This window comes from Nannobrachium achirus (genome assembly GCF_963921795.1).
Source record: "Nannobrachium achirus genome assembly, chromosome: 4".
NCBI classification, from domain to species: domain Eukaryota; kingdom Metazoa; phylum Chordata; class Actinopteri; order Myctophiformes; family Myctophidae; genus Nannobrachium; species Nannobrachium achirus.
Window position 1 is genome coordinate 3,887,706 of NC_137813.1, and position 72,089 is coordinate 3,959,794.

At 42.9% G+C, this 72,089-nt stretch overlaps 3 protein-coding genes across 4 annotated transcripts in view; 2 read left to right on the plus strand and 1 right to left on the minus strand.

Annotated features, from left to right (window-relative positions):
* Positions 1–21,903: 21,903 nt before the first annotated feature.
* On the plus strand, positions 21,904–23,829 carry LOC308284385 (thimet oligopeptidase-like; the record flags this gene model as incomplete). Its single annotated transcript, XM_080724983.1, has 1 exon — positions 21,904–23,829. The coding sequence occupies one exon, from the start codon at positions 21,904–21,906 to the stop codon at positions 23,827–23,829; it is 1,926 nt and encodes a 641-aa protein (XP_080581109.1).
* A 2,655-nt stretch (positions 23,830–26,484) lies between these two features.
* Positions 26,485–45,277, minus strand: LOC308283517 (actin-related protein 2/3 complex subunit 1A-A). Of its 2 annotated transcripts, XM_080723958.1 has the most exons (10): positions 45,125–45,277; positions 42,359–42,424; positions 40,373–40,477; positions 36,683–36,908; positions 34,794–34,901; positions 32,076–32,282; positions 30,322–30,397; positions 29,006–29,196; positions 27,364–27,454; positions 26,485–26,890 (listed from the first exon to the last, which is right to left on the minus strand). In XM_080723958.1, the coding sequence occupies exons 2-10, from the start codon at positions 42,420–42,422 to the stop codon at positions 26,885–26,887; spliced, it is 1,074 nt and encodes a 357-aa protein (XP_080580084.1). In that variant the 5' UTR covers positions 42,423–42,424; positions 45,125–45,277; the 3' UTR covers positions 26,485–26,884. The 2 variants fall into 2 exon arrangements, with proteins under 2 accessions (XP_080580084.1, XP_080580083.1); XM_080723957.1 differs by lacking the exon at positions 45,125–45,277 and having other exon boundaries at positions 42,359–42,461.
* A 14,370-nt stretch (positions 45,278–59,647) lies between these two features.
* LOC308284390 (WD repeat domain phosphoinositide-interacting protein 1-like) overlaps positions 59,648–72,089 on the plus strand; it is a 31,387-nt gene continuing 18,945 nt past the window's right edge. Inside the window, exons 1-2 of the mRNA XM_080724990.1 lie at positions 59,648–60,109; positions 65,664–65,746. Coding sequence (XP_080581116.1) covers positions 59,955–60,109; positions 65,664–65,746 — 238 coding nt within the window. The 5' untranslated portion in view covers positions 59,648–59,954. The remainder of the gene's footprint in view (positions 60,110–65,663; positions 65,747–72,089) is intronic.

Below are 72,089 nucleotides of genomic sequence, written 5' to 3' on the forward strand. Positions count from 1 at the left end.
CGTCATTCTTTGAAACTTGAAACTGTTTTGGGTCAATCAGAGGTTACGCTTTTATGTAATGTCGGTCATTCTTTGAAGGTTTTGGTCAACAGCATATTGTTTTGGGTCAATCGGAGGTTAGGCTTTGATGTAAATCTTCCACATGCCAAAAAGGTACTTTGAATGTAAATATTTACCTTTACCGCGATGGCGGGGTGCAGGCCTAGGCTGTTCTTCCTCAAACTCATCATCCTCATCCTCATCCTCCTCTGAAAGAAAGATGATAAGAAACGATTTGATGAATATGTTGCATGTACAAGACAATACCTAGGTTGACGCGATGCGTGAAAAAAACACGCACGCTGTACTACTATTCATCTCGATTCATACAATAAAGCCAACATTGCAGTGCTACAGTGCTCGTGTTGCTACAAAGTCTGCGATTGCGTGGATAAAAAAAAAAAAACCAAGCATCTAAAGTTTATGAATAAAACAATAAAGAGTGTGCAGGCCTAGATGATTTGATGAATATGTTGTATGGTTGACGCGATGCGTGGATAAAAAAAAAAGAACACGCACGCTGTGCTACTATTCATCTCGATTCATACAATAAAGCCAACATTGCAGTGCTACGTGCTCGTGTTGCTACAAAGTCTGCGATTGCGTGGATAAAAAAAAAAAAACCAAGCATCTAAAGTTTATGAATAAAACAATAAAGAGTGTGCAGGCCTACCTTCTCTGGCAGAGCGGACATCCCCGCGACAAGGTAGCCAATTCGGGTCCACATCCTCCAAATAGTCCCCCTCATCAGGTGATTCCAACAATGGCTCGGAAAGCACTGTTGTCCGGGTCCGGGAACCTCGCCGTGGCTGGGCCGGGCCTGCTACATCCACGGGCGGTGAAGCTAGCAGTAGAGGCCGCGGTGGCTGCGGCGAACCGCAGACAGAGCAAGAGGGAGGCGCTGGGGACATGGGGGTCGAGGGAGTCGCGGGCGGGGGCAAGGGCAAGGGGATCGTGGAGTCGTCCTCCAGGTCAGAGTCAGTCTCCAGGCCCGGGTCTCGGAAAGCATAGTAGTCCGTGATCTGGTTCTGGCGACCAGTCGCAGATACAGACCCCCGAGGTCCCCGTCCACGGGAGGATGAGGCGCCGCGCGCCGTAACGCGGCGAGGGCGGCCAGGCATGATGCCAGACAGTAGAACCGAACACACAACGATAGACTACGAGTATGAGACAACAGACAAACAACTGACTACACTGACTGAACACTGACTGAACACTGACTACACTGAACAGGACAGGACAGGACAGGACAGGACAGGACAGACAAAGCACCGACACTACAATGAACTACACTCAACACAAGAACCGAACCGAACAACACACTGAACCCTAACCCTAATCTAATCTAATGTTCCCTCTCCTACACACACACACACACAGTCACTCCAACTCTCTCTCTCTCTCTCTCTCACACACACACGCACACAATTTACCTAGGCCTATAAATCTATATATCTATCTATCTATCTATCTATCTATAACCTACCTCTCACTGATCTCTCTCTCTCTCTCAATCTCTCTCTCTTGCTGTGAAAAAGCTTGCTTCAACTAAAAGTCTCCACTCGCAATCCTACCGATGAGGAAAGAATGAATGGGTGGGCGGGCTTTATATACCTTCTGTAAGGCCGGCCTCCTGCAGCGTACGTGCGTCCTGTGCCACAGGGCATGCCTGTGGCACACGCACGCTTGCAGATCACTCGCAAATCAACCATAAATGTGTATAAAATATACAATAAATCCTTTGTTTTATAGAGGATTCTAAGTGATCACTTGCTCACTGGATGTCTCAGTGACCGGCGAACGCGACCACGACTTTGGTTCTTCAACAAGCAATCTGTTCACACGCAGTGCCCAGGGGCTGCTGCCAGCAGTGGCGTCAGTTCAGCAAAAGCTAAGGTATGGCAACATGACTGGTGTCTTGCATGCACGGTCGGTCGCGTGCCCTCACGTGCATGCAAGACAACAGTCATGTTGCCATACCTTAGCAACAGACATTGTTGCTAAGGTATACATACATTTTATTATTTCCCCTGTAGCCAAGGGATGGCAGCTGCCATAACTTGCCATACCCAATTGACACCTCTGGCTGTCAGAGCCGAAAGCCGTACTGTGCTGCGTGCACCACAGAAATCAACCATACATTTGTATAATATACAATAAAAGGCAGAGAAATGGGCAGTCTATTGTTTTATAGAGGATTCTAAGTGATCACTTGCTCACTGGATGTCCTAGGCACATGGACAACATCGCAAAACAACGGATCTTTGTCAGATTAAAGATCAAAATGTGATTTTTCCAAAAAAAAAAAAAAAAAAAAAAAAAAAAAAATCGAACATGTTCGGTTTTTGTATTTCTTAATACGTTTTTTTAAACCGAAAATGTTCGGTTTTGGCACTAGATGAGTTAACAGCAGGCAGTGAGAGCAGAGTGAGTCAGAGCAACAGGGAGGAGCCTTACAGAGTGGACTAGAAACACGTGAAATAACCACTTCTTACAGTCTACAGGCTGAACGGCTACATACTGTAGACCTATCCAACACAATAGATATTCGGTCAAAAATATTTCCTCGTTAATTGTTACCAAAAACCTTTGTCAGTCAATGAAGTTTAGACGGGCACCATCATCAGAGGAGACGACCAGGTGAGTGAAAATAATTCGGCTTTTGCAAGTAGACTTCTCATTACGAGTCATTGGATGTAAACTTGGAAACGGCATCAATTGTCTTTAAAGTTATGTTCTTATAACTGTATTCATATAATAATTATTATTAATAATAATAATTTGGTCCACATTCCATTAATGTTTTTTTGGTCAATGTATGTGAAATATGTCCTCTGCCTTTAACCATCCTATAAGTAAAAGGAACAGTGAGGGATCAGAGTTCAGAGTAGTATTATAGAGCTCAGGGATCAGTTAAGTGTCTTGCTCGGGGACACTTCCACTCCTAGACTATGCATATACGCCATTTTGTTCTACTTCCGGGTGTCTTTCGACTTCCTTCACAGGTGTTACTGATGATACTAATTAAGGCTCTGTTTGATTTATTGTACAGTGGTTATTTAATTTCAAGGATCACCATAAACTCTGTACAAATGGAATCAACAAATGGAAGCAAATGGACCCTTGCAGGTCCATTTGCTTCCATTTGTACACTCTCAGAGTTGCACACCTGTATGGGGACATTTGGAACCCACTCAAGGACACTTTGAGACCCACTGGTGTAGCAGAGTGTTTCCAGTGAGCCAACATGCGCAATAGCAGCACCCTGACTCTGTTTGAGCAGAATGGAACAGACCCTTCATTAGTATCATCAGTAACACCTGTGAAGGAAGTAGAAAGACACCCGGAAGTAGAACAAAATGGCTATGTGCATATGTGTTTCCCAAGCAGCCTCTAGTCTCCTCCTACGAGGCTGCCTGTAAATGGATGATCTGTTTATGACCCTGCTAGAGTAGGACTATGATGACCATTAGAAAATACAAACAACAACCTGATACTAGTATTCCGATAGGCCTACTTTGATTGCGACCGTCAGGTCGCATTTACTATCAAAACCTCCACCGGCGGTCTGTCAGTCAGTCCGTCAGTCAGTCAGTCAGTCAGTCTGTCTGTCTGTCACGTCACACTTTTGCCCTGCTCATATCTCCACCATCGTTGCCCCTATCCATGTGACATTTTCCACACACACTCCTTGCCTGCCAAACCACAACCTCCACCCATCAATTCTCACATGGCCCTCTTCTAACGCCACCATGAGGCCGATTCTTGCAAAACACATTTTTGGACACTGCTCCTACAATTTTTGCCTTAACTCATACCCTGCCAAAAAATAAGTTTCTATGCTAAAAACGTCTTTAAAACGTCTTTTTCACTATGGACCTCCCTGCCAGACGTCTTCTGAACGTCTTTTTTAAAAAAAAATAATAATAATAAAAAAAAAAAATTTGAAAAAATTTTTTTTGAAAAAAAAATTTTTGGACCTCCAACAGTGTACTAGGCATGATCGCGATCGCGAAATTGCATGTTTAACCCCCATACCAACCCCATCTTTCAAACATGGCAGCCATGTTTGTTTACATTTGAAGAAAACATAAGGGCTCCTTTCTCTTGAATGCCTGAACGGATTTCCAAGCGGATTTTTTTGTTTGAAAGCTGTGAATAGCATGCACATGCATAGTGCATGATCTGTGCACGAATGTTTGCACCAGCGTGCACACTATTTTTTTAACCCTTTGTTGGCGAACCGGCAATATAAGAGGTCATCCCACTTTAAATATGGCACGACTGAGTTAAAATCACGCACATCGGTACACACTGCACAGTATGTCTAAACTCATGTCATCAACATGGATCTGTCCCATATAGCGGCACCATCAGGCCGATTTTTTCAAACACATTTTTGGACACTGCTCCTACACATTTTGGCCTAAAATCACACTGCGACCTGACGGTCGCTTATCTCCCGATTAGGGAGTCTTACTGGTATCCATGGTTGTCCTATATTTTTTGTGTCTTGCTTTTCCGGTGATCTTTTCAACTGATGTTATTTTCTGTTTATTTGTCTGTTCTTCAGAATCATGCCAGAGCAAAAAGCACCACATGGTAAGAAGATTATGTGACACACTTTTACTTTCTGTTAATTCTGTTAATTTTAATTCAATTAAACCGGCACTACAATATGTAACATTTTAAATGAATGCATTTAAATACAATATAACCTAAAGGTGATACACCATGAAATTTCACTTTTCCTATTTTAAAACCTTTTCACAAAGTCCCATTTCTGACCGTCGTTTCTCTGGTTTTGAGAAGGCGAAGGTTAAAAGTATCCCACGGGTTCTCAAAACAGGCTATCCAGATTTGCTGCCGATTGTGACGTCATCTGCCGATTGTGACGTCATCACACAAAAAAATATTTAAAAAAAAAAACTTTTTTCCAAAAAAGAAAATTGAAAAGTTTTTTTTTTCCAAAAGATTTTGGGGGGGGTGGGGGGGGGGGTGGAGCAGTTCAGGCCAAAGGTGGTACTGCAGCTGAAAATGCTCTGAGAGCCATTCAAAAATGAGAGAGGCTCTCTATTCAGGAGTGGTAATTTAGCCTTAAACCTTTTGAAAAAGTTTTTGGGACATAAACAATATGACATAAATACTTTTTAAATGCATGGTGTATCACCGTTAATCTGTATGGTAGAGCAGTAGAGGTACTGCAGGGGGTACTCAGAAAATGTCCCCCAAAAAGAAAAATATAAGTATAAATCATGATAATATTTTACATAGTTAAATAATTAACAACAATTGAATTATTGAATTAAAAAAAACATTTACTTTGTTTAATGATGAGAAATCTTGGAGAAACCTATTGTGAGCCTGACAGTTATTAACTTTGTTGACTGAAATGTCATGGCCACAGTGTTGAAAATGCACTGTTTGAAACTCTCACTCCCCATTTTTTGGGATGTTATATTCTTGAAAGGGGAGGATTATCACAGCGTCATATACCACTAGTTATGGTTTTAATTGCAGTTTTGCATAGAAAATGTTGTTTTGTATGGAAAATGTTGTTGTCGGGTAAAGGGGGTACTTGGATTCAAAGATCAGGGAAAGGGGGTACTCATGCCAAAAAAGATGGAGAAACTTTGTGGTAGAGCATGTTAATACAATATAACGTATACAATCTGTATGGTAGAGTATGTTAATACAATATAACTTATACAATCTGTATGGTAGAGTATGTTAATAAAATATAACTTATACAATCTGTATGGTAGAGTATGTTAATACAATATAACTTATACAATCTGTATGGTAGAGTATGTTAATACAATATAACTTATACAATCTGTATGGTAGAGTATGTTAATACAATATAACGTATACAATCTGTATGGTAGAGTATGTTAATACAATATAACTTATACAATCTGTATGGTAGAGTATGTTAATACAATATAACTTATACAATCTGTATGGTAGAGTATGTTAATACAATATAACTTATACAATCTGTATGGTAGAGTATGTTAATACAATATAACTTATACAATCTGTATGGTAGAGTATGTTAATACAATATAACTTATACAATCTGTATGGTAGAGTATGTTAATACAATATAACTTATACAATCTGTATGATATTTGTTAATATAACTTATACAATCTGTATGGTATTTGTTAATACAATATAACTTATGCAATCTGTATGGTAGAGTATGTTAATACAATATAACTTATACAATCTGTATGATTGATTGATTGATAAGCTTTCATATAAATCATGTGAATAAATTCTGAGATTTTTACCTGTTTCCTCAATAAGATCTCCAGCCTTACAGTTCTCTCTATCTTGAAAACAGGGCAGCTCCTCAGTTTCTTCGTCGTTGTGACTGGAGAGACCCTTGGCGCCCATAAAACATTCATTAGAAAACTTAAATGTAGAGGCCAGATTCAGAAGAATTCTGTGGACCAAAGTGACTACATCCTGGCTTTCTGCCCAATCACCTCACGAACTGGAACTGATGTCAATGCGGCGATGGGGAAGATTCCACGTGAGAAATGTTCTTAAAAGAGTTGTTGGACTCATTGATACATCAACATTCATTATTTAATGTATATGTCACAGTTAGTTTGAGATTCAGTTAGATTGAGAACAGGAGCGCTCGTTTTTGTGCACAATGTGGAGCTGGCGCCGCCTCCTTCGGGGAACTAGGAATAATTTGACTGAGATTAGGGTTAGGTTTAGGCATAGTTTTACTGAGGTTAGGTTTAGGGTTAGGGTTAGGTTTAGGGTTAGGGTTAGGTTTAAGTTTAGGGTAAGGTTTAGGGTTAGGGTTAGGTGTTAGGGTTAGGTTTAGGCTAAGGTTTAGGGTTAGGTTTAGGGTTAGGGGTTAGGGTAGGGTTAGGGTAAGGTTTAGGGTTAGGTTTAGGTTTAGGCATAGTAGCATTCACCAGCGTGGGACTAATGCAGTCAAATGCTCTACCACTGGGACATGAGTTGAACAAAAACAAGCGCTCCTACCCCAATCTAACTGAGTTACCCAAACTAACTGTAACATATACATTGTCTCTCTGTTGAAAGGTGGTAAACCAGTGATTCTGGTGGTGATGCATCACAGACGTGATGTTGAAGCTTATCTAGATGACAGCAGTAGACATGTGACCAGAGAAGATGTCATCCTCACTGTGGACACTCTGTTCTGGGAAGGTGAATTCCTGAAGTGCAGCTACAACGACAACGCCTTCAGTAAAGTCCTGCAGACTGTTGGACATCAGGTTAATATGTATTATTTTCTTCTTCTTATTGAATTCATGGCTTTAGGGATATTCTCTTTTCATATGCTCTTTGGATATAGTCAGAGCGTTTCAGGCAAAAATCGTGCACTTTATGAAAGAAGCATGACATTTGGCACACAGTTAGAACATGCCATATGGAAAAGTTTTGGCTATATAGTAAGGGGAACATAAGAGAATCTACAAAGTAAAATGTGTTTCTAAAGGTGTGTAATAATATGTACTAAAAGGTTGAAATTCAACTCCCGGGGGAGACCTCATAAAAAAAATTATTCGTGTTTGTGTCCCATTAACTTTACTATACAGTAAAAAAAAATACAAAAAATAAATATGCTTTAAGTAGCATGTGAGGGGTCAAACTAGGGTTTTTTCATGATGCTGAATCCATTGCATGCATTTGTTTTGCACGGAAAACATTCCGTGGGCTACAAATGGCCCCTACAAAATGGTGAAAAGTGATGATTCATCACTAAACCATCGTTCCGTCCGTTTTAGCCCGAGGAATGTTTTTCATGCAAAACAAATGCTTGCAATGGATTCAGCATCATGAAAAACCCCTAGTTTGACCCCTCACATGCTACTTAAAGCATATTTATTTTTTGTATTTTTTTCCTGTATAGTAAATTAATGAGACACAAACACAAATCTTTTTTTTTTCTTTTTTTTTTATGAGGTTTCCCCCGGGAGTTGAATTTCAACCTTTTAGTACATATTATTACACACCTTTAGAAACACATTGTTGAAGAAATTTCTTGGTAACGATTTACTTCGCAGATTGGTCAAATATCTTATAAAATCCCCTTACTATAGGGACATGCAGATTTGTCTTGGGAAACTTGTGGGAGCCAATCAAAGATGGGCTCTCATAGACTTTACAATAGAGTATAATAATACAAAAAATAAATATGCTTGTAGCATGTGAGGGGTCAAACTAGGTGTTTTTCGGGATTCTGAATCCAATGCAAACATTTGTTTTGCATGAAAAACATTCCTTTCCAAGAAACGTCCGCCACAAAACTGTGAAAAGTGATGACTCATCACTAAATCATAGTTTTATTGCCAAATCATGGGGTCAGTTTTTAGCTCAAGGAATGTTTTTCCATGGCTTTAACAGGCCTATTTCAGACAGATTTCAGCAAATAAAAGGGAATCTTGAACCAGTCTTTACGGCATCTCGCATCTAACAACTGAAATCTTTAAAAAATCATCATTAAGTCTTTGGGGAGTCTTTTTGAAATCTTTTAGTGTGAGAGGGTAGTCTTTTTGAAATCTTTCCAAAAAAAAAATCAAAGTTGTTAGATGTAAGAGGGCCTTTAAGTAGCATGTGAGGGGTCTAACTAGGGGTTTGTCATGATTCTGAATCCATTGCAAGCATTTGTTTTGCACAAAAACACATTCCTTGTGCTAAAGATTTCCCTGTAGTATAGAGTCAATGTGTGCCCAACTTGATTTGGCAACTGTGGCAACCCCGAAGGTTGCCGACTTGGGCTCCTTAGCTACATCTGTGCAAAATCTGGTGCTTTTAGACTGATTTGCATGAAATTACCATTTTAGCCCCCTAAGGCCCCAGACTAGGGGTGTTTTTTTTTTTTTTTTTTTTTTTTTCAGTTAAAACCTTTTAATACTCATCTGAAGGACAACGATGAAGACTTTTTATCTTTTATAAAAACAACATGTTATGAGACCTTTAAACTCTTCCAAGATGTCACAACATTCTGGCTAATAGCGCAGAGTGTTATTTAATGCACATAATTGTCGTACCATAATTAAATGTTTATTTTTCTCTTCTTTTCTCTCCCTTTATGTTTCGTTTATTTTATTTTTGTTCCAGGGTTGTCATCAGAATTGGCGTTGGGGTTTGCTTTGTGCCGTTGCATTTTGTGTTATAGTAGGCCTCGTTCTGGCGTTGTGTTTTACGTTTCTCCACCCAGGCGGTCATGGAAACTCAACCACCCCCACCCCCACCCCCACCCCTAGGTCAACCACCCCCACCCCCACCACCACCTCAACCACCCACACCACCAAGTCAACCACCACCACCCCCACACCCACCCCCACATCAACCACCCACACCACCAAGTCAACCACCACCACCCCCACACCCACCCCCACATCAACCACCCACACCACCAAGTCAACCACCACCACCCCCACACCCACCACCACATCAACCACCCACACCACCAAGTCAACCACCACCACCCCCACACCCACCACCACATCAACCACCCACACCACCAAGTCAACTACCACCACCCCCACACCCACCCCCACATCAACCACCCACACCACCAAGTCAACCACCACCACCACCCCCACACCCACCCCCACATCAACCACCCACACCACCAAGTCAACCACCCCCACCCCCACCCCCACATCAACCACCCACACCACCAAGTTAACCACCCCCACCCCCACCCCCACATCAACCACCCAAACCACCAAGTCAACCACCACCACCCCCACCCCCACCACCACATCAACCACACCCATCACCAAGTCAACCACCACCACCACCACACCCACCCCCACATCAACCACCCACACCACCAAGTCAACCACCACCACCCCCACACCCACCCCCACATCAACCACCCACACCACCAAGTCAACCACCACCACCCCCACACCCACCCCCACATCAACCACCCACACCACCAAGTCAACCACCACCACCACCACCACCCCCACCCCCACCACCACATCAACCACCCACACCACCAAGTCAACCACCACCACCCCCACCCCCACCACCACATCAACCACACCCACCACCAAGTCAACCACCACCACCCCCACCCCCACCACCACATCAACCACCCACACCACCAAGTCAACCACCACCACCCCCACCCCCACCACCACATCAACCACACCCACCACCAAGTCAACCACCACCACCACCACCACCACCCCCACCCCCACCACCACATCAACCACACCCACCACCAAGTCAACCACCTCCACCACCACCACCTCCACCACCTCCACCACCCCCACCCACCACCACCACCACCACCACCCACCCCCACCACCTCCACCTCCACCACCACCACCACCACCTCCACCACCCCCACCCACCACCACCACCACCACCACCACCACCCCCACACCCACCCCCACATCAACCACCCACACCACCAAGTCAACCACCACCACCCCCACACCCACCCCCACATCAACCACCCACACCACCAAGTCAACCACCACCACCCCCACCCCCACCACCACATCAACCACCCACACCACCAAGTCAACCACCACCACCCCCACACCCACCCCCACATCAACCACCCACACCACCAAGTCAACCACCACCACCCCCACCCCCACATCAACCACCCACACCACCAAGTCAACCACCACCACCCCCACCCCCACCACCACATCAACCACCCACACCACCAAGTCAACCACCACCACCACCACCACCCCCATCCCCACCACCACATCAACCACACCCACCACCAAGTCAACCACCCCCACCTCAACCACCCCCACCACCACCTCAACCACCCACACCACCAAGTCAACCACCACCACCTTAAATGTATAGATTGGATGGTAACAGGAAAACTCGACCTAAAACAAACTCGACCGAACTCATTCGCACGACCACGCGTTTCCCAACGGGTCTGTGGCCTTAACACTTTCCATGCCAGGGCCAAAATGGCCCCGAGGTCCCTGTGCCAGGATTTTGTATGTTTTTCTTTACTATGCATTGAAAAAGATTTTTTTTTTTTGATTTTTTTCCCCACAGAAACAGACACAGTTGTTGTGATTCAGTGGCAAAAATAATTTTGTCAATCAGACAAATGGTTCCAGAGATAGAGCTGAATGAATCAAAAAAAGTGTCCATCCACTAGAATGGACACACATTTTCTCAATCAGCTAAACGAGGGAGCCAACACACAAACAGAGAAAAGCATCTCTCTGATCTCATGTCATTTTGACATCTTTAAAAAAAAAAGAAAAAAATAAAAAAATAATAATAATAAAAAAAATAAACATTTTTTATTATTCTCGTCATTGGCACTGACGGGTTTTGCGATGATTCTCGTCAATTCTCGTCTGTGGCATGGGAAGAGTAAGATAGATATAGACCAAAATCAAATCTTTGCTTCTGGGGGTCCCTGGAGCAAAATATTTTGCGATGGGGGTTCGTGGCCAAATACATATCATTCTGGGGGTCCTTGACATGACAAAGATTGAGAAACACTGATAGCAATATACGTTTTTTTCAGGAAAACTGTTAGGATTTAGAAGACATTTTGTAGAATGTGCCTCTCAGTGGTTACTGGACCCCCAAAATGTGTTTTTGGCCGCGGACCCCCATCTCAAACTATTTTGTTCCACGGATGGACCCCTATCTCAAAATATGTTGTTCCACGGATGGACCCCCATCTCAAAATATTTTGTTCCACGGATGGACCCCTATCGCAAAATATTTAGTTCCAGGGACCCCCAGAAGCAAAGATTAGATTTTGGTCTATTCTGCATCTAGCTTAAGGCCACAGACCCGCTGGGAAACACGTGGTCACGTGAAAGAGGTCGAGTTTGTTTTAGGTGGAGTTTTCTGGTATTCGATTGGATAGGCTAGAAACAAGCTGTCAGAGATGGACTCCATCCTCACCCTCTCTCTCCTCTCCTCCTCCTGCTCTCCTCCTCCTGCTCCTCTCCTTTTATGTTTTATAAACACAACATCTCACGAGACCTTTAAATTCTTCCAAGATGTCACAACATGCTACGCAGACTGTTATTTAATGCACATAAGTGTCTGTTACGCCATGACCTTCAACCATAATTAAATGTTTATTTTTCTCTTCTTTTCTCTCCCTTTATTTTTTATTTATTTTTTTTTTTTTTTATTTCTGTTCCAGGCTTTTTATGTGCTTTGTGCTATAGGCCTAGTTTGTGTCATAGTAGTCCTGGGTCTCGGGTTGTATTCTACAATACACAACAAAGGCGGTTGTGCCAACTCATAGATAGGCTTAGAAACAAGCTGTCAGAGATGGACCCCACTGTGTATCTATGAGCTTTCTATAACAGCACCACCCAGAGCATCCTGGCAGCACCACCTGGTAAGGGAACTGCACCATCGCTGACCGCAGAACGCATCGTAGGAGTTGAGTTTCCCTGTCTCGTCTCTTCCCGTATATCAAGGCTGGGCAATATATCGAAAATGTATCGATATCGAGGTATCAACATGTGAGGTATACATATCGACGAAGACGGCTTTAAATGAGGTATTTGTAGGTAGTTGGTGTATGTGTCAAATTAATTAAAACAGACACACTATGCATGCACGTAGCACATGCAAAAAAAGCAGTCCATCTGTAACCAGGTGTGGTTATTTAAAAAAAAAAAAAAAAAAAAAAAAAACATTGTTGAAAAATGGAAATAAGGCATTACATTTCTGTGTACTGTACAGTGTGCATGCATGGATATGCTATTCATTATCTTAGGCAGGCAGTGGACCTAAAGCAGAAAAACTATGTACCGTAATGCTGTGCGATATGTTTTACTAATAGTGTGAGTAGTATCGATATCGAGGTATTCAACAACTTTAATCCAATGTCAAATCATCTTTCTTGTTGTTTATTGTTGTATCTTACAGCTTTCATACAGTAGTTCTTAGCCTTCTTTTTTGCTCAGTGTTTGATAATTAATTACTTTTAAGATAGAACTTCTTGGCCTTCAGACTTGTGTTATCCAATCCATTTATCATAGCTTTTGTAACTGTACTGTCATACTGTTTCCCAAGTGTTCATACAAATTGTAATGATGTATATTTAAAGTGTACCATTAAAACCGGGAAAGTAGCTGCGTCATTTGAGATTTTTATTGTTGGCAAGCTCACTGTGAGCTTGGACACCTACTATCTTTTTATTTTTTTATTTAATTTGACAGGTGATTTAGAAGGTATTTTTAGAATGGACCTCAGGTCTTAATGGGTTATAATATTTTGTAATATAATGAGTTGTTCTTCACATGGGCACTATATTTATAATTCATTAATATTAATAGGCCTACATGTTCATTTATTTGACATTAGTAAACTAATCACATTGTGTATTCTGCTGAAGAGTACTGAACACATCGTGGTAACAGTGGGCTGCTGCCTCATTTAGTTGAGACTAAGAGTCCTTGTTTATTTGTGTACATTAGTCCTGCACCAACCACCTTTTACATGATAACAACAGCCTACCAACATCTGCCTAGACCAGGGGTTTTCAAAGTGGGTGACGGGGCACCCTGGGGTGCCGTGATGCCAGTCCAGGGGTGCCGCGAGATAATTTGATAATATTTGGAATTCATCAATATCACTTCACTATGCTTAGTAAAACAGACCTGATTTGCACAGTTATTTTTCTATCTACGACAACTCTCTCCAAAAAGAGCAGATCTACAAGCTTTGAGCTTGTAGATCGGCTATTTTTGGTGAACCTTCCCCCCAGAATAGGCATGCTGGGGTTCAAGTGGTTAAACGTCAAGTATAACATTATTTTCAGTCAGTTCTGATGGAAACGGATATTTCTCCAATAGGATGTAAGATTCTAAAAATTAACAGTGTAATTCAGGGGTGCCCTGAGTCAAAAAAAGTTTGAAAACCCCTGGCCTAGACTGCTTTTTTCTGCTATGAATGAAAAAGGGGGTCCACAGAAAGTAAGCCTTGCCGAGCCATGAGGCCCAAAGGGCAGCTTGATGTACAAGTCCACCACTAGACATGATACTAGTATGTCGCAGGGACCCCCAATCCAACCCTTGATGCTGAGTGCCACGCAGGGAGGCACCACCTACCTGGGTCCCAGTCTGGTATGACCCAGGAGGGGATCGAACCACGACCTCCCTGTCTCAGGGTGGACACTCTAACCCAGTGTTTCTCAAATGGGGGTACGTGTACCCCTAGGGCAGGGGTGAGCAACTTTGATGATGGTGAGGGCCACTATATTTCCACCTTCACTCCAGAGGGCCAGATATTGCATATTGCTATGTCCTACTTTGTCATTCTAGTATCTCATACAAAAGAAGCAAAAATAGCAGATCTACAAGCTACAAACGCATCGCGCTGCGATACGTTTTGAGCTTGTAAATCAGCTATTTTTCCATCTTTTGAATTGGAATCCTGAATTTTGTATTTTTATTTGTGTTCTTATTTTAAGGTCACATGACGACTCGTGTATTTAGGCCTAGAATTATTGAATGCTTTAACCAGTGAAAAATAGCAGATATACAAGCTCACAGCGCGGCACCGAGCTTGTAGATCTGCTATTTTTGAAAAAGTCGTGAAAATGTGTGCAAATCTTTGAATTTATGTATTTTTAAAGCGAACATTTGTAACTCAATTAGGGTTGTTCGATATGGCCAAAAAATAAAATCTCGATTATTTTCTCTGAAATCTCGATTTTCGATTTCGATTTTTTGTTAAAAGAATAATACATTGTTTCAACTATTTTGTTTTCATTTAAAAAATGCAAGGAAATGATTTTTTTTTTTCATTATTGTTTAATTTTTTATTTTTTTTTATATATAGCCAAATAGCAAAATGCAATAAAACAATAAGGGTATTAATAATAATAACTTTAGTTGCGCAACAATCACATACAGAAGTTAACTTAGCGTCCTTAGTGTTTCATTATCAATGGTGAGTGACAAAACAGCCAAAACAAGCCAGCTCTTGGAGGCTGGTGAAACGGGTGAAAAAATAGCTAAGGCATTTACATGTACTTAAGTACTGTACTTAAGTACAATTTTGAGGTATTTAAGTATTTCCAATTCCCAATACATTTACTTCTACTCCACAATGTCTGGGATCCAAATATTGTACTTTTACTCCACTACATTTATTTGAAAACTTTAGTCACTAGTTACTTTGCTGATATAAATTATAATGTTTTAAAACATACATAAACCACTTTAGCCTTATTTTATAAATAAATAAATCAAATAGCCGATCTACAAAGCAAACATAGAATACGTAGATTTGGTTAAAAGAAAACTAACAGAATTAAGAAAACAGTGTTCTGCACCAAACATATTATGCAACAATGATTCACTTCAGTTTCATGTACGGTACACATCTCACTTCCCTTTCTTTTCTCAGTTCAATATTTTGTTGTAAACAACAAATCATCTGACTAAAGGACTCCAGAAAAAAAAGTGAACTGGAAACAGAAACTTCGACCATGGAAAGATGTGACATTAGTTGACCCCTGTCTCAGTTAAACCCAAAGGACCCTCTTTCCAGAATCAGAATCAGAAATGCTTTATTGTCACACCTTAAAAATACAATCACAGTAAGAAAAGGGTGAAATTAATTTGTCAGTGCTCCTCGGACTTGCAGCAGTTCAAGAGTAATAAAAATAAAAACATTGTCACATAATAAAATCTAAAAAGTTAAATAAAAGGATACTTTAAAAGTGCCTTAATACCATCCGCTAAAATAAAAACATCACATTTGTGTGTTCGTAGCCTATACATATGTAGGCTACGTCTATTTGTTCAAGAGTCTTATAGCTTGATAAAAGAAAGTTCTTTGTGCTCTTTCTGTCTTGCCCACAAGGCTTTGGTGTTTTGTCCCGTTCCGACGGGACTGCGACTCCACAAACTTTCCAATTTTACGTTTATGTGTGTTTCATGTCCATATTGGTCATCCCAGTCCAGAATGAACAGGTTTTATCAAAAACAAAATGTCTGTCACCTCATGTCCATATATGGTCATTCCAGTCCAGAATGAACAGGTTTTATCTGTCCCGTACGTCCAGAATATCAGTCCAGAATGAATAGGGTTTTTCAAAAACAAAATGTGTGTCCCATGTCCATATATGGTCATATCAGTCCAGAATGAACAGGTTTTATCTGTCCCGTTCGTCCGTCCGTCCGTCCGTCCGTCCGTCCGTCCGTCCGTCCGTCCGTCCGTCCGTAAGTCCGTACGTATGTGTGTAGTGTCCGTCCGTCCGTCCGTCCGTCCGTCCGTCCGTCCGTACGTATGTGTGTAGTGTCCGTCCCGGTCTGATGATTGGATACTTTGAGGATTGGTCAAGCTTCACATGACAATTCGGCCCTCCAGATAAAATCATTAATTCATTCAGAATATAAAGAATGTATAGATCACAGAGTTCATAACTCTAGAACACATGAATAAAACACACGGATAAAAGTTCACCGCTTCACTTCGAACCGAGGTTTGATTATTTTTTTACCATTGAGCTAATATAATCTGCATGCATATTAAGGGTGAGAGAGAAAATAGCAGCCAGGAGAATGAGACTATAGCAGGACACTGCCAAAGACACCAGGAGAATGAGACTATAGCAGGACACTGCCAAAGACACCAGGAGAATGAGACTATAGCAGGACACTGTCAAAGACACCAGGAGAATGAGACTATAGCAGGACACTGCCAAAGACACCAGGAGAATGAGACTATAGCAGGACACTGCCAAAGACACCAGGAGAATGAGACTATAGCAGGACACTGCCAAAGACACCAGGAGAATGAGACTATAGCAGGACACTGCCAAAGACACCAGGAGAATGAGACTATAGCAGGACACTGCCAAAGACACCAGGAGAATGAGACTATAGCAGGACACTGCCAAAGACACCAGGAGAATGAGACTATAGCAGGACACTGCCAAAGACACCAGTCAGCTAATATTGTTGCAGTGGGAACCAACACAGGTCACGAGGACATCCCACACTAACATACATAGATAGATGGATGTAGTCAAGTCAGACGCATGGCGTGCAAAGCACCAAGGAGCTGGCAGGATGAATGGAGAACCAGGATGACTGGAACAACGGAGGGCTCATCTGAGGACGACCACGTTCCTTTTTTCTTTTCTCAGTTCACTTTTTTATTTTCAACTTCCTTGTCTGTGCCCAAAATATGCAGTTCCTCCTAAAGGGACAAAAACATAGTCAAATGTGGCACATGGCAGAGATTTCACTTCCTTCGCGTGCTTGGGGTGGCCTTTTGCAAAAAAATAAAAAGGGGGGGGGGGGGTTAATGGACTGCCTGCCCAACGTCCTTGGCTCATATCAAGACAAACATTTGACAAAAAAATAATTATAATTTCACTATAATAAAACAAAGAAAAAAACATGGCATGGATGCACCTGGGACATATCCTCAGTGATGTAGCCTGCAGGTTTCGGGTCTCGAAACATCACACCCCTCGAACAGGTGACCCAGCCGGGTTTGATCAAGTCCCAGCTCTGTAATTGACTCCTGTCCGGGCCCCTCCTACGTCTCACCAGGTACTCTCCTGCTCTCAGCAGGTCCTCTCCTGCTCTCAGCAGGTCCTCTCCTGCTCTCAGCAGGTCCTCTCCTGCTCTCGCAGGCCCACCGCAGGCCCCACCCCGGCCGGGCACTGGCGCCGCAGGCCCCACCGATGCCCAGGCGGAGCCCGCAGCACCTTTGCAGACTGAATGGCCCTCCCATAATGATTATTCTTTATAATGACTTGCGCCAGCAGAGCGTGCAAGTACTGAGATCAGCTGGGCATATGTATGTCGTTGTCCTCCTTTGTTTAAGCCCGTAGCCCAATCAGGGACCAGTATTTCTGGCAACGTCATCATTAACAGCCAATGAGGGACCAGCATTCCTGGTGATGCCAATGGTGATGTCACTGGCATCGCCAGTGGTGATGCCAGTGGTGCGCTCTGCTGGCGCACAAGTATAGGCCATGCATACAGTCGTAGATAAAAGTATTGGCACCTTGCATTTGTAAAACAGAAAAAAAAAATCCAGAAGCGGAGGAGCACAACATAAAACTGGAATAAATACAGAATCCTAGCTTATTCTACACAGAAACTTGCATAAATACTTAAATACACTGTAGTTGACTTTCATTTCAAGCAGGCTATTCACCTGGAACTCACCTGTGGTGAGTCCAAGTTGACTTTAATCTGTACTAACCACTAATCCACCCAGTTTAAATGGAGTAAATCCCTCATTCTGCTGGTTTGTGTCTCACACTGAGCATGGACCAAATGAAAAGGAGAGAATCGTCAGGAGGTCAGAGGTCAGATTGTAGCCAAACATGGACAATCTGAAGGCTCAAAGTCCATCTCCAGAGACCTTGATGTTCCTTCACTGTGCACAATCTAGACCATTGTGTGTTGTTTGTTTTTTTGGGGGGTTTTTTGAGCGGTGCAAACCGCTCAAGTGGCTGTGCGTGTGTCTGTAGCCTTTTTCCTCAGCGTTTTGCCATAGCAAAATGTGTGTACGTAGCATCATGTTTGTCTAGTGATGTCATATGTCGTATGTCTGTAGCCTTTTTCCTCAGCGTTTTGCCATAGCAAAACGTGTGTGTGTAGCATAGTCTGTACATCCTAGACTCAAATCTGAAGACGTTATGCAAGCACGACCACCGCTCACTTCACATTGGGTGTGATTTTTTAATTTAACAAATGCAAGGGTGCCAATACTTTTAGCCACGACTGTACAAGTTCTCTGACATCACTAAGATGTCAGGGGAACCACACTAACAGAATCCATTTCATGCCCACATATGGAGATCCCTGATGTCATCTATATTAAGCCCATATCTAACATGACTTCATAAGGGAATGCCCATATATGGAGGGGGGCCACATCGGCCACACACCACACAAACAGAATCCATTATTGCCAAGACAGATGGCCAAGACAACCCATATCTGTGTTGCTGGTTCTACAGACAGGGATCTCCATGTATGGGCATTGTAAAGGGATTGTATGTATGATGTCAGATTTCATAGAAGTCACAGGACTTTCACATAACGAGTAACTGACTAAGCATGTTTTGGCTCTCACAGCATATCTCCATATACAGTACATGGATCTCCATATATGGGTACCAGGGGTCTCCATATATGGGTAACTGGTCCAATATACATCACTGGCCAGACGGCCAAGACATGGTGTGACAACCGCCTCTTACTATAGTACATAAACAGTACTATGTAGCAGGCTGCATTCTGCTTCAGGTCCTAACAGATACATACACAGTAATATGTAGCTGGCTGCATCCTGGTCCAGGTCCTATTGATACATAAACAGTACTATGTAGCAGGCTGCATTCTGGTCCAGGTCCTAACAGATACATAAACAGTAATATGTAGCAGGCTGCATTCTGGTCCAGGTCCTAACAGATACATAAACAGTAATATGTAGCAGGCTGCATTCTGCTTCAGGTCCTAACAGATACATAAACAGTAATATGTAGCAGGCTGCATCCTGGTCCAGGTCATAACAGATACATAAACAGTAATATGTAGCAGGCTGCATTCTGGTCCAGGTCCTAACAGATACATAAACAGTAATATGTAGCAGGCTGCATCCTGGTCCAGGTCCTAACAGGGACATAAACAGTAATATGTAGCAGGCTGCATCCTGGTCCAGGTCCTAACAGATACATAAACAGTAATATGTAGCTGGCTGCATTCTGCTCCAGGTCATAACAGATACATAAACAGTAATATGTAGCAGGCTGCATCCTGGTCCAGGTCCTAACAGATACATAAACAGTAATATGTAGCTGGCTGCATTCTGCTCCAGGTCATAACAGATACATAAACAGTAATATGTAGCTGGCTGCATTCTGCTCCAGGTCATAACAGATACATAAACAGTAATATGTAGCTGGCTGCATTCTGCTCCAGGTCATAACAGATACATAAACAGTAATATGTAGCTGGCTGCATTCTGCTCCAGGTCATAACAGATACATAAACAGTAATATGTAGCAGGCTGCATTCTGCTCCAGGTCATAACAGATACATAAACAGTACTATGTAGCAGGCTGCATTCTGCTTCAGGTCCTAACAGATACATAAACAGTATAATGTAGCTGGCTGCATTCTGCTTCAGGTCCTAACAGATACATAAACAGTATTATGTAGCAGGCTGCATACTGCTCCAGGTCCTATTGATACATAAACAGTATAATGTAGCTGGCTGCATACTGCTCCAGGTCCTATTGATACATAAACAGTATAATGTAGCAGGCTGCATTCTGCTTCAGGTCCTATTGATACATAAACAGTATAATGTAGCTAGTTGCACGCAGATATATCAAGCTAGATGTCTCATCCACCGCTGCAGTTCATTGGAGCGACGTGTGACAACTGGAGGCCAGAAGTCCGGGGAGTGCCGGTGACCACGCTGCCAGTCAAAGTGACTACTGGCCAATCACAGCGCGTCTTTTCAGGGACTTGTCAATTCAATTCAATTCAATTCAACAGAGCTTAGTTTCCATGTTGCGCTGCTCAGCTGTTCTTATAGAGGCTGCGTTTCAAAATGACCCGCCCCCACCTGCCTCTGATTGGCCTACCGACGTCCGTGTCAGTGACGCACGTGGAAGTCCGCAAAGCTCCTGCCCCAAGAGCCGAAAGAGGCGTCTACCTTTCTGTGGTTGCATACTGCTACAGGTCCTAACAGGAACATAAACATCCTCATCAGACCAGTGTAGCTGTTCTGTTAAGTTAAAGTGTCAATACTGCAATATAGAAATACTAAAAGCCCGGAAAGTAAAAGTCCGGAATTCGTAATGTACTCGGGTGAGAGTTCAAAAGCATTGGCCTCAAAATGCATTCAAAGTACCAAAAGTCGAAAGTGCTCATTATGCATAATGTCCCATTTCAAATGTAGCCTATACCTAATCTTTTGGAAACAGCAGATCTACAAGTTCACTCGTGGCCATGTATGGCCTACTTGTGCACCAGCAGAGCGCGCCTTTGTTATTTATATCAGGTCGTACTTGTTGATGGTGACATCACCAAGAAAGAACGTGGGCATACCGTACGTCATACCGTACATCATACCGTACGTCATACCGTACGTCATACCGTACGTCACCATGCGAGGAGCTAAACGGCTGAGGTTTTGGACATAGGTTGATGACGCCCCTCGCGGCTTGGAAGCTTTTGGCTTCATCATTATAATTTGTACTTTATTTAGTTCAGTGTTGTTTGAGTGTAGCAACATTTTCCAGAAAAAAAAAAAATATATATATACCGTATATTTAAACACTTATTTTATGAAAATGTTGCTACACTCAAAACTAAGTTTTCGCTGCGTTTTATTTGTCTGTCATTCTATGTTAAATGAGTTCAAAAGGACCCCAATTGAAACAAAGAAATCACAAAAAAACGTTTGGACGTATCCTTTTACTCGACCTTGTACCAGTGAATTGTTCCGTCATAAAACTGTTTAGCCCTGCAAACATCTAACAAAGTCTTGAAAATGTTGCTACACTTAAACAACACTGAACTAAAGTACAAATTATAATGAAGCCAAAAGCTCCCAAGCCACAAGGGGGCGTCAACCTTGTCCAAAACCTCAGCTGATTTAGCTCCTCGCCGTGACGCCGTCACCATACGTCATACGTAACTTTTAGCCGATGGGGAAGCAGCAAAAACTGCTTCTAGCCAATGAGGAGACATCTACGATGTCATCAATGGTAATATGACTTCATAAACTGACCCGCAGTAGAGGAAACCCCTCCCTGTTACAATCCACCCCTCCAAGAAGACGTTGACATCCAAACACGTACACAGGGATCAAACAACGTGATCTTCACTGAAGATGGCAGCTACAGGAGAGGTGGATTTCAGCGGCCCTGCTCTGGTCTGCAGCGAGACCCGCCTGCGCTGGGATCTGAGCCCCGCACAGATCCGCCAGATGTCTGACCAGCTCATCTCCAACACCAGGAAGGTGCTCGCCACCGTGGGGTCTCTGGACCTGGACGGTGTGACCTTCAACAACACTCTGAAGGCCCTGGCCGACATGGAAGCTGAGTACATTGTACAGAGGATCACGTTGGTCTTCCTCAGAGATGTGTCTCTCAGTGTGGAGGTGAAGAAGGTCAGTAAAAAAGCATCTGAGAAGCTGTCTGAGTTTGAGAGGACGTTCATGAGAATGACAGTGAGGATCTACCAGAGGATTCTTGCTCTGGGATTGAAGGTGGATGAAGACAGTCTTAGTGCATGGCAAAAGAGTTACATGGAGATGCTGGTTGGGGAAAGTATCAGTGAGATAAAATCAGAGATGGAAAGTATTACGCGTTCAAGTAAACTAATAATCACAAAGGCGGTTGCACGTAGTCGTGGTCGTGCTAAAAAGGCTAAGAAATACAAGGGGAAACACAGAGCAGAACAAATTGGCTGCGGCGGCGTCTTGGAGGAGTTGTTGGAGGAATGTGCTCTACAGAGAGCTTTGCAGGGCTTCTACACCTTTGCTGACGTCCGCAACACGGGCATAAACACGGCACCGTCTGCCGAGATGGTCTCCATCTTCCTGGAGGAGTTGGTCCATAAGCTGAAGCCGCTGAGAGACGAGGAGAAAGCGAACCTCCTCAAACTAAAGCAGGATGACTGTCAGAAGAGAGCTCTGCCCTTCGATGGAGAGGGAGAGCTGTTTCTGGAGGACCTGGATTACTACATGGCCCGGGTGGTGGAGATCCAGTATGGAGTGGATCACGACCGGTTGAAGGAGTATTTCCCCTTGGAGGTGGTGACCCAGGGTCTGCTGGACATCTGCCAGGACCTGCTGGGTCTGTCCTTCAGCCTGGTGCACGGCGCCCCCGCGTGGCATCCCGACGTCACGCTGTACCGCGTCACCGACCGCTCCTCTGGACAGACGGTGGGACAGTTCTACCTCGACCCGTTCCAGAGAGAGGGAAAGGACATGGAAGCATGTTGTGTTGGATATTGTTCCCTGCTGCAGCCCGGCTGTCTGCTGTCCGACGGGAGCAGACAGACGGCCGTCGCCGCCATAGTGACCGAGTTCAGCAGACCCACGGCCGACGCCCCCTGCCTGCTGAAACACAGCGATGTGGAGACCTTATTCCATGAGTTTGGTCACGCCATGCACGTCCTCTGTGCTCAGGTCGACTACGCTGTGTTCGGTGCGTTCAGCGTGGGGCAGGGCTTTGTGGAGGCTCCGTCCCAGATGCTGGAGAACTGGGTTTGGGAGAAGGAACCGCTGCGGAGGATCTCTAAACACTACAAGACGGGAGCTCCCATTCCTGACGACCTGCTGGACAAACTCATGGAGTCTCGCCTGGCCAACATCGGTATGCGCACCCTGAAGAGGATATTCAGGGCTGAATTTGACCAGGCTTTTCCCACCTCGACTGACGGGGACAGGAGATCAATAAAAGTATTCCCAGGAAAGTATTCCCAGGAATACTGTAGGCTCAGCGAGGAGATTCTGGGAGTCCCTGTTTCTCAAAGGGAAGACATAACGGCTACGGCTTGCAAATTCTTTCTAGCTCTTGGCCATGATGTGTATCGCTACCTGTGGGCCGAGGTGTTCTCCACGGACATGTTCTACAGCCGTTTCAAACAGGAAGGAGTCATGAACCCCAAGGTGGGTCTGGACTACAGGAACTGCATCCTGAAGCCTGGAGCCTCCAAGGACGCCCAGGAGATGCTGAAGAACTTCTTGGGTCGTGAACCCAACCAGGAAGCGTTCCTCCTGAGCAAAGGAATAACGGTTTCAAAAAGATAAAAGTCGGTAGGTTTCTAGTGTGCTGCCAGACACCCTACACCAGGGGTTTTCAAAGTGGGTGACGGGGCACCCTGGGGTGCCGCGACGGCAGTCCAGGGGTGCCGCGAGATAATTTGATAATATTTGGAATTTATTTGGACACTTGAAAAAAATATTTAGTATCATTTTAAACTTGAAGTAATTTTCAGTTCTAACCAAAGTGGCTATTATCTCAACGTTTTCCTCGCAACATAATCACTAAAATATCGTCACTGTCGGGCAGAAACCTTGTATCTCCAAGTTTCAAATATGTACGTCTTTTGGTAAAGCAAAGCCCTGCTTCATCATACAAGACTGTCGCACAAAACTAGTGAAAACAGCCGATCTACAAGCACACAACGCCTCGCGACGCGTTGTGTGCTTGTAGATCTGCTGTCTTCACTAGTTTAGTACATTTTTCGATGATGAATAGAAATCGAACGGTTTTGGACATACAAGGTTTCCACCCGACAACGACGATATGCTATAAATATAAATATATTTATGGGGTGCCCTGAGACAAAAAAGTTTGGGAACCCCTGCCCTACACTCACCTTGAGGAGCATTCTAGAAAACTAGACTGCATTCTGTCGAGGTGCCAACTTGAGACGTGTGCACTCGTGGTCATGTATTGCCTAGTTGTGCGTCAGTAAAGGCCCTTTTCCACTGGCCCAACACCACACCACACCACTCCACACCACACCGCCCACTTGTGCCAGGTTTTCAACTACAAGGACCTGGGTAGAGTGGTGTGAAAGTGGTACTAAACATGGTACTAAAAAGTATCCAATCTAGAGTAGGTCTGAGCTACAGTAGGCCAAACAGGGCCAAACACTTCATAATAACTGATCACTCACTGACTTTTCATTTAGAGCACCAGGATATAGTTGTAATACATGATAATAGATTCTATTGTGTTATAACCACTATTATAATATTTTAAAGTGTATTATAATTATCATAGTAATACATTAATACTTTATAGTGTATTATAATCACAGTTATAATCCATTATAGTGTATTATAATTTAGGATAGTTGTAATACAAATTTATATTGTATTATAATCACAGTTAAAAGGGTCAATCTGTTTCTTACCGATAGGGGTGCTTTTGTGTAATGGAATGTAGAAATTTTGTAGAACATTTGTAGAACATTTTGAAAATCGCTAAACAAAGGGGAGCTATTAAATGTAAATAATGATGTAATATTAAAATATGTTTTCACATAGGATCAAAGGCTGTATTGTCATGATTCACTGCCATCCTGGATGGCTTGGTTCATAAGGCTTAACATACTTGTTATAAATATTTTTGTAAAAGTCTATGGGGAAAATTAATGGGAGATTTTAAGTGGCACCAGTAAACCACTTCCGCTACGATCGATGCTCTATGGCAGAACCAGATGCATTGTTAAAAGTGTTTTAGCACAGAATGCTAAAATTCAACTCCAGTCCACAGGAGGCTTTCCTGAATAGAAAACACTCATCTGAAAGCCAATCAAAGACAAACAGGTTTTTAAGGGAAACGTGTATTATTGGATATAAATAAGTAAACACAGTGATTATCTGCCAAATACATGGACATTGTATATTGACAAACCTGCACCTTGACATGAACCCAGTGATTACACACATTTATCGATAGACCAGTGTAGCTATATGGAAAGGAAAAGTAATTAAACCCCTCCTTTTATTTATTTCTTCTTAAAAATGATAAATACAATGCACAAGTAGGTAGTATCGATACAATCGATTCTTTGCACTGCCGATGCGATTCGATTTTAGCTGTTTTCATTTCGATATACTTCAATTGTTTAAGTTAAAAACGACATTTCGATACAGTTACTATATCATTACACCCCTAATCATTATAACAAAACTCAGACCCGATACATGAATTAACAAGCGAGTGAAACAAAAGCAACAATCATTCCAACCATAAATTCCTTGACAAATAATGATAATAATCAAATTGCTTGTTTTTCAGAATGTAATATGGTGTGATTGTTATTGTTTGTACAGGCTCTATGGTTACTATACCTTCATACCAAACTCTGTAGAGCAGGGGTCTTCAATGTTTTCAGGCCAAGGACCCCTTAGTTGAGAGAGAGATGAAGCAGGGACCCCCACATCCTGTTCATAGATTCCATATAGTACGATCATCAGTGTATTTTGGATTCATGTCAATTTGTGCTTTCAGATATTTAACCACTTGAACCGTCAACACACGTGTAAACTTGACCTTTCACTCTGTACTTAGTCTGCTCTTTTTCCCCTCTACACCAAACCTCTTCTGCGAGGCGTTGTGAGCTTGTAGATCTGCTATTTTTGGCTAAGGTTCTCAGAATAAAGACACCAGGGTTCAAGTGGTTAAATATAAAAAAGGAGAAAAAAGTTTCTATCACACAAAGATTTGGAGGACCCCCTATAATAACTCTGAGGACCCCCTAGGGGTCCCGGACCCCCTGTTGAAGACCCTTGCTGTAGGGGAAAGCTTGAAGTCCAATCATTTCAGTGCCACCAGTGACCTCTACTGGACAAACATCAAACTGTTTCATATTACAGATGTACAGCAATGTTGGAAAATACAAAGAACAAACTAAACGAAGGAGGCTTGTCTTGTCTGGCCTGTAGAAAGTTACTTTATTTTTCTCATATTCAACATGATCCACACTCAACATATTCATATTTATTATACTAACTGTACTTATACATCTTTTAAAACAACATGTTCATTTTGTGTGCAGGCAGCCACATATGTCAGTCTTCCTCCTCAGTGGCTGCATGCCCAACAGTTTGGACACAAGGCCTATACAGTGTATTTATTAAAAAAAACGACTTAAATGTATTTGGTGGACATCACAAGGCACATTCGCTGACTTTTCAACCGGATGGGGAAAAGATTGGTAACAGCATTTTCTTTACACAGGGTTTAACTGACAGTGGTAAAATCATAGGAACCGTTTTATTCAGACCAAGACGCACTGGGAAGTTGAGGCACAGATCTTTCTTCCCAGGAGGGACATCTTGAAATGTCTCAGTGCTGCGAAATAAGAAAGCAAGAAAATACGTTTTAGATGTGCAATAAAACAAAGGCTCTCATCATAGACTGATATGGTTTGACATGTCTTATATTCACATGAATGAGAAGAGAAGAGTACAGCTGCTATCCAAACCTTGTTTTAGTGAATTAAACATTATTTTGACAAATCTGTAAGCCAAAGTGCAGTAACTATGTTTTTTTTTACTTATTTGTGTATCTCAAAAAGGTCACTGGAAATTCGGACTTGAGACCTAATTCGAGATGACTCATTGACTCGAGTACTACAACACTACTCAGAACTTTCAGAGCTTGTGCGGGAGAGACCAAAGGTTCGATTCCCACAGGTTAGGTCATAAAAGGTTAGGGGTTTGCAGCTTGAAAAGTCAAGTGTCACACATCTAACTATCGCAGAAACAGACACACAGCGCAAACAAACAGATTCATAACCATATACAATAAATCAAACCGTGTACCTTAAAGTCCCACAGCACCATGGCTCCATCCAGACCCACACTGCTGTACTGTTCCACCTTGTCCCTCTCCCCAGACACCACACACAGCTGGCTGCAAGGACAACAGTTCAGATAGTCAGACACCACACACAGCTGGCTGCAAGGACAACAGTTCAGATAGTCAGACACCACACACAGCTGGCTGTAACAACAACAGTTCAGATAGTCAGACACCACACACAGCTGTAACAACAACAGTTCAGATAGTCAGACACCACACACAGCTGTAACAACAACAGTTCAGATAGTCAGACACCACACACAGCTGGCTGCAAGGACAACAGTTCAGATAGTCAGACACCACACACAGCTGTAACAACAACAGTTCAGATAGTCAGACACCACACACAGCTGGCTGTAACAACAACAGTTCAGATAGTCAGACACCACACACAGCTGTAACAACAACAGTTCAGATAGTCAGACACCACACACAGCTGGCTGCAAGGACAACAACAACAGCATGTTTATTATTACCAGTAAGACTCTCTAAATCGGGAGATAAGCGACCGTCAAGTCGCATACACAAACTTTAGAAGGCAATGGTAGCCAATCAGGAGGGAATATGGGAAATGGGACAGATCCATGTTGATGACATGACTTGACATACTGTGTACCTCTTTATGTGATTTTAGGGCAAAATCTGTTGGAACACTTTCCAAAAATGTGTTTTTAAAAGATTGGCCAGATGGTGGCGCTAGATGGGAGAGATGCATTTTGATGACGTGACTGTAGAGATACTGTGTACCGCTTTCCATGATTTTAGGGCAAAATCTGTAGCAGCAGTGTCCAAAAATGTGTTTAGCAAGAATCAGCCTCACGGTGGCGCTAGAAGAGGGGCATTTGAGGCATTTGGGCACTTGGCAGCCAAGGAGTGTGTGTGCAAAATTTGGTATGGATCTGGGCAACGGTGGTGGAGATATGAGAAGGGCAAAAGTGTGACGTGTGACTGACTGACATCTGGTGGAGGTTTTGATAGTAACTGCGACCTGACGGTACAATTATTATTATATTATTGTTTAATTCATTCAGTTATTATTAATTCATTTTTAGACATTGTCCTCTGCCCATTTGTCAATTTGGTAGAAATAAATTGGTTGAACAGAACTTATATTTTGGGACCATCGCTCCATTGTTTTTCTTTTTTTTAAGATATGTTTTGGGGCTTTTATGCCTTTATTTTAGGACAGTAGACTGACAGGAAACGGGGAGAGAGATGGGAAGTGACACGCAGAAATTCTGGTCGGGCTCTGGAATCGAACCAGCGGGCTACTCAAAGTCTGTGATATGCGCCCGGACCAGTAGGCCAATCATCGCTCCATTGTTTACAATGGTTTGTAATGCAGGCTCAGACGGGTTGCCACCCCATGTGGCCATGTGATCCAAGATGGCCGCGGTGTGAATATGGTCAATGGACTAGAGCTATAGGGTAGAAGCAGCAGGTCTTACGTGATGCTGTTCTGGTGCAGGGTGTCTTAGTGTTAGTTACAGGCTGTCTTACGTGATGCTGTTCTGGTGCAGGGTGTCTTAGGGTTAGGGTTAGTGTCTTACGTGATGCTGTTCTGGTGCAGCGTGTCTTACAGGGTTAGGGTTAGTGTCTTACGTGATGCTGTTCTGGTGCAGCGTGTCCAGCTCGTTGCTCTCCTCGTCCGTGGCTCTCTTGTCCAGGTTCCTGAAGTGCTGCATGGCCGACATGCTGCTCTTAGAGGTCTGCTTGGGGACGTCCAGCTTCTTGACAAACTGCAGGGCGTCAGGGCCCTGGTAGGAGAACTGGTAGGGACAGCAGTCATGACCCTGGAAGAGAAGAGAAGTAAAGACTAAAGGGCTTTGCACACAGGACAATTGTGTTTGTTTGTTTTTGCAGCATGATTAAAACGCATTGGATTTGGTGTACAAGGCTGTGAGGAATCCACAATGCAGATCCAAAAAGGAGTCATAAAAGGAGTCAATGAGTTTTTACCGCATGCGACAAGACGCACGAATCGAACTGGGTTCAATCGGGGAAATAAAAACACACATCCACCTGCCGCATGGCAAATTCGGAGCGGGTGTGCATGAGGTCATAGAGAATCATTGTTTTCTTTTAAAAAATGAAATCGTCAGTTTTTTTCGTGCGAACAAAAACGTGTCTGTGTGCAAAGCCCTTAACTGCTTATAAACCAGTGTTGATTTAGTTGTCTAAAACTATGACGAAAATTGTTATGTTAGCTGACTACCTTTTTGTCACTGACAAAAACTAAATAGAAACTACATAAAACCTAAGCTATGCTGACTAAAACTGTCACCTTCGTACCTCTATGACTGCCTGCCATTTATGTTCTAGTGCAGACCTGCTCCATGTGCCCACAATGAAAAATATGGCGAAGCAGCTTTCTGCTTCTACGGGCCGACGGCTTGGAATAAACTCCCACTACACCTAAGGCAGGCAGCCTCTGTGGACAGCGTTAAAGCACAGCTCAAGACCTATTTCTTTACTCTTGCTTTTTGTAGATTTTTAATCCGTGTCTCACACTGATGCCTCGGTGAAGCCGAGGCTGTCCTTATGTCTGTTTGCAGAATGGCCTGCAGTACTGTTGAACAGCCTTCAAGTGGTGCTGTTGAGCGGCCTAAGGGGCCATTCACACTGAGCACTATAACTATAACAAGTGACCACCAAAGGCACCACTCACTTCACACTGATGTGATTTAAAATCACATCACTGTTTTACCTGCTTCACTGCCTTTTTATGCTTATTTTAATGCCTTATTGTTAAATCATTTGTTATTTTTCCGTAAAGCAGCTTGTGCTTTATTATTGCTCTTTAATGCACCAAGGTGGTACGCAAATAAAGTTTATCACACACACACACACACACACACACACACACACACACACACACACACACACACTCACACACACACACACACACATAGACTTACTGCGGCCACTATCTCAGTGGGGCTGACATAGAGCACACTGACCAGGGGGAGGCGCTCATTGGTCAGCTGGGTCACCCTGGACACACACAACACAAAGGTCAGAGGTCAGAGTGATGATGTCATCTTCAGAACCAACAGTGAGAAATGTTGTTCATGAGGAGGCATGAACATGAAAAAATGTAATTGGATTCCAATAAATTTACCCCCATTGATTCCGGAAGGGGACCCCAAATGCATTAGGGCCCCCTTCCGGAATCAATAGGGGTAAATTTACTAAATAACCAATAATTGTCTTAGCAATGCAACAAAAAAATATTATTGAACTCAAGTCTCCATGGTGAACTACGCCTTTTAGACATTACAATGTAATAGTACAGTTTGATAGTTCATGTAGACCATTTTACAATCATAAATGTGATTAAATAATTGTGTGATTTGGGCTACAATATATTGTTTAAAACACACAAACACACACACACACACACACACACGCACACGCACACGCACACGCGCACACACACACACACACACACACACACACACACTTAATGGTATCCTTGAGTGGTAATGCTTTCATAACGGTGTAAGACACAGGGTTCTTGTTGACTTTATCCAGAGAGATGTTATGTTAGCCAGTAGATTATGAAATACAACAACATGATAGTCGAGTCGTTAGAATGGAGTCTATAAAAAAGCATCTCCAGAGGAGATGTCTGCTTGTTATAAGGGAGTTTAGGGTGTGTTTTCCTGTAAAGCCACTTGTAAATATTGGCAGGCGAGGGTTGCAGTCTTTGGGTCTTGTTTCTAAAGCAGGGGTTCCCAAACGTATTAGTCTCAGGGCACCCCAAGAATATTGTTTTAATCCGAGGCACCCCTACATTATAATTTTCACTCCCAGCACCTTATATTTATAGCATATCGTCGTTGTCGTGTGGAAACCTTGTATGTCCAAAACCGTTCGTTTTGTATTTATCATCTATAAAATCGGCGTTGTGTGCTTGTAGATCGGCTGTTTTCACTAGTTTTGTACGACAGTCTTGTATGATGAAGCAGGGCTTTGCTTTACCAAAAGACGTACACATTTGAAACTTGAAGATACGAGGTTTCTGCCCGACAGTGACGATATATTAGTGATTATGTTGCGAGGAAAACGTTGAGATAATAGCCATTTTGGACTGAAAATAACTTTGTACTTCAAGTTTAAAATGATGATCTTGCGGCACCCCTGGACTGCTGTCGCGGCACCCCAGGGTGCCCCGTCACCCCAGGGTGCCCCGTCACCCACTTTGAAAACCCCTGTTCTAAAGTGTAGTTGCTTGCTTCTAGGGATGGGATGATATGAACATTTCATGTCACTTCACTCTGCTTAGTAAAACAGATCTGATTTGCACTGTACTTGCACTGTAAGTGAGGAGTTCCTTTTCCATCTACAGCCAACTCTCTCTAGATCAGCTATTTTTGGTGAATGTTCCCCCCAGAATAGGGATGCTGGGGTTTCAAGCAGTTACTGTATAAAGTTTTTTTCCAGTCAGTTCTGAAGGAAACAGATATTTCTTCATTTCTTCTACAGTATCTCAGGTGGAAAGATGTGGATATACGTCGCATAATATGATGTAAGATTCTAAAAATGAACGGTGTAATTCAGGGGTGCTGTGGATGAAAACATATTTTTACAGGAGTGCCACAGGTCAATAAAGTTTTAAACCCCCCTGCTATAAGAAATGTGCCCTATGGGCACAGTACTCAGTACTCACTCCTTCCCCTGGGTGGCGTCGGCCACGCTGATGCTGCTGTTGTGAGCCACCCAGGCCAGTTGGTCTCCGCTGGGGGAGAAGGAGACGCTGTGGACCCAGCCCCCACAGTCCTTGTGCTCCAACAGGACCTCCCCGAACGGCATCTTGGCCCCCCAGGCCGTGGGACCAGGCTTGTCCTCGATGTCCTTGATGTACGCTGAGAAGATCCTATAGGAGGGAAGGTGGTGGGGTGAGTGATTTCATTTCAGAGGCGTTTGATTGATTGATTGATTGATTGAAGACTTTATTAGAAGTTTGCATAGGAAAAGGTACAGTTTCATGACGGTACAGTTCACTGGTACAAGGTCTACTAAAAGGAGATCCATGAAAAGACTAAGCTTATTTCCACAGGAAACCATTTAAGTATCTCATATAACATTGAATGACAGACGAATAGAACACAGTACTATGCAGTAGATATGTAAAGAAAAGAAAATCACACCCGTGTGAACTGAGCGGTGGTCGGTGTGTGTGTGTGTGTGTGTGTGTGTGTGTGTGTGTGTGTGTGTGTGTGTGTGTGTGTGTGTCTCTGGCCTGAACAACAGCGCCCCTCCCTTAACATGTGTGGTCAGAAAAGGTACTGCAGGCTCTGCAGGCTACATACAGACACGGACACACGCACACACACACACACACACGCATACACACACGGCCACGTATAGGAGACGGTGTAACCACCGCTCAAAAATGAGAGAACAAAAAAAAGAGTCTAAACAGTAAGTAAGTAAGTATATACAAAGAAGGGGCAGGGGAGGGTAGGGTTGGGCTAGGTTAGTTTTTTTACCAGTTGCGAACGGCTGCTGCCTGTAAGTGGCTTTTCAGGGCAATTTTAAAGGATGCTAGTGATCCACACTCCTTTATGGCCTTCGGTAAGGCTTTCCACATTTTGGTGGTATAGCAGAAAAAAGAGTTTGACCCTTTGTTGGTTTTGGTTTTTGGGTATGGCAAGGTATGGCAGCTGCCATGCCTTGGCTCCAGGAGGGAAAAAAATAAATGTACTTCTTAAAATAAATTCACAAATGTATCTCTGACTATCTGCACCGTTGAACTACAATGCAAATTAGAACAAAATGATTGCCAGGTATTATATTCTCCAAAATAATACTATCTGCTGATAGAAATCATCATCATCATCAGGGGCGTCAATTGGGTATGGCAGGGGTATGCAGCTGCCATACCCTGGGTCCGGGGGGGAAAATAAAAGTTACTTTCAAATATAAATCCATGAATGTCTGTTTGTCTATCTGTGCTGGTCACTTTAACAAGGTATTATAATTATATTCTCCCCATCTTGACAGAATGGTATATTCCCAGGTTCCGCAGGTCAGCTGCACAGGTGCAATGCATTATTGTTAATTGTGACACGTTTACTAACATGCCAAGTTTAGCTGCATTTGAAAAAAAAACGTTCCAGGCTGCCATATCCAGCCCAAGAAACCGTAGAAACCTGTGTTTTTTCCTCGTGCTACGAGGCGTTGTGAGCATGTAGATCTGCTATTTTCACAAGAGAACCGTGTTATACAAAATGTAATGCCTCTTTTCCAGGAGGACTCCCATCTTTGCCATACCCTAGCTTTTGCTGAACTGACGCCACTGATCATCATGCCTGATGCTAAGGTTGCCGTACCAGGCATGACTGGTGTCATGCACTTCATTTAATTTAAATAATAACAAAATGTGTTTATATTCTGAAAGTCCTATAGTTAATATAGAGCAGGGTTTGGCAGCCGTTTTGACTTAAAGTGACATGTTTTCATTTTCTTGATAGTCAGTGTGCCATGTCAACATTAAAGGAGTAGTTCACCTCCAAAATAACTTTTTATTCTATTGATTACACATGCCATACAGCCATAGAGACTTGAGTTCAATAACATGTTTTAGTTTATTTGATTTCAATAAATTTACCCCCATTGATTCTGGATGAATGGTACATTTACTATAGTCAACTTTTTGTCTTGGGAATGTGAAAAATATCAAAATATTATTGAACTCAAGTCTCCATGGCATGAGTAATCAATAGAAAAACTGTTATTTTGGGGATGAACTACTCCTTTAAGTTTCATTATGACACCATATCAACATTAAATCAGGATGTAATGATCATTAAGACTCAAATAACCGTCAAAGTTAGGAGTTTGAATGAATAAATGTGCAGGAATGTGATGTGTAGATAGATGTGAGTAGAATAAATGACTAAACTTTTTTTTTTTTTTTCCATCTAATTTAAAAAAAAATTAACCTCTCTCACACTTAAGGGGAGCACACACTGGCCGCGCAGCGTTGCGTCGTGGTATCGACGCACGTGAAGTGCCGCGCGGTAACCCCAACTGGATGCGGCGCGCTGCCACACAGCACTTCCATTTCCCCCGTTGGGGAGAACCATGGGAGAACATGTTCAACGCGAGGCAACGCTGGAAAAATAGAACAGCTGCGTATCGGCGCGGCAGGTGAGGCGGCAGACCCGCGGCTGCGCGTGTCTGACCCCGCCCGTGGGTTAGTTCATTGAAAATAATGGGGCCGTATGTTTTGACGCGCCACTTCTGCGCCGCCTCCGCGTCCGGTGTGTGTTCCCCTTCAGTGAGTGTGCCAGTGATAACCCTCCCCTGTGCCATTGCTGGCACTCTCACCTGCAGTGGAAGTCAGCTGACCCAGCAGGGGGCAGTGTGTTGATGTATTTACCTGCAGTGGAAGTCAGCGGACCCTGCCGCCAGCAGGATGTTGTTAGGATGCCAGTTGAGGCTGAGCACGGTGGAGCGGATGGCCTTCTTGATGTGCTTGCTGAGCCACCTGGTGGCAGGAGAGAGGGACAACAGGGAACAATGTTACACAAAACTCCAAACAAAATGTACTGAATGTACTGACTGAACCCTCGCTAAAAACCCCAGGACAACGATCCACTCGTCTTAGACTCTTCTCCCTCCTGGCCCCAAACTGTGGAATAAACTCCCAGTTGCACTTAGGACTACATACTCACTCCTATAGCTTCCACCTTGGTCTGAAGACTCATCTCTTCAGACTCCACCTTGGCCCAATAAGCCTTATTCACGGCCCGCCCACTCAGAAAATTTCTCAGCATCCCCCGGGTGCTGACATCAATTTAGAAGGGGAAACTATAACAGAAATAGCTGGACTTAAAGCCAACAAATCATTATTTCGAACGGTAAAGTCAATTATAATAATGCTTTGTGCCTTTTACTATCTTGTGTTCTTGATCATGCTAGCCGTATTTTATACTTTACTATTCGGAAATTGCTTTAAATTCGCGATTTCTGTGTTAACTCTATAGGCTTTAGTAGGATTTTCCCCTTCAAAATGTGACTTCAGCACCCGGGGGATGCTGAGTGGGCGGGCCGTGAATAAGGCTAATAGCACCTACTGTAGCATTTGCCACCGTTGCCCCTATCCATGCAACTCTTGCACACACACTCCTTGGTTGCCAAACCACTCATTTCTCACATGGCCCTCTTCTAGCGCCACCATGAGGCCGATTCTTGCAAAACCCATTTTTGGACACTGCTCCTAGCCCTTTTGCCCTAAAATCACGCAAAGTGGTTCACAGTATGTCTAGAGTCATGTCATCAACATGGATCTGTCCCATTTTGTGTCACCATCAGGCCCATTTTTGCAAAACACATTTTTGGACACTGCTCCTCTCCCTTTTGCCCTAAAATCACGCAAAGCGGTACACAGTATGTCTACAGGCCTATTTGTGTATACATGTGACCTGACGTCGCTTATCTCCTGATTAGGGAGTCTTACTGGTATTGTTATATTGTAACGTGTAACGTGTTTTTGCGGGTTCTTCATTATCTCTTTCCAGGGATGACAGGCAAGTGATTGCTCTTTTTACTATGATCGTCTCCTGGCCATAAGAGACCATTTCAGTTGACTGTTTTAAAAACGCAGTAACTGGTGGAAGCGGTAATCACTGAACTGATGTTGAGTTTGATTCAAGCATTAAATAATGGTTAAAGTGGTTCAAATCTATTAACCCATTCAGAACGGGCACACACTATTGTGTATCATTATTTTATGCTTTAACTATTGAAAAAATAGCAGATCTACAAGCTCACAGCGAGCTTGTAGATCTGCTATTTTTGAAAAAATCGTGAGAATTTTGACCCGATTCTATAAGTGTCTTTTGAATCCTTCTAAGGTTTTTTGAAAACCCTATGTTTCTATGTCAGCAATCTGGCCAGCCATCGTCAAAGAAAAGGTCCTTTTCACTTAACTGGAGCTCAGTTAGTCTGTTCTTGAGAGACTACTATGTCAGTGGTTCTCAAAACTTTTCATGTGAAGGACCCACAAAATGATATGTATTTGGCCACGGACCCCCATCTCAAAATATTTCGTTCCCAAGGACCACCCAGAAGTTACAAACGTTTGTTTTAAAAATACATATATTCAAAGATTTGCACACATTTTCACGACTTTTTCAAAAATAGCAGATATACAAGCTTGTATATCTGCTATTTTTCACTGGTTAAAGCATTCAATAATTCTACGCCTAAATGGATTAAGTGACACAGATGTTGCGTTCAGGCCTACAGACGCGCTGACTCACTGACCAGTCGTTCTCCTTCTCGAAGTAGCAGACGGAGATGATGCGCGCCCCGCTGCCCAGGGCGAACTTGTTCTCGTTGGGGGACCAGCGTACGCAGGTGGCGGCACGGTTGATGCGGACCAGCACCAGGGTGGGCTTCCACACCCCGTCCTCCTTCAGCGTCCACACGTAGGCGTTACGGTCCGACGCACACGTCACGATGCGGTTGGTCTCCGGGGCCCAGTCGATGCCTGGACAGAAGAGACGGGGTTAACGATCACATAATGATACTGTAAGGTTGGTCTCCGGGGCCCAGTCGATGCCTGGACAGAAGAGACGGGGTTAACGATCACATAATGATACTGTAAGGTTGGTCTCCGGGGCCCAGTCGATGCCTGGACAGAAGAGACGGGGTTAACGATCACATAATGATACTGTAAGGTTGGTCTCCGGGGCCCAGTCGATGCCTGGACAGAAGAGACGGGGTTAACGATCACATAATGATACTGTAAGGTTGGTCTCCGGGGCCCAGTCGATGCCTGGACAGAAGAGACGGGGTTAACGATCACATAATGATACTGTAAGGTTGGTCTCCGGGGCCCAGTCGATGCCTGGACAGAAGAGACGGGGTTAACGATCACATAATGATACTGTAAGGTTGGTCTCCGGGGCCCAGTCGATGCCTGGACAGAAGAGACGGGGTTAACGATCACATAATGATACTGTAAGGTTGGTCTCTGGAGTAGGGCATTAACGGAAAAAGTCGACAAGACTTCATTACACAAGTCGACTCCCACCAGAGAAAGTCGAAAGTCGAAGATGAAAAAAAAAATCCTTTGTATTTTTTTCTATCATTATTTTTGCTCCATGTGTGCGTCTGTACAGCATTCAAACAGTAGGATTGCTTATTGTCAAGGAATACAGGTACGTATAACACGGTTCTATTGTGAAAATAGCAGATCTACATGCTCACAACGCCTCGCGATGTGAAGCGTTGTGAGCATGTAGATCTGCTATTTTCACAATGTCTGCCCCTATATATTTGACAATTTGGACAATATTTAATTTGTCATTTTAGAGGTATTAAAAAGTCCTTAAATTGTCACTTTAAAAATGTGAAGATACCCTCTATACACTTAAACTTTATGTTGGTATGTTTACAGTTGAGTGAGAAAACAATGTTTCACATTAAGTTAATCATCTGGGGACCCCCCCCAAATAACTGGGAGGTCGTGTGTGATGTGATGACGTCATCAAACGATAAAGTCGACTTCAACTCAACTTTTTACTGAGTCGAGTCGACTTGCAAAAATCACAAGTCGTTATAATGCCCTACTCTGGAGCCCAATAGGGATACAGTAGGGATGGGACCATTATGGAAATTCGTGTCACGATTATCGTGACCAAAGACATTTTGATTCACGATGTTATCGCGATAATCAAAATATCCCCAACATCCATTATCCTGAGGCAGAACATTTGCCAAGAAATAGCAGATCTACAAGCTCACATCGCGTTGCAGTGCGACACATTGTGAGCTTGTAGATCAGCTATTCTTTTTTGGCAAAGAGATTTAGTAGTCAGTGAAAAAAAAAAGACTCAATCAAGTACGTTATTGCGACCGTCAGGTCGCAGTTACTATCAAAACTTCCACCGGCTGTCAGTCAGTCTGTCAGTCACACGTCACACTTTTGCCCTTCTCATATCTCCGCCACCGTTGCCCCGATACATGCCACATTTTGCACACACAATCCTTGCCTGCCAAACTACAACCACCAACCCCCAAAACCTCAATGTGGAAGTATTCTGTTACAAGTAAAAGTCCGGGAATTAAAAATGTACTTGAGCAAAAGTACAAAAGTATTGGTATCAAAAATGTTTTCGTGCCTAAAAACTTTTGAAAATAGCAGATCTACAAGCTCACAATGTGTCGCATCACAAAGTCACAGTTTCCCAGACAGTGGGTCAGGACCCTTTTGTGCAAATACATTCTATCCTTGTCCATTTCCTCCTCCCATGTGTTTAAGGTCAGTTTTATCAGGGTTCTGGGGGTCCCGTGAGGGGCCTGTTCTCCAAATTGAATGTTTCCTTCCTGGACAGATAATGAACAACATTCCTGGTTGTTTTAGCCCCACTAGAAATAAAATGACTTGTTTTTTTAGCTGTGAGTTTGGAGACATGACAGAGGAGTCATAGGAACATGCTGAACCAGTATGTTACTGTTACATTACATCAGTGGTTCTCAACCTTTTCAGGCCGCGACCCCCAAAATAATAACCCCCATGCCCCCCCTGACGAGCACTAAGGCCATGGCTACACAGAGCTGGATATTTCTGAAGCTAGACATTTTTTTGTCCTGTTGGGGCTTGCAGCCACATGAAGCTGGATATTTCGGCTGCGAAGCTGGATATTTTTGAAACCGGATAAATAAGTGGAGAGATTGAAAAATATCCGATTCACTGGATCTGAAGACTTTACTGTGTGCGTGCTTGTTAGACCTAGATATCTTTGTGTGTGGACCTAGATATTTTTCTATGTGGATATCTGAAAAACCTGGATATATGAAATATCCAGCTCCGTGTGGACCTAGATATTTTTCTATGTGGATATCTGAAAAACCTGGATATATGAAATATCCAGCTCTGTGTAGCCATGGCCTAGACTTATATTTTGTACAACACGGTTCTATTGTGAAAATAGCAGATCTACCGGTACATGCTCTCAACGCCTCGCGTTGAGGCGTCAATTTCTGCCTCTAATATTTGACAGTTTAGCCAATGTTTAATTTGTCATTTTAGAGGTATTAAAAAAGTCCTTAAATTGTCACTTTAGAAATGTGCTGATACCCTCTATAGACTCAAGCTTCATGTTGGTTTGTTTACTGTTGAGTGAGAAAACAATGTTGCACATTAAGTTAATCACCTGGGGACCCCCCCAACGATATTTGGGGACCCCTCTGGGGGGTCCTGACCCACAGGTTGAGAACCACTGCATTACATTACATGATGCACGCGCGTTAGCACACACACTAACTGTCCCACTAATATAACACTGTTCCTATTACATATTACATTACTAATAGGGAACAACAGAACAACATCAGATTACAAACTCAAAAGGTAAAGTTGTTAAGTCGGCCGTTGTTCCGCGTGTCGTGGAATCAATAAGCCAGTTGTTCTCAGCAGAGGAAATCTAACATTACACTGCCTCTTTCTGTTGTTCTGGTGTTAAAGCATAGTTCTGTAGTGTAACTCTAGTTTTATGATCCTACTCTTAGAGACCTGTCAGGGCCTGTCAGAGCACAGGTTTGTGTGCAACAACAGTCCTCAAACACTTTCATGTCAAGGACCCCCACATTTTTGTGTATTTGGCCATGGGGCGGGACCCTCATTTGAAAAGAGTTTGTGCCAGGGACCCCCGGAAAACAAGGTTTGTCAAGATTTGTCAACATTATTGAAAATAGCCAATCTGCATGCCCACAACAACAGCTGAAAGATTTCATAGGCCTAGGGCTTAAACTGTTCCTCATTTTGCTGTGGACCGCGTGGAACCCCTCCAAGGACCCCTGGGGGTCCCCAGACCACCATAGAACCCCTCCAAGGACCCCTAGGGGTCCCCGGACCACCCTGGGGGTCCCCAGACCACCCTGGGGGCACCTGGGGGTCCCCAGACCACCCTGGGGGTCCCCAGACCACCACCACCAGAACATATGTACCTGTGATGCGTCCACTGTGCTCGGTCAGCTCATGGATCTTCAGCCATTCCTTGCCCTTCTTCTCATAGATTATCACCACACTGTTGTTGGGACTCACTGCCAGCTCTATACAGACAGACAGACAGACAGACAGACAGACAGACAGACAGACAGACAGACAGACAGACAGACAGTACAGTAGATGATCACTGCCAGCTCTATACAGACAGACAGACAGACAGACAGACAGACAGACAGACAGACAGACAGACAGACAGTACAGTAGATGATCACTGCCAGCTCTATACAGACAGACAGACAGACAGACAGACAGACAGACAGACAGACAGACAGACAGACAGTACAGTAGATGATCACTGCCAGCTCTATACAGACAGACAGACAGACAGACAGACAGACAGACAGACAGACAGACAGTACAGTAGATGATCACTGCCAGCTCTATACAGACAGACAGACAGACAGACAGACAGACAGACAGTACAGTAGATGATCACTGCCAGCTCTATACAGACAGACAGTACAGTACAGTAGATGATCACCACACTGTTGTTGGGACTCACTGCCAGCTCTATACAGACAGACAGACATACAGTACAGACACAGTGTTGATTTCGTCGACTAAAACTATGACGAAAAACAAGTGACTAGAGGAGAAGAGAGTCATTTTATGTTTGGTTGCTCTCAGGTGTTGCATGCTGAAAATAGCCGATCTACAAGTCCGCCGGCGGCGCTTCGCGCTTGTTTACTTGGAAACGCACATGAGTTCTGGGAAAACCCCACCCATGCTGTTCACAAGACGCTGATTCACGACGCTGGTTCGCCGTACGGATTTTCGAACGAGGAAAGCCTCTTCAATGAGAGCACTTCTAGACCCCTGGCTAGCGATTCAGGGTCTGGAACTAGGCTACCCTCAAGGACCACTGGCTGAGAACCACTCTCCTACACAACATGTCCAGCTGTGTGGTGCAGAGAGGAGTGTTGTAACTTTAGAGCAGTGTGTCTGCAGACAGTATGGATCCTTCAGTCCATTTCCTGCTCCCTCATAATCTGATCCACTGCATTTCTACACTCAACCTTAATGGACCGCAGTTACAGCAGGACAAACAAGAGAGTGTGTGTGTGTGTGTGTGTGTGTGTGTGTGTGTGTGTGTGTGTGTGTGTGTGTGTGTGTGTGTGTGTGTGTGTGTGTGTGTGTGTGTGTGCGTGCGCGTCTGTGTGTGTGCCCCACCCAGCATCAACAAATGCAGGTTATACAAGGTGAAAGGCTGTACTGCATGCGTACCTGTGTGCGTGCGTGCGTGCGTGCGTACACGTGCATGCTTAGACACTTTGCATCCACATGACAGTGACACGTTGTAAGCCTGTAAGTTTGAGTTGTAAGATTGCAGAGGAGCTATTTCAGAATTTCAAAACAATGTAAAAGTTTAAAATGATTCAAGGTGTCAGCAGTTTCTTTATATGTTTAAGTTTGTCATATCTCTGCCCTGTGAATTAGAAACTACATTTGTATTCACATGATGTCCCAGTGTTCGATGCCGAAGACATTCATATCCAAATAATCGGTAACTTAAATGACAGCTAGAACTAACTTGCAGTATGCGTACATAACCTGCATTACTGTAACTGCACAGCATGGGTGGTGGGTGTGACTGACTGACTGACTGACTGACTGACTGACTGACAGACAGACTGACAAGCAGGCTAGCTTGGGCGTTGTGACCATACATGTCATTTAGATTTCAATTTATTTTAGATTTCAGATTTTTTTCTTTTTTGAATATGTGCTGCCTACGTCTTTCTTAGATGACTATTATGCATTTTATGTATCGATATTGATGCATCGATGTGGATGCATCGATGTGGATGTATTGATGTGGATGTATTGATGTGGATGTACTACTGATGCATTCATGTAAGTGTCTCTGCATTAAGAGCGTCTGCTAAATGCCTCGACGGTAAAATAGCTGTGGTTTCACTACTTACGGGTTCTGTCCTTGTTCCAGGCGTGGCAGGACAGAGGCTCCAGACCGAAGCTGTACAGAGACATGTCTGAACACAGAGAGAGAGAGGGAGAGAGAGAGGGAGAGAGAGGATGTCTTAACACACAGAGAGAGAGAGAGAGAGAGAGAGAGAGAGAGAGGGAGGGAGAGAGAGGATGTCTTAACACACAGAGAGAGAGAGAGAGAGAGAGAGAGAGAGAGAGAGAGAGAGAGGGAGGGAGAGAGAGAGAGGATGTCTTAACACACAGAGAGAGAGAGAGAGAGAGAGAGAGAGAGAGAGAGAGAGAGAGAGAGGGCAGGGGAGCAGGGCTGCTGTGGAATGTTTGCTATGAAGAACCTGTTGCTGCAGGTTGAGGGAGGGAGGGGGAGAGAGATAGATAGAGAGAGAGAGAGAGAGAGAGAGAGAGAGAGAAAGGGAGAGAGAGATGCATTATTTTTTAGTTAATCATCAAAGCGTCAAACATAATCGGCACTCTCTGGTGGAAACCTCAAAATGTCAAAAGCCATTCCTTTATAAATATCTTCTATATAATAGTGACATAGCATAGTGGAAAGTGCAGATATAACAGGCTTGTAGATCTGCTGTTCTCACTGCTTGAGAGTGAGACACTTCCTGGTTATGTTGTAGCATGAGCATTGATAGAGGGTATGCGTATGCATAAAGTGGGTTTAACATTGTTTAACGTTGTTTAATGCAATTAGACAGGACTTTTCTGTTTGGATGTCTGGTCTGTCAAGGCCAGAAAGTAGTTTTTTGCCACTCAATAGGCGTTCCCGCATTCTGGGTATCTTCTGGGTATGATGCTGATGTCACGCTCATACCCTCTATTCCCAAAACGGAAGAGACGTAAAAAAGTTGGAATAAATGGACACAGGAGGCAGGGCATTCACGAATAGTGATTTTTAGTGTTTGAATTATTCAACCTCAAAGTATTGGAATAGTCGAATAATTCGACAGGACTGGCCAAACTGTCAAATATTAAGTAAGCAAGAGGCGAACATTTAATTGTGAAAATAGCAGATCTACATGCTCACAACGCCTCGCGTTGCGAGGCGTTGTGAGCATGTAGATCTGCTATTTTCACAATATTTATCTGCGGAACCGAGTCCCTTTAAATGTAATACCTACATTTCCAAGTGCTTGTCAGGGTGGGGGTCCCCAGTTCAAATATGTTTATTTTGGGGGGGGGGGGGGGTCGCGGCCTGAAAAGGTTTGAGAACCCCTGGTATAGAGCATTAACAAATTCATCCACCAGGGACATGTCATCATTCTTATGGCTTCCTATCTAGCCAAACTTTATAAACTATAGATTTTTTAAAGAGAAAACATTAAAAAAAAGCGAATATTCGACTTCGGTGAACAACGTTGAATAGTGACTTTGGTATTCGAATATTCAAATATTAGAATATTTGGTGAATGCCCTAACAGGAGGAGGAGGTTTCTACCTGACCGTGCATGTTAGTGCAGAGACGTACATTCTCTGAAATGCCTCCAGTACAAAGTAGAGACACATGGATCATGTTAACACCTGAACAGACCTGGCATTCAGGGAACGTAAAGTGTGTTCTAGTCACGTACAGCCAATTGGGGTTGTTTTAAAGTATGCACGGCTTTGTGCCGTGCACATCAGTTAGTTCAGCAGCAATGACTCACTAATAGCTAACAGAGAGAGAGAGAGACATTATCAGTGCAAACAGGCTTTGATTGTTATTACACTTTTTGGCTGAGCCAGGTTTGTATTTCTCGCCCCTGGTTTGTGGAAAAGCACAAGCAGCTTCTGACTGATAGAAGGAATGGCTGGTTTTGTGTGCGCTGAAGAGATCAGTTATTCGATCATAGTTGTCTTCTTACACTGTAATATGGTCAGGCACACGTGCACACATAGACATCAAAGGGGGCTTGAGCCCCTGCCCCTTTATCCGTCTGTAAAAAGTGCCCTCTCTCCGGACCATGATTGCAGTTTTTACTACGGAGAAAGAAATGAAAACGCCCTCTTTCCATGCCATACCTGAAGGCAGCATTCAAGAGAATTGCCTTGTCCAAACTCTCCTGAACTTGAATGCGGCATCTTATGTTGAAATAATTGCCCTCTCTGTGTAGAAATCCATGCTGTTACGCCAGTATCTCCAGTATTGACTGGATTATGCTTAGTTCAGTGTGGTATCAAGTACCGAAAATAGACTACCTCCAAGCTCACAACGCGTCGCAGCGCGGCGCGTTGTGAGCTTTTGAGCTTGGAGGTCTGCTATTTCCGATATTTTCACCAAAACACCCTTTTAGGAATGTCAGCCCCTGCCTCTCTAACCTTCTCTAAATACGGTAAACACCTGGCTATATTGATTTATTGATGTAATATTTTAACAATGTTATAACCAGCAACACAGTACGGTTAAAGAAAGCCATGCTCTCGCCCTCAGATCGGTCCACTAACTTTACACACCTTTTTTTTAATATAACACGCGAGCTCTGAGCTCACCTCACTACTCGTCACATTTCAGTGATTCTGTTCGACGACAAGTGTGGTAAAGAAAGACCACAGCCTCCCTACGGGAGATGAGACAAAACCACTCCACTCAGGTTTCAACAAGCAGATTGAACTGAAAAGCAGAATAGCCTAAGGAATTTGACACTCATAACAACAGCTGTACACAGAGAAACATAAGCCAGCCAGGGGAGCGAAGGCCCTGCCTCTTTCTCTACCTGACTGTCCAGAATGAAAACACTACAGTGTGTGTGTGTGAGACCTACCTTTGGGTGCTCAGGGTCCACAGTGGGTGGGTGTCTGTCTGTCTGGGTGGGTGTCTGGGTGTCAGGTGAGTGGAGTGGAGTGCAGGTTGGCAGCGGCGGTTCCCTCCAAGGCTGTTGTGTTCGTGGACTCTGGGCAGTCGACACGAATAGAGCAGCTCTCTGTCTGGTCTGACTGCTGAACTAAAGTGATTGAGGAGGAGATAAGAGGAGGGGAGGGGAGAGGAAGGGAGGTGTGTCTGAGTGAGGGAGGGAGGGAGGGAGGGGGGGGGGGGTGTGGGCAATGGTTGTAAAATAACTGAGTATATTTACTTAAACTTTTTTGCAACAAGGGATACTATTTTAGATAGTCATTAGAGAAAAGAAAAGATGAGTGTTCAAATGTTTTCATTTACTGCTTTCAATCAGTTTAGTGATTTTAACTATTTGGATGGCATGCATGCAAGGGGCTATGGTATTTTTTTAGACACTATAAGCCCATTCCCAAGATGCACCTCAACCTTTCATGGGGACATGTGACTTCTGGGGGCTGGTGTAAATAGTAATAAAGAAATTGCAGGCTTATTGTGTCTAAAAATACATATTCAGCCACTTATGCATGCCCCCACCCACTGAAATCAAAATACTAAAATGGCTAAAACAATAGAAAGCAGTGAATGAAAACATTTTAACACAAAACAAAGTTGACCTTTAAGTACTGTACTGAAGTACAATTTTTGGGTGTTACTCAAGTGTTTCCATTTCCTTTTACTTTTACTACACACAACAATTATTTGAAAACTTGAGTTACTTTGTATAATTTGATTATTATTATTACAAAACATACATTAACCCGTCAGCTCTCCAGTACATTTCTGCCATTTGAAAATAGCTGATCTACAAGCTCACAATGCGTTACAACACATTGTGAGCTTGATTGATTGATTGATTGATTGTTTTGATTGAAGGCTTTATTAGAAGTTTGCATAGGAAAAGGTACAGTTTCATGACGGTACAGTTCACTGGTACAAGGTCTACTAAAAGGAGATCCTGAAAAGACTAAGCTTATTTCAACAGGAAACCATTAACCTGTTTAGATAAGCTTGTAGATCTTATCTAAACAGGACATTCTGCATAATGAGTACTTTCTACTTTTTGGTATTTTAAGTACATTTTGATATTTATCAATACCTTTGTACTTTTCCTCAAGTCAGTTTTGATTACAGGACTTACAACTTACTACTTGCAACAGAGTATTTCTACACTGCAGTATTGGTACTTTTTACTAAGTAACACATGTGAATACTTTTTTTCCCACCTCTGGGTGTGTCTGGGTGCATAATGCTGTTGAGCAACATTGTGAAATGAGCAGTGGTGTAAAATAACTAGGCCTACTGCACGTGAGTGCAATTTTGAGGTATTTGTACTTTACTTGAGTACTTCCAGTTCTCAGTACTTGTTCTTCTACTCCACTACACCTCGGATCCAAATAATCCACTATAATTTGAAGACTTTAGTTTGCAGATATGATTATTATCTTTAGCCCCATTTTATACCTAGGCTATTTGAACATAGCCGATCTACAAGCTCACGATGTGTCGCATCGCAACGCTTTGTGAGCTTTTAATCTGCTATTTTTAAACATTTTGTACTTTTTCCTTTCGCTACTTTAAGTATATTTTGATGCCAACGCTGTTGTAAATGTAGAATTCCAGGCTTCCACTTGTAACAGACTGTTTATAGCAGGGGTTCCCAAACTTTTTTTGTCTCAGGGCACCCCATAAATATATTTTTTTAATCCGAGGCACATTAATGCATATCGTCGTTGTCGGGTGGAAACCATGTATTCCAAAACCTTCTTAGTGTTTATGTTGCGAGGAAAACGTTGAGATAATAGCCATTTTGGTTAGAACTGACTGAGCCCATTGAGCCTATATGCATGTCATGCACATTAAACTGTAATAAAATGCAGTGAAGGTCCTATAGCCTCCTAGATGTTGTCAGGATCCCCATATATTATGATCTTTAGCCAGGGACCCCCATCTGAAAATATCTTTAGCCAGGGACAAGATTTGCATTGTTAAAATGTTTAAAAGATGTTCCACAGTTTTCAAATCTTTTCCACACTTTAAGGGTTAAAGTGTGTAAAGTGATGTTGATGCCATTTAGCTGGGGACCCCCTGGAACCCCCTCAAGGACCCCTTGGGGTCCTCGGACCACACTTTGAGAACCACTGGTCTAAGTTTCAGCCTGTGAATGGCCAGTTCCACTCTTCATTATCAGCTGTAGATCTGATATATTTTACATACCCCAGTATGATATGCCATAGAGGGCATATTATATTATTTTATTAAACTATATTACATTCTTATCCTTTTTTACATCTAATTCTGTAAGTGTTCTCGAGTATAGATAAGTATAAGTCAGATATTATACTCAACTACTTGTTTTAAAATACTTAATATTAATCAATACAAATTGACAAAACATATGTTCTTTATAATATCAACGTTGTTGCATTAAAAGAAATGTGTGTCTTTATTGACCCCGAAAGGATATTTGTGTCCACAAGCTTCTGTTCGGAAACAACAACAAAAACAAGACTAAAAAAAAAGAAAAGAAAAACATCACATGGATGCATCTGGGACGTATCCTCAGTGATGTAACCCAAGTTCATCTGGGTTTCGTTGTGTCTCGCAACATCATACCCCTCACCTGGGTGGTGACCCAGCCAGGGTTGATCAAGTACCGACTTACGTCCCAGTAGCTCCCCACGATCAGTCCCATTAGGGAAAGACAGGACCATTCACTCCACCGCTCTGATGCTACTCTGCCGAGACTGGTGCCACCTTGTCGATTCATCTTTCAATGAATTCTTCTTAAATATACTGGTAACTATACAATGAGCCAAATGACTCATTTATGGCTCACTCCAAGGAGCCAAAAATCCCATCTCTAACAGAGACGTATACTGCCAGCACGGCCAGAAAACATGCCATGATGCACGCTACTTGAAAACGTTCTTCAGTCTCTCTCCGAACGAACAGGTCACTGAAATAATGTGTTGGTAATTAGAGCTAATATATTTTATTAGACAGAAACAAAGACAGAATAGTAGAAAGAGCGAATACATTCTCTGGCACCGTTACCTGCCGCGGAACTGCAGCGGCAGACACTGCCGCACAACCGCTAGTTCGACCAGCAGTCGCACTGCATCGCCGGCGATAGGACCAGCAGTCCCGCCAGTAGGACCGGCAGCCGCCGCACGGACCGGCAGGTCCCGTAGCGGTAAACTGCCCGTCCGTGCGGTGGTGGCTGCCGCGGCAGTTACCAGCGATGCCGGTGCCAGATAATGTATTCGCTTTCTGCTATTCTGTCTCAGCCACCACCGCACGGACGGGCAGTTTACCGCTACGGGACCTGCCGGTCCGTGCGGCGGCCGCCGGTCCTACTGGCGGTCGTGCGGCAGTGTCTGCCGCTGCAGTTCCGCGGCAGGTGACGGTGCCAGAGAATGTATTCTCTCTTTCTACTATTCTGTCTTTGTTTCTGTCTAATTAAATATACTAGCCCTTAGCCGTTTAAAGATATGAGCTCCGAAATGATGTGCAGTGGGTGGGTTATGGGATGTGCACTGTGCACACAGTATATGAGGGATGGAAAGTAACTTTAACTGGTGCTTGCATGATAATATGTAGGAGCATCAATGTAAGAAATACCCGTTTCGTTTAAAGAGATACTGTGTACCGATCTGCATGATTTTTGGACAAAATCTGTAACAGGGCCAGACAACCAGGCCAGGCATTTTTGGAGGGCGCTACCCACACGTTCGGCTGTGTTGCTCATTCCACGAATGGCAGATCCTTACAAGCTGTACCTCGTTGTAAAGGCGACAAATCAACGATAACCATGATATCAAACACAATACCATTTGGCATAATTAAAAGGGGGATATAATGGACTGAATATTGGCTAATTTTGGGTTGGCGCTACCCACACATTTGGCTGTGGTGCTCATTCCACGAATGCCCAATGCTTACAAGCTGTGCCTCGTTGTAAAGGTGACGAATCAACGATAAAAATGATATAAAACACAATACAATTTGGTGTTATTAAAGGGGAAATATAATGGACCAAAGTCAAGTTTCCTTTCTTTTTGTGCTGAGTTTATTTAACACTGTTAGTGAACAAACACTCTAGCAATCACAATATAGAGCTATTTAACACTAACTGAACAAACACTCTAGGCTTATAGAAATATATAATACAATATAGAATAGAACAGATTTTAACAAAATAAAATCACGTACTGCACCGTTGCCTTGGTAAAGGTGAGCCATGAACACCAGTGCTGCTGAAACAACAATGATTTTCACTGCGAAAGAAAGAAAGAAAGAAAGAAAATGTAAAAAAAAGAATAGATATTCTGGACATATTTAAAAGGTAAATTGACACTAATATAGGGTTAACTGGCATTTTAAACCAGTGGTTCTCACCTTTTCAGGGCGCGATCCCCAAAATAATCATATTTTAACTCCCTGCGTAGCAGTGGAGTGAGGGGTTCCGAAATGACACGGTTCTATTGTGAAAATAGCAGATCTACATGCTCACAACGCCTCGCAGCGCGAGGCGTTGTGAGCAGAAAACAATGTTGCACGTCTAGTAAATCATATTGGGACCCCCCCAAAATAATTTGGAGACCCCCCTGGGGGTCCCGACCCACAGGTACTTGAGAACCACTGTTTTAAACAATCTACCGTAAAACAAATGAACTATTATCTCACACAATGACTTCAGTATCTTGTTCCATATCCTGTTCCATCTCTCCCTCTCATAGTGCGCGGTGAGAGCACACACCAGCTGCCCGTAGCTCTCGGTTCCCTTGCACCTGCTCCTCTGAGGTGGATCCGTTTGGACGAGGAGTCTGTAGGAGGGGTCCGGGAGATTCAGCAGGATTCTGATCAGTTGTCGCAGTGGCGTCAGTTCAGCAAAAGCTAGGGTATGGCAAAGATGGGAGTCTTCATGGAAAAGAGGCATTACATTTTGTATAACACGGTTCTCTTGTGAAAATAGCCGATCTACGCGTTGTGAGCATGTAGATCGGCTATTTTCACAATGTCTGGAAAAAAAAAGTTTTGAGAGTTTACACAGGTTTCTACGGTTTCTTGGGCTGGATATGGCAGCCTGGAACGGTTGTTCAAGTGCAGCTAAACTTGGCATGTTAGTAAACGTGCCACAATTAACAACAATGCATTGCACCTGTGTGTGCAGCTGACCTGCGGAACCTGGGAATATACAATCTTGTCAAGATGGGGAGAATATAATTATAATACCTTGTTAAATTGACCATTTTGTTAAATTTTGCATTTGTAGTTATTTTACTGTAATTTACCAACATAATAACCCGCACAGATAGACAAAGAGACATTCATGGATTCAAATTTAGAACAAACTTTTATCTTCCCCCCTGGACCCAGGGTATGGCAGCTGCATACCCCTGCCATACCCAATTGACGCCCCTGAGTTGTCGGCTCTTCTCCTCCTCCTCCTCGCAGCGCTGAGAGTCCAGGAACAGGTGGAAGTCCCTGATCCACTGGACCCACGGAACCGCAGGGAGACAACAGGGTCTGTCCAGGAACGGGTCGGGAGGATCCATGATGGATGGTTCCACAACGCAGGCACTGCAGAACGGACTGGACCGGTATACGGTTCTACAGAACAGAGCAGGGTCTCTACTCTATGCTTCTCCTACTTAAAGCCCTTCTTCCACTACAGGGGCGGAACAGCAGAACTTTCCCACAAACCGAAACCTTCAAAAACCTGTAAAGTTCTGGAACTATACGTTCTATACGTTTCCAAGGCTATATAGTAGCCTATCAGAGGCTGTTGCTGAAATGAATGTCCGTCTCATAATGAGAGAGTTTTTTTGTCATCAATGTATGTCCATCTGCTCAGAAAAGATAGGCCTATGGGTGGCAAATGCCGCGCGACCGGACCAATGCAACACTGGACTCACTGATAAGTGTGTGTTGCTGATAAGTGACTTGTTTCATGATGCCACAGTGGGTAGGTTCTGTTTCTCTGAAAACCATTTAGTTTCGTTTTCCTCACTCTAATGGCACCGGACCAAGACAGAGCCAGATCCAGATGCTGCTTGGCTTCACAGCAGTGGTGAAAAATGTAGGCCTACAAGGCCTTTTTCTTCTTTTTTACTTAAACCCTATTGAATCAAGCTCAGAAGCTTTCTTGCAGTGTTTATCCTTTTATAGTTGCTCTTGAACCAGTGAACTGTAGCCTATACTGTCATGTACCTTTTCCTCGGCAAAAGTCCTCAATCAATCAATTAATCAATCAATCAACCAATCAATTATTGGTAGACAAAGGAGGTTTTTGCACTATGGTTATGCTGGATTTGCAGAAGGATTTTGACACTGTGCTGTTACGGACAAGGTTAATAAAGACTACATTGGAGTGGGGATCTGCATTGGGTTCTATATTGGGTGTGCACGCCTGTCTAGGTCCCTGTCTGAAGATTCCTGCTGCCGTTACGAGTGGAGGAGGGTTCCTGTCACTCTGCCACCTCCAGCCAATCAGCGCTCTGTCCGTCTGGTCCGCCCCCTATAAAACCACCATGAAGAAGTCAGTCATGGCCGCTGTCACTCTGTCTGGGTAGCTATGAGGGTAGCTTATTGACAGCGTGCCCACCGGAGCAGGTGTAAAACATAGTCGTTTCTGATAGCCTTTGGGTGTTGTGTACAGGTTGTTCTTCTGAGAGTCCACGTTAACAGTGGTGAGCAGGGGTAAGTTTAGTAAGTAGACCTATTCACTGTAGCATTCTCACTGTTAGATCACTTATGGGCGGGTTACCACTTTGTACACGGTTTGGTTAGAGTAGATAGTGTAGACAGGTAGGGAAGTGTTTGGGTGTTAGGAAGTCAGTTAGCTTGGGAATTAACATTGTTAGCTCAGGAGTAGAATTGTGTTTTGTTTGTTTCCCATGTCGGGTGCCCGCCCCGCCCTGTCTCACCACTGAGAAGGCAACCTTTGAAGTCACATTTACCTGTTATTCTCTGTAAATATCATTGATTATTGTAATAAAACCACTTTTTGGCATATACCACCTTGCCTTTGTTACCCCGCAAACACCCCTAGGCCCTGTGGGCGTAACATGTGCACCATGAAATATTGTTACAAAAACGTTTAGTGCAGCGTGCTTATGTTCAGTGCATGGGTGAGGTGGTATTTAGAGGGCAGAGAACAAATGGTGGATATAAATTATAGCCTCGTAAACCAGACTCTCCTTTGAATTTGAATCAGCAGGCAGGAGGAGTCTAGTTTACCGCCTGGGGGTCCCGACCCACAGGTTGAGAACCACTGTGTTAGAAAACAACGACAAAAAAAAAAAACACAAAACAAACACATCACAAAGACAGATGTGGTCCCCACTGTACACAGAAAACCATCCTATCCACAGGGGCGGGGAAGTTAGTTTACTGCAGCGATGGCTGAGGGGACAAAACTCCTGCTAAAACCAAACCTTGTGCCACTTCAGGGTTCTGTATCTTCACCCAGATGGCATGAGGTGGCAGTAGACAGAGGATGATCAGTGGCATTTATTATTGAGAGAGCTAAGCGTGTGATGGCCTTATTGTTCACATCAGCATTCAGCAAGTGTGGGTGTGGGAAGTGATGATCTTGGAATCAATACGCGTAATACTGTAGAGTGTGTTTCTGTTAGGCATGGACAGTAGGCCTATACTGAAGAAACATGCTGAACAATAACAGAACATAACAGGTTGAATAATGCTTTTATACAGTAATAGAAGTTGTCAAGCTGAGTGGCAACAGATAATGATCATATAATATAATATAATATAAATATCTAGGCCTATAGCCCATATTTTTTGCACTGTTTTTTTCTCCTGACAATATCATCTGCATAGTACTGTGTCCTATTCGTCTGTCATTCAATGTTATATGAGATACATAAAGGTTTAATGTGTGAATAAGCAATCAAGCATGGATTCCCTGTTGTTCTGCACTACAGCACTGCCTCCACAAGGTGGAGACAAAGGTCCAGGAGAGACAGCCGTGGAGCTCTTTGACACCAAGATCAAAGTGAAGTATTCACTTTGAGTATAGGTCGTCGAGAGGGTCACCAGCACTTTCGCCTATAACATATTCGCCTACACGCATTTGGTCTTTTCGCGTGGCTTTTTCACCGTGGAGGAGAGCCTTTTCACCAGGCCGTTCTGGTCGATTCACCGCTGTTGAAGAGCCATTTTGCCTACCCTCAGACTGTCCATGTTTGCATGCCAGTGGTGTTGAATACAGGTCCACTCGCCAAATTTCCAACTCGCCAAATGACGCCAAATGAATTTTCTAGGGCAGCTCGCCAACTAGCGTGGACATGTCGCCACATGGGTTAGGATGCCTCGCCAAATGCTCCAAGGACAGGTCGCCAAACAGCTTGGATGGCTCACCCCTAAGCCACGGACTGTGATATAAACTGGTGGAAAAAGTACTCACATGTTGTACTTAAGTAAAAGTATCAATACTGCACTGTAGATGTACTCTGTTACACGTAAATGTCCAGAATTCAAAATGTACTTGAGTAAAAGTATGAAAGTATTGTCATCAAAATATACTTAAAGTACCAAAAGTAAAAGTACTAAATGTTTGAAAATAGCAGATCTACAAGCTCACAACGCGTCGTCGTGAGCTTGTAGATCGGCTATTTTCAAATAGCCAAGGTATAAAATGGGGCTAAAGTGGTCCATGCATTTTGTTTTATAATAGCCTATTCTATTTTTTATCTGCAAAGTAGGCCTAATTAGTAACTAAAGTTTTCAAAAATTGTAGTGGAGTAAAAGTACAATATTTGGATCCGAGATGTAATGGAGTAGAAGTAAAAGTATTGAAAATTGGAAATACTCAAGTTAAGTACAAATAGCTCCAAAGTGTACTTAAGTACATTACTTAAGTAAATGTACTTAGTTACTGTACACCACTGGATATAAACAATTATAATCTAACAATCAGGCCACTAGACAATATCTGCTCAGGGACAGCAGCATTATTATAACCATTAGCCTACTTACTATATAATATACTTTAACATATTATTGCCTACAAACAGCTTTCACTTCATGGACACTGGATTTCTTTCTTTCTTTCTTTCTTCTGCTTTTCTTTGTGCATGGAATGTAGCTACATAATAGCACAATATCACATACTTATGGGTCATTGCATAATGCAGGCGCATGACCCATTAATCAACACCTCATTTGACTGGACGTTTCATTGAAGGTGCAAAGTGCTTTTGAGAACAAAAGGTGATGATAGCCTTATGTAGCTTACATTCCATCCTTTTGAAATGTCAATGCTTCCAATGTGTTGATGTGACACACCTAGAATGTAGTCACATTTTTGTGTTAAATTATTCATTTTATTTTGTGATTTGAATTCGTTTTGGGAGCTGTCAATGTATATAGATTGGAATTCATCTTGTCAGTAGGGGGCAGTATTTGATAAAGGTTTGATCTCAGAGCCAAACCAGAACATAATGTGTATATGTAACCAGGGTTGATTTGAAGTTTGATTTCTGGAGGAAAACTGTGAGGACCACCATTTGATGAGATTTAGGGCTCTATTATGATCCAGGTCTTATGCCTTATGCCTTAACTTCTTTGCCTTTTTTTTTTACTATTTTGAAAAAGATTTTTAAATAATTCAAATGCTGATCTACATCTACACTGATCTACACTAAACAAAAGGCAAAGAAGTTAAGGCATAAGGCATAAGACCTGGATCATAATAGAGCCCTTAGCCTCTTAAACGGTGTTGTGAACTGTTCTTTTAACTGCATAAATAAACGGTTCAATTTGATCTCTTGCCATGTTTCCTTTCATATATAACTTTCCTCCACACACACACACACACACACACACACACACACACACACACACACACACACACACACACACACACACACACACACACACACACACACACACACACAGCACTCTTCATTATTAAACACTTGTGCTCTTGAATAAGCCTCCACACACACACAACACTCTTCATTCTTAAACACTTGTGCTCTTGAATAAGCCTCCATGAACGTGTATCATTCACGGGCCCTATTCCCTACTGGTTGGCGAGCTGACTCAGGAATTTTGCGAGATGTCCTTGACTGGTTGGCGACCTGACTTCGGCGACATGTCCCGCGAATTTGGCGACTTGGATTTTTGGCGAGTCGACTGGATACCGTGGTGTTACCTGTCAAACAACGGTGACGGCTATCCTATGCAATGCCACTCCATAGAAATCACATTAATACAGATTAGAAGTTAAAACTATTGGAATCATTTAGGGCTTTGCACAGGGCAAAAAGTCCACAGTCCGGTCCTCCTAAAGCACAATGTTATTTCTCTCTGAGGCGCATGCAGAGAGCACAGACTGGGCAGCTCAGAGCGCCAGTGGCGTCAGTTAAAAAAAAGCTAAGGTATGGCAACATGACTGGTGTGACACCAGTCATGTTGCCATACCATACCTTAGCAACAGGCACGATGAAAAGTACATTTTATTATGTCCCCTGTAGCAAGGTATGGCAGCTGCCATAGCTTGCCATACCCAATTGACGCCTCTGAAGAGCGCACCACTCACGCAGCAGAGACAGAACAAATGCTGGGCTTGTTTATTGTAGTTTGATAAAAGCTAATGAATGCCGTTACCCACCTACAGCCCCCGTCAGTCACTGTTTATTTTGTGTCGGCGCTCCTTCGCTTAAGCCTACAATCAATCCAAAAACTCTGTGACTCCCTTTTTTGCCGGTCTTTCAATCCGCTTAGGCCTATTAGGTTATTTATCAATTAATTAATTATTTGGACGCACCTGATTCCAATAACTATCTGTATTGATGATGTGATTACTATGGAGTGCATAGCCGTGTGTAATGGTCACCGTTTGACAGGTAACACCTTTCACAATCAATATAATGTTTAAATGACAAAGGGATAATATGCAAACATGGACAGTCTACTGACAGCAGAATTGAGCGTAGACATACAGATTAGAGCTTTGGAATCAGGTGCGTCCAAATAATAATTAATTAATTGATACGTGCACTGCGCAAATAGGTCATGAGTCATGATGTCCCGATATACATCATAGCATTTGATTTTGAATATTATCATAGGCCTACTGCTGCTATGCTTTGTGGTGAAGAAGGTTTGTAAAATATAGATAGGATATGCAGCAAAATTGTTCTGGAGGTAGGCGCGCAGATCAACCCCGCAAGCATAAACTTTCTGTGTCTGGTTCTGGTGGTGCGCTCAGCGCTCTCCTCTGCTCTGTGCCAAATTATGTCTGTCTGTCTGTCTGTCTGTCTGTCTGTCTGTCTGTCTGTCTGTCAGAGCGTGTCATCATTGCCTCGTTAAAGACACTCGACTTAACATTTTAAACCAGGCAAAATGGATTTTGGATTGATGTAGGCTTAAGCGAAGGAGCGCCGACACTAAATAAACTGTGACTGACAGGGACAGTAGGACTACAGGTGGGTAAAACGGCATTCATTAGCTTTTATCAAACTGCGAGCCCAGCATTTGTTCTGTCTTTGCTGCCTGTATCAACGCGAGTGAGTGGTCGTGCGCTCTGCAGAGGCGTCAATTGGGTATGGCAAGCTGCCATAGCTTGGCTACAGGGGGACATAATAAAATGTACTTTTCATCGTGCCTATTGCTAAGGTATGGCAACAGGACTGGTACCAGTCATGTTGCCATACCTTAGCTTTTTCTGAACTGACGCCATGCGCCTCAAAGAGAGGACGCATCAGAGAGAAATAACATCGTGCTTTAGGCAGAGAGAGAGAGAGAGAGAGAGAGAGAGAGAGAGAGAGAGAGAGAGAGAGAGAGAGAGAGAGAGAGGCACCTGATTCCAATAGCTCTAATCTGTATTACTTTGATTTCTATGGAGTGCATAGGATAGTGTAATGGTCACCGACAGCAGACAGGTGAGGCAAACATGGACAGTCTGATAGCAGAATTGAACGTAGGTGAAATGGCTCTTCAACGGCGGTGAAACGGCCAGATAGGTTAGGTGAAAACACTCTCCTCCACGGCAAAAGTGCCCCGCGAAAAGACCTGGCGAAAATGTTATAGGCGATTATGCCTGACACCGTCGAGAGTGGTTAAATCTATCTGGAAATACACATTAGCATGAACGCTACTGATAAAGTGCTGTCAAACAAGTCTACCAAGCTATAAATTAAATCTTATTAAAAAGTGTAATCTGCAGTAATCTACAATTTTATATCAAATATATACTTTATATGATATGGTATAATGGTATCACAATCAAAACACATTCTGCACAGTAAGAAAATAGAAAACTACTGCACCATGACATTTCTTATTCTCTGTCTATTATAGGCCTATATGCATATCAATTTTATAATTAAAATCTTCAATATTATCTTTTAATATCTTTTCTCTACTTCATTATCAAATTGCTATCATTTTAATTTGTCCTGTTATTGGTTGAATTGCAGGTCATCCAGATTGACAGATTATTCTCTCTCCTTCTCATGTTGTGAGCTTGTAGATCGGCTATGTTCAAATGGCTAATGTAAATGTCTCATGTAGCCTCATCTCTTATGTATTTAAGTAGGCCTAATATGCATAATATGTCTTGACTCTTGTAGAAATTGATATGAAATGAATTTGATATTGCCATGTCATATTTGGTATGGTTTATTATGAAATAGGCCTATATACATATGATCTTGTCATGTATGTACGTACTGTATAGAGATTGTGATTATTATTATTACCCTTATTACCCTTATTATTATTATTATTATGATTGATTGATTGATTGATTGATTGAAGACTTTATTAGAAGTTTGCATAGGAAAATGTACAGTTTCATGACGGTACAGTTCACTGGTACAAGGTCTACTAAAAGGAGATCCATGAAAAGACTAAGCTTTATTTCCACAGGAAACCATTGAAGTATCTCATATAACATTGAATGACAGACGAATAGAACACAGTACTATGCAGTAGATATGTAGAGAAAATAAAATGAAAGAACAAAAAAAGAAAACAGTAAGTCTTTTTTTTTTACCAGTTGCGAACGGCTGCTGCCTGTAAGTGGTTTTTCAGGGCAATTTTAAAGGATGCTAGTGATCCACACTCCTTTATGGCCTTCGGTAAGGCTTTCCACATTTTGGTGGTGTAGCAGAAGAACGAGTTTGACCCTTTGTTGGTTTTGACTCTGGGTTGAAAGTGATTCATAAACATAAAAACAGAAAATCCACACAAACCACTTAAAAATCCCTATAGTCGCTTCCTTTGGGCTTGTTTTCACTCATAGACCTTGTTGCTTATATTTCTCTCGCCTTGCCAAACCTGGCAACGCCGTCCAGTCAGCTGTTCTTGTTTTGCTTCAGATTGTTTGCCTGTGTGGCTGACTGGCTGTGTGTATGTGGGACTCCCTCTTTTACAGGTGTTTCGCCCAGGCGTGGTTATGCTTCTAAACTAGCTCTCCTTAACGCTATGTCAGCATCCGCTGTGCCCGGCCGCAGGTCACGCTGCTCACCTCTGGTCTGTTGTAAAAAATATAAAATACACTTTCGCTACTCACAAAAACTGACGGCTATATGGAGCTGAAAGCCTTCTTTCCTTAGTGGCAACACTCTGAGCCCCCACCTCACCTTTAATATACACTTTATGGACAGAAAAGAAAATATTTCACCGGAAATTGTAGCTACTCCACAGCGCCCTCTAGAGGTCTGGTCAATAGAAGTGTCCATTGAGCAGATTTTCACCTTCCGGTGAAATATTTGTCTTTTCTGTCCATAAAGTGTATTTTAGACGTGAGGTGGGGGCTCAGAGTGTTGCCACTCAGGAAAGTAGTCTTTCAACTCCATAAAAGTTTCTTTGTTTTGGTGAGCAGCAAAACTATTTTTGGACCAGACGAGAGGGCGCGCAGTCGTTCTGCGGGCGCAGCGGATGTTCAGTGACATAGTTATGGAGAACTCCTTCAGGGGTCTTCAACGTTTTCAGGCCAAGGACCCCATAGCTGAGAGAGATGAAGCAGGGACCCCCACAACCTTTTCATAGATTCCATATAGTTTCATTGTTTGACAGCACAATCATCAGTGTATTTTGGATTCATGTCAATTTGTGTTTTCAGATATTTAATCACTTGAACCGTCAATTAATACCTAATAAACTTGACCTTTCACTCTGTACTTAGTCTGCTCTTTTTCCCCTCTACACCAAACCTCTTTGCCGAAAATAGCAGATCTACAAGCTCACAAGTAACGCGAGTTCTTGTGAGCTTGTAGGCCTATCTGCTATTTTTGGCTAAAGACAAGTTCTCAGAATATGGACGGTTCAATTAAGTGGTTCATATAAAAAAAAGGAGAAAAAATATATGATTTCGGGGACCCCCTATAGTAACTCTGAGGACCCCCTAGGGTCCCGGAGCTTAAGACCACGCCCACCTGGTCTAAACACCTGGGACAGAGGGGGTCCCTGCTTCTCTCCTCTCTTCAACCATAACAACACTTCTTCTTCCAACTCCCCTGGGTTTACAGCTCTTTATCCGGGGGTCCGCGGCTCCGACACCGCCTCCCCTCCACCTCAGACAGCTGGAGGTGGTCCTCAGCTCCGTAAAGGTGGTGGGGGTCCGCCGTATTTCACTGGATATCCGTCCGTAAAAATACAAAAACAAACGGCCATCATCATCGAGCCGCTGTGCCGCCGAGCCCAGGACAGGGCCTCCGCTCCGGGGCGGAGGGAGACGGGGAGGCCGCTGACCGCCGGGGGGTCCGGGGACCACCGGGACCATGGAGGAGGAGGGAGCCGAGGGCCAGGGTCCTCCCGGCGGACCCCCGGCACCGGGCGGACCACCACCGGGGCCCGGTGGGTCCGGGGAGTCCGGGGGGTCCGCCGGGGCGGGGCTGGGGGTCCCCGGCTGCGCCTCATTCAACCAGGACTCCACGTAAGAGACTCTGTTTTTATTGGTTTGTATTGTTGTTGGTCTGACTGCAGTGGTGGGAAGTAACTAAGTACATTTACTCAAGTACTGTACTTGTAGGTGGCCTTTAAGTAACATTTTGACTGAGGTATTTGTAATTACTTGTCCAATTTTCAATGTTTTTACTTCTACTCCACTTCATCTCAGATCCAAATAGCTGTAAAGTAACCAAGTACATTTACTCAAGTAGCCTACTGACTGAGGTATTTGTACTTTACTTGAGTATGTCCAATTTCCAATACGTTTACTTCTACTCCACTACATCTCACTGTGGTGTACTGTAAAGTAACTAAGTAGTCTACATTTACTCAAGCACAGTACTTAAGTATTACTTCAGTATTTCCAATGTCCAGTGCTTTTACTTCAGGGTTTAGGGTACTCCACTACATCTCAGATCCAAATATAATACTTTTACTCCACTACAATTATTTAAAATCTTGTAGTTACTAGTCACTTTGTACCATTTCGGCCAATTGAAAACATCAGATCTACAAGCTCGAGCTTGTAGATCTCCTGTTTTCAAAATATGTGTTATACATATTTGAATACTTAATGTGACATTCTGCATTCTGGACTTTTACTTGTAACGGAGCGTGTCTACATTGCACAGGTGGTGATACTTAAAGGAGTAGTTCACCCCCAAAATGACTTCTTTTCTATTGATTACTCACACCATGGAGACTTGAGTTCAATAATATTTTTAGTTTGTTGTCGCATTCCTAAGACAAAACAAGTTAAAAAGTAAATTCACCCCCATTGCTTCCAGATGGGGACCCGAATGCATTTGGGTCCCATCCGGAATCAATGGGGGTACATTTATAGTAATGAAATTATTGTCTTAGGAATGTGACAAAAACACAACAATATTATTGAACTCAAGTCTCCATGGCAAAAACCAATAGAAAAAAAAAAGTCATTTTGAGGGTGAACAACTCCTTTAAGTCGTTGCCCACCTGCCCCTGGCAGGTAAATAAAACGTTGGGGCATTTGGGGCAGGTGGAGTTGGCTTTCAGGTTGCCCGACAGGGCAAGTGCTCATTTGAGAGGGGTCGCAAACATCTATAGACACAACACCAGATATCTGTCTGAACACCTGAACGTTATGGAAGCAAAGAATGTGGCCAGAGCGTTCTGTCTTCTGGTCTTTGGAATGTAAAATAAGAGCACTGTTTGGAGTGTTGACCTGTAATGTGCTGATTTTACTGTTGCTGCCCTTACAAATATTAAATAACAAGTGTAAAACCATTTGGATTGGGAGGTATTGACACTGTATTGCACAGCCCCAGAAAGTGAAGAAATAAGTGCCTATATTGAGTGGTAATTAAAATCTTACCCATCATTTTATAATGAATGGTTTACTTTTCGGGCCACTGGGCATGAACTCTGGGAAAGTAGAACATGACCTGTACCTCTGAGACCTTAGTGTCAACCCCTGTTGCAGTATTGATACTTTTTTTTTTTTTTTAAGATTTGTTTTTGGGCTTTTTATGCCTTTATTTGATAGGATAGTAGTAGGATAGACAGGAAATGGGGAGAGAGATGGGGGAATGACATGTGGCAAAGGTCGTCCGGATTGGGAATCGAACCGGCGACTCCAGCAGGCATCATAGCCTAGTACGTGGTATGCGCCTTGATCACTAGGCCAGCAGGCGCCCCAGTATTAATACTTTTAATTAAGTAAAAAATATAAAGTACTTTTTTTCCCATCAGTGTGTGTTGTTCTGGCTGGTAGTCTCTTTACCAGCTGTTTCTTTCCTGTGTAACAGTGTAATTATTGAGCCTGTAGCCTCAGGATATCATAAACACAACCAGACGCAGCTCTGCAAGGCTTTATGATGGAATTATCTTATGCTTTAGCTATTGGAAAACAGCAGATCTACAAGCTCACAGCGTGACATGCTGCAAGCTTAGATCTGCTATTTTGGAAAAATTGTGACATTTCTTGAAAATCTTTGAACATATATATGTTTTTCAAAGCAAACTATTGTAACTCAAATCTCTGCTTCTGGGGGAGGGGGTCCCTGGAACAACACATTTTGAGATGGGGGGGGGGGGGGGGTCCACTACCGCGGCCAAATACATGTAATGCCTGTCTGTGGGTCCTTGACGTGGAAAAAGTTTGAGAACCACTGATTTTAGAAGGAGGATTTTAGATGGAGTCTAATAGAATCGGGTCAAAGATATTCAAGGACTTGCACAAATATTCAAGATTTCAAAAAAAAAAAAAATAATTAAAAAAAAAAAAATATATATATATATATATATATATATATATATATATATATATATATATATATATATATATATATATAGCATAATATACAAGCTCACAGCGCGGCACTCGGTGCCGTGCTGTGTATAGCTTGTATGTGCTATTTTTCAACAGTTAAAGCATGAAATATTGGTTAAGGTAATAATACATAATAATGCGTTTGCGGTCTTTATGATTGAAAACCAGCCTGAGGACAGATAGGATATAAGCCTATATAACTGTTATTATAATAATGAAGGTTCCTTTGCCTGGTAAACAACAGGGCTGGATCTTACACAACAAGCCTATATATTCCTGTCCTGTTACTCACAGTTTAGCTGAGAGTCTAATATCTACAGAGATATGGCATTATTTACATACCACACACTACTACTACACTACACTTCATACAGTCTGAGCTTCTCAAACCTTTGTCATGTCAAGGACCCCAAATAATATGTAGTTTTACTATGGATTGATTGATTGATTGATTGATTGATTGATTGATTGATTGATTGATTGATTGATTGCTGGATTACTTTATTAGACAGAACTGTAAATAGCACAAAGTATTGTCAGAGATTTGACCCCCCCAAAAAAGCCCATTCAGCAAAAGTAAAAGCTAGGTTTTGCAGTCAATGAAACAGACCTATGCTTACGTGTTGTTTGGCTTCATCATCATATAATTAGGAAACTACAAAAGCAGGTTTCCAAAAAAAAAAAACAGGAAAAAAAGGCAATGCATTACGTAATTGTGAAACTCTAAACATTGGAAAAGCCAAATAATGCTGTGTTGCAACTTTAAAATGGTATTGTTGTGGGCTGGGAGGCCACTGCATGAGCCGGTGCTGAAGACGGACTTTAATGCAGAGGTTCTCAACCGTTTCAGGCTCGGACCCCCAAAATAATCATGTTTTAACTGGGGAGTGACAAGCACTAAGAGTTGAGGCGTTACATTTTGTATAACACGGTTGTATTGTTGCCTCTAATATTTGACAGTTTGGCCAATGTTTAATTTATCATTTTAGAGGTATTAAAAAGTAGCCTGATTTCAGACTCTGCACTGGAGTCCACTCAGAGAGTGGGCGGGTGTATTGGCTGGAGCCAGGCAAATTAAAAAGTCCTTAAACTGTCACTTTAGAAATGTGCAGAATCTGCAGATACCCTCTAGAGACTTAAACTTTATGTTGGTTTGTTTACTGTTGAGAGAGAAAACAATGTTGCACAAGTTAATGATCTGGCACCAACCAAAATAATTTGGGGACCCCCCTGGGGGTCCCAACCCACAGGTTGAGAACCACTGCTTTAACACTGTTCAGTGCTTTTTCCACGGGTTCTGTCTTGTCAGCAAACATGACGAGACAAGCAGAGCAGCCAGACAAAGTGCTTCACACACAGACGTGGCAGCAGTAGCAGCAGCAGCAGCAGCTGTAGTGACTGCACTGGTGGAAACACAGCACATGTGGGCATCTTGAAGACTCCCTCACTTAATTATTTCCCCACCAAGAGCAGCTGAATACAGCCAGGCCCTGTTTGGGAATACATCAAATCAAGTGTCCTCTAAGGCTGGGGGATAGTAGGAAAACCTTCCATATTCGATAAACGTTGTTGAATACCTCGATATGGATATTACTCATGATATTAGTAAAAACAATGGCATTATATAGTTTTTAATGTTGTTCTGCTTTAGGTCCACTGCCTGCCTAACCCAGATAATGAATACATAGCATATCCATGCATGCACACTGCACAGTACACATAGAATAAATACAAAATGCCTTATTCCTATTTTCCAACAATGGATTTATTGAAATAACCACACCTGGATACAGATGGACTGTATGTTGCTATGTGTGCATGCATAGTGTGTCTGTTAATTCATTTGACACATACACCAATACACTCATTTCAAGCTGTCTTCGTCCATATGTATACCTCGCATGTTGATACCTCGATATCGATACATTTTCGATATATTTCCCAGCCTTAGTGTGCGCACTGTTGTGTTCACTCAATGTAACGAGAACTCTCCTACAACATGCACGGACTGACATCCCCCAGTCACAGTCATACTGTAGCCTACTAGCCTATAGCAGGGGTTCCCAAACTTTTTTGTCTCAGGGCACCCTATAAATATTGTTTTAATCCGAGGCACCCCTACATTATAATTTTCACTCCCATCCAGGGCAGGAATTTCATGGAGGCCATGAAAGCCATGGCAGCCATTGCCCCTCAGTTTGGCCTTGTGCCCCTCAAACCAATGGCATGACCTGAGACCACAGTGGCCTTAATGCCCAACCTGAGCTGACTGTTCAACTTTATCCTATGACTCTTTCTTGTCAATATGTAGACAGTGGACACCAGTGTCTTTTGTTGAGATTCTGAAATCTTAAACCTCCCTGGTCCCCATCTTTAAACCAATCCAGTGACTTTGATTGGTGCAGGGCTGAGCATGGATCAAATTGTAAATATCATCATTTATGTATTTCACTGCAGATTAGGTTATCATCCCTAACCCTTAAATTCAACAAATTCTTTTGATGGACTAAAATCTTGTTTTATTTGATGGCTTCCCTGCCGTGGCATTTGGCCTTTGTGCCCTCAAAAAATGGACAACATCAAAGGCCAAGTGGCCTTGCCCCTAAAATGATGAAAATCCTTGCCTGCTCCCATCACCTTATATTTATAGCATATCGTCGTTGTCGGCTGGAAACCTTGTATGTCCAAAACCATTTGTTTTGTATTTATCATCTATAAAATGTTCTAAACTAGTGAAAACAGCAGAAGATGCGAGGTGTTGTGTGCTTGTAGATCGGCTGTTTTCACTAGTTTTGTGCCGCAGTCTTGTATGATGAAGCAGGGCTTTGCTTTACCAAAAGACGTACACATTTGAAACTTGGAGATTTTGGTTTGAACTGACTGAAAATAACTTTGTACTTAAAGTTTAAAATGATACTAAATATTTTCGTGTCCAAGTGTCCAAATAAATTCCAAATATTACCAAATCATCTCACGGCACCCCTGGACTGCCGTCACGGCACCCCAGGGTGTCCCGTCACCCACTTTGAAAACCCCTGGCCTATAGGATTATGGCTAGAAGTTTAGCCAGTGCATGCATGTCCACGCGTTTGCACGGCAAAAAGCAAATGTTCCGCCCCAGGATAAAGGATTTTGATTATCGCGATAATATCGTAAATCGCGATTTGTTTTGTCACAATAAATGGTGATATGACATTATCACGTGCTCCCATCTCTACCCCTGCTGCAGGTCGTTGGCTGTGGGGACGCAGAGCGGCTACAAGCTGTTCTCTCTGACCTCCGTGGACAAGCTGGACTGCATCCATGAGAGTGGTGAGTGACAGAGACCACTCTTTAAAGCCTGTCCCCTTTCCCCTTGTCCCCTTCCCCCTGTCCCCTGTCCTCTTGTCCCCTCTCCCCTTGTCCCCTTCCCCCTGTCCCCTGCCCTGTCCCCTCTCCCCTTGTCCCCTGTCCTCTTGTCCCTCTGTCCCCTGTGTGCTAGTCTCGTGTGGCCAGACTCCCACGATTTGCAGATGCTCCCGTCATGGGTTAACGTAAGAAGAATGATGAGTACCCGGTTAAAGGGGAAGTGAAGCCTCCTCCCGAGTCCCCACTTCCGTTTCGTTTTTTAACATCGCACACATTTATCCTAATATAAATCAAAATCATCTAAGCATATTTAGCTTGCTGTTTAGCAGAAATTACATTTTAAATATTAATTTCATGAACGAAAACGCCAGCTTCCATTACTCGCTGTTCAGGAGCTGTAGTTCCAGACTCTATATAGCATTCAAAGATTGTGGAATAGTTGTCTGGCTATGCAAGACTATGCAAGTCCCCTGCTCTGTCCCCCCTCCCCACCTGCCACTTGTCCTCTCTCCCATGTGTGCTAGTCTCGCGTGGCCAGACTGTTGACTCCCGCGATTTGCAAATGTTTGGGGAAACCTTGATGATGATGATGGTGATGAGTAGCCGGCATGAGAAGCTATATATTGGGAAGCTCACTTCCGTTTCATTTTTACAGTAGCGCACATTTATCCTAATATAAATAAAAATCATCTAAGCATACATAGCTTGCTGCTTATGAGAAATTATATCGTAAAAAATATAGTTTTGTGAGCGGAAATGTGAGCTTCCGTTACTTGCCGTTCAGGATCTGTACTTCCATACTATATAGCATTCGGAGATTGTGGAATAGTTGTCTGGCTACGCGAGACTACCTGTCCCCTGTCCTCTGGGCTCCCCTGTCTCCTGCTAGGAGCTTACCTAGCTTACCTTTTGATTGATTTATTATTTTATTTGACAAAAATGGAGAACAGTAGAAGTATAGTCAATACATTCAAAGAATGTAGTACAGTACAAGTACAGTTAAAAGGAACATCCCAAATAAGTCCTTTTACGGTCTTGTTTAAGTCAGAAGTCCTTGCATGGTATTCAGTTCATGGACATAATAAATAGCAAGCAAAGAAAAAAATTCAACATCATCGCGGTTATAAACTAACCCTAACAGCATATGTACAGGGGGGGTGCTCGCTTGTCTATGGGAGAAGTAGGGCTGTCCTCGACTCAGGATTTATGAAGTCGATTCGAGTCGCGGGGGTTAATCCGACGCGTCGACGAATCGTTTTATAGTCTACTTTGTGTAAAAAAAAAAAAAAAAGTGTTGCTTTAAACCACGTCAACATAATACAATAAATACATTAAGATGAATTGAATACACTGTGTTTTCGGTGATATTGGTGAGCGAGCACAAATGTTATCTGCATAGCAGTGTACAACCATAGAGTACAAATAAAACATCTCCGCTGTTTCAACTCTGCCCCGTCTCTCGGCAGCGTGCAGTATAGATGAGACATTCGCGAACGATTCCACTCACTTGAACGGCTCTTTTAAATGAACGATGGGATCCAGTCCGCAGTCGCGGGACACAGAGCACTGACAGAGTAATGAGTCCGTGTCGAGAACGGATTCATTTCAGAAACGGATCATAAACAGGCGGAGGCACAGCTCCCGCTAGAGCCAGCAGTGTGGACATGTCATGGACGCAAACACAGCGAAACACAATCATTCATCATGGATTACAACACTGGAACAATTCAGAAGCACTTTAATTAGAAAATGTAACTTGTAGCCTACTACCATCAGAAGAAAGTGTCTTCTCTCTGTGTAATTAGATGGCCAGTGCTACACTTACATTGAAAATGTTTCTAGACGTTTTAAAGACAATCATTTATTTTGTCTGACTCACATGTTTGACTGCATGCGTCCAAGTTGTTTTAAAGGCGATATTTGCAATGTTTGCTTTAGCAGTAATGAGTCAGGGGTAGACTATATAGATCACTGTGTGGTCAGTGTGGTTATTTCCTCATAGCATCACAAGACTGAGGCTGTGCAACTCTGAGCCGCGATGCAAAGAATTCATTCACACTGAAGCGACCAACGTTTGGTGTTTGGTGACAGACAGAAGGTTTTTACTTCTGTTGGATAGATTCTTTGCATCGTGGCTGAGAGCTCATTCTTCAAGGTTCAAGGTCGTACTTTATTGTTACATCTTTTGTACAGGTACACAGTGGCGTCAGTTCAGAAAAAGGTAAGGTATGGCAACATGACTGGTGTCTTGCACGCGCGCCTTTGCGCGCGTGCAAGACACCAGTCATGTTGCCATACCTTAGCAACAGGCATGATACATTTATTTTAAGAAGTACATTCTATTTTTTCCCCCCAAAATGTATATGGTTTCTTGGGCTGGATATGGCAGCCTGGAACAGTTGTTCAAGTGTGGCTAAACTTGGCGTAAACGTGCCACAATTAACAATAATGAATTGCACCTGTGCAGCTCACCTGCGGAACCTGGGAATATACCACTTTGTCAAGATGGGGAGAATAAAAGTGTGGAGAATATAATTATAATACCTTGTTAAATTTAGCATTTGTAGTTATTTTACTGTAATTTAACAACATAACCAGCACAGACAGACAAAGAGACATTCATGGATTTATATTTTAAAGTAACTTGTATTCTCCCCCCTGAACCCAGGGTATGGCAGCTGCATACCCCTGCCATACCCAATTGACGCCCCTGCAGGTACATAAGAGTAAAGGTCTTTGCACACTGCGGTGTTTTTCGGGCCGAATATCGGAGTGAATTTCGGAACTCGTAAATAAAAAGATCAACCTCACGTTATGTCAATCACGTTTGCACACTTTATTTTCAGACCAGGGTTGACTTTTTTGACAATGACAATATTTGGGACAAGAAAGAGTGCAAAGGCAAAAGGGCAAGGAGAGAATAAAAAGAGCATCCTCAAATGTACATGTGCATAAAGGTTGGTATATTGTATACACCAACGGCATTTCTTTCCAGTAGTTGCTCAATCTCTCGAGACAAGAGTCAATGATGGCTACGCCATTGAAGAGGAAGAGGTACAGCCCGAGTGGGCGTTTTTGTAAACAACTTCACAGTATGTTCTATGTGCAACAGATTAGTATATTTCATGTCACAGCCTATATGTATGTACAGTAGGTGCAATCCAGCCTCACAGTATCTATCTATGGTACAGTGTTTCTAGTCAGACAAGCTTATCTGTGGTGGTCAGCACCTCATCCACAGGTGTTTGCCTGACATACAGTATTTCCTCACAGCTGCTTCATCCCTCACTGAAACTCACCCTGATCCTGTCTGACTGACCTGCATGTGTACCTGGTTTCAGTCTGCCTCTAAAACCTTCACTCCTAACAACAACATCAACGGCCCTGAAGGATAGGCAAACAGTGGCTGTTATTGACAGTGACATCATGCTAGTGATGTGTAGAACACATGACTCATTGGCTAAGAGATAGGATTATCATTTAGAAAGACTCTTGAATCACTGGCTTCAAACTTCAGAGATGATCAGACAAGATGGTATAGCGCAGGGATACTCAAACAGCTGAACCAGTGGGCCACATTTAGGGCTGTGACGATTTTGACATTTTACACAACGATTAAGTGTCACTCAAATAACTGCGATTAACGATTTAATTGTGTTTTTGTCGTTGACAATTACATTTCAGTTTGGCTTGTAGGCTTTGAAGTTGACATTGCGGATATGACACATAACCTAAATATACATAGAAATCTCTCTCTAGGTCGTCCTCAGACGAGCCTTCCATCGTCGCTTCCAGGCATCCCGGTTCTCCATACATCTGGCCAGCTCGTTGGTACTTTGTGCTCCTACGTCTTTCTTGAGTACATCCACATATGTTAGTGTGGGACGTCCTGGTGACCGGTGCCCATGTGTTGGTTCCCACAGCACCAGTTTGCTCATTCTTCTGGCAGCAATCTACATACATAGAAATGACTGACATATTTGACAACTTCATACTTAAAAAATAACATTGATGCGACGCGTTGTGAGCTTGTAGATCGGCTATTTCCACTGTTTCTGAAAATGTTTGAAAATATATGAACATTCTTCAACGTGGAAACGATTATGGCGATTATGCAAAATAATTGCGATTACCTAAAATAATTGCGATTAGACAATTAAGCAATAATTGTGACAGTCCTATGGACAGGTAGTTTGAGGAACAGGGATATTCATAATGAACAGATGGTATCCAAAACGACTCCCACCAGAGAAAGTCGAAAGTCGAAGTTGAAAAAAAAAAAAACTTTCTATTGTGAAAATAGCTGATCTACATGCTGTGAGCATGTAGATCGGCTATTTTCACAATTTCTGCCTCTATATATTTGACAATTTGGACAATGTTTAATTTGCCATTTTAGAGGTATTAAAAAGTCCTTAAATTGTCACTTTATAAATGTGCAGATACCCTCTATACACTTAAACCTTATGTTGGTATGTTTACAGTTGAGTGAGAGAACAATGTTTCACTTTAAGTTGATCATATGGGGACCCCCCCCCAAAATAATTGGGGGGGTTGTGTGTGATGTTATGACGTCATCAAACCACGATAAAGTCGACTTCAACTCAACCTTTTACTGAGTCGAGCCAACGTGCAAAAATCACAAGTCGTTAATGCCCTAGTATAGTATTGACGCTGTCTGTTGATTTAACAGAACTCTCCTCCCATGTCAAATAAAGACTGGTTGTCTGTCTGTCGCTCAGGGCACCGAGAGTCAATGATCTGCTTTCTGTCTCTGTTCCCCACAAGCCGTTGGGAATGACAGTTCATCTGGTTCATCATACTAATATATTAAACTAATATTGGTATGAACGTCTAGAGCAGAGGTCTTCAACAGGGGGTCCGGGACTCCTAGGGGGTCCTCAGAGTTACTACAGGGGGTCCTCCAAATCTTTTTGTGATAGAAACTTTTTTTGTCTCCTTTTTTTATATTAACCACTTGACCCCTAGCTTCCATATTCTGAGAACTTTAGCCAAAAATAGCAGATCTACAAGCTAGGGGCATAGTTAGATCGGCTATTTTCGGCAAAGAGGTTTGGTGTAGAGGGGAAAAAGAGCAGACTAAGTACAGAGTGAAAGGTCAAGTTTTTTTTTTAAGTATTGACGGTTCAAGTGGTTAAATATCTGAAAACACAAATTGACATGAATCCAAAATACACTGATCGTGCTGTCAAACAATAAAACTGTATGGTGTTTACAGAAAGGTTGTGGGGGTCCCTGCTTCCTCTCTCTCTCAACTAAGGGGTCCTTGGCCTGAAAACGTTGAAGACCCCTGGTCTAGAGGATGGGACCATAGGAACATTTCATACAGGGGTGGGAGATATGGTGATACATATCGTTGAGACGATACAATGTCTCCACCATATGCCTTTTCAGAGATATCCTATATATCGTGGTACAATGATATATATAGGCGTTGTGAGCATGTAGATCTGCTATTTTCACAATTTCTGCCTCTAATATTTGACAATTTGGCCAATGTTTAACTCTCTCGTTGCAATCAATTAAATCTCTTTGAAGGTCCCCGATGCCATGGTCTCCATAGACTTCCATGTAATTCATAGTGCACGGATCATGCACTCCCATGCCTAGATCACGCACCACATGTGTGCACGCTGTTCACAGCTTTCAGACAAAAACATCCGCTTGGAAAATCCGTTCAGGCATTCATGAGATGGCAGCCATTATGTTTTCTTCAAATGTAAACAAACATGGCTGCCATGTTTGAAAGATGGGGTTGGTATGGGGGTTGTTTTTTTTTTCAAGAGGAAAATGTTTTTTCTTCAAACTCGGGAAACTCGGGTTGGCACTTTGTCATTATAGAGCTAAGAGGTATTAAAAAGTCCATAAATTGTCACTTTATAAATGTGCAGATACCCTCTATATACACTTAAACCTTATGTTGGTTTGTGTACTGTTGAGTGAGAGAACAATGTTTCACATTAAGTTAATAATCATCTGGGGACCCCCCAACATAATTTGGGGACCCCAGAGCTCCAGTGGACACCCCAGATGTTCACCTCTCTCTCCCTGTCCTCTGCAGAGATGGGAAGTAACGAAGTACAAATACTTCGTTACTGTAACAAAGTACATTTTTCAGTACTTTGTACTTTACTGAGTAATTATTTGGAATGAGTACTTTTACTTTTACCAAAGTCGTTTTTTTCACAAGTACTTTTACTTAAGTACAGAATGTGAGTACTTTTCCCATCTCTGGTCCTCTGCTCTCTCCAGTGGACACCCCAGACATGTACATCTTGCAGGGACG

Coding starts and splice junctions, on each gene's coding strand:
- LOC308283517 (XM_080723958.1), bottom strand. CDS start 42,422: ATGTCTCTGTACAGCTTCGGTCTGGAGCCTCTGTCCTGCCACGCCTGG. Junction 36,909..40,372: donor GCACAGTGGACGCATCACAG/GTACATATGTTC, acceptor TCTTCTGTCCAG/GCATCGACTGGGCCCCGGAG. Junction 29,197..30,321: donor CCACTGAGATAGTGGCCGCA/GTAAGTCTATGT, acceptor CTTCTCTTCCAG/GGTCATGACTGCTGTCCCTA.